The 72,089-nt window shown below is 37.5% G+C and overlaps 4 protein-coding genes across 5 annotated transcripts; all 4 read right to left on the reverse strand.

Annotated features, from left to right (window-relative positions):
• Window positions 1-12,927: 12,927 nt before the first annotated feature.
• LOC100888181 (dehydrogenase/reductase SDR family member on chromosome X-like) lies at window positions 12,928-20,654 on the reverse strand. Its single transcript, XM_030993872.1, has 8 exons — window positions 20,642-20,654; window positions 19,954-20,039; window positions 19,220-19,291; window positions 18,137-18,278; window positions 16,981-17,204; window positions 16,057-16,207; window positions 15,406-15,532; window positions 12,928-13,049 (listed from the first exon to the last, which is right to left on the reverse strand). The coding sequence occupies exons 1-8, from the start codon at window positions 20,652-20,654 to the stop codon at window positions 12,959-12,961; spliced, it is 906 nt and encodes a 301-aa protein (XP_030849732.1). The 3' UTR covers window positions 12,928-12,958.
• Window positions 20,655-27,874: 7,220 nt separating this feature from the next.
• Window positions 27,875-44,569, reverse strand: LOC764683 (retinol dehydrogenase 12). Of its 2 annotated transcripts, none has more exons than XM_030993276.1 (9): window positions 44,479-44,569; window positions 42,362-42,440; window positions 40,462-40,547; window positions 34,782-34,853; window positions 34,389-34,530; window positions 32,909-33,132; window positions 30,195-30,345; window positions 29,611-29,737; window positions 27,875-28,251 (listed from the first exon to the last, which is right to left on the reverse strand). In XM_030993276.1, exons 2-9 carry the CDS (start codon window positions 42,432-42,434, stop codon window positions 28,155-28,157), a joined length of 972 nt encoding a protein of 323 aa, XP_030849136.1. In that variant the 5' UTR covers window positions 42,435-42,440; window positions 44,479-44,569; the 3' UTR covers window positions 27,875-28,154. The 2 variants fall into 2 exon arrangements, with proteins under 2 accessions (XP_030849136.1, XP_030849137.1); XM_030993277.1 differs by lacking the exon at window positions 44,479-44,569 and adding an exon at window positions 44,097-44,428.
• Window positions 44,570-47,220: 2,651 nt separating this feature from the next.
• LOC105446674 (nucleolar transcription factor 1-like) lies at window positions 47,221-51,430 on the reverse strand. The gene is made up of 3 exons (XM_011683751.1): window positions 51,357-51,430; window positions 50,390-50,430; window positions 47,221-47,790 (listed from the first exon to the last, which is right to left on the reverse strand). The coding sequence occupies exon 3, from the start codon at window positions 47,780-47,782 to the stop codon at window positions 47,462-47,464; it is 321 nt and encodes a 106-aa protein (XP_011682053.1). The 5' UTR covers window positions 47,783-47,790; window positions 50,390-50,430; window positions 51,357-51,430; the 3' UTR covers window positions 47,221-47,461.
• A 6,170-nt stretch (window positions 51,431-57,600) lies between these two features.
• LOC579952 (dehydrogenase/reductase SDR family member on chromosome X-like) lies at window positions 57,601-66,191 on the reverse strand. Its single transcript, XM_011683757.2, has 8 exons — window positions 65,875-66,191; window positions 65,412-65,497; window positions 63,854-63,925; window positions 62,879-63,020; window positions 61,298-61,518; window positions 60,278-60,434; window positions 58,517-58,646; window positions 57,601-57,915 (listed from the first exon to the last, which is right to left on the reverse strand). The coding sequence occupies exons 1-8, from the start codon at window positions 65,957-65,959 to the stop codon at window positions 57,819-57,821; spliced, it is 990 nt and encodes a 329-aa protein (XP_011682059.1). The 5' UTR covers window positions 65,960-66,191; the 3' UTR covers window positions 57,601-57,818.
• Window positions 66,192-72,089: the final 5,898 nt, after the last annotated feature.

The raw sequence follows: 72,089 nt of genomic DNA on the forward strand, positions 1-72,089 counted from the left end.
AAGTCATTAAATAGTGCATATATTATCATTCTGTTGTGAAAATGATTGTGTTTATGATACATAATATGGAACCCTGTGCAAGGACAAATATTTAAAAAAAACTATTTACTCTTTTTCTTCGGCTTCTTCTTTTTTTTCTCTCTCTCTCTCTCTCCTTCTCTCTCTCTCTCTCTCTCTCTCTCTCTCTCTCTCTTTTCTCTCTTTCTTCCTTCCTTTATAACAGCCCTGCCACGTCTCTTGACTCAACCTCAAGTAAAGAACGTCACTACATCAACGATTGGGATAGAATGGAAGGGAGCTTACGATGGTGACGGGCCCGTATGCGGTTTCATCGTCGAGCTTAAACCTCCAGATTCAACTTTGTGGATGAGTGTTGCATTCGTCTCTTTCGAAGAGAAGGAGGCCGATTTCGAATACATAATTGACAGACTCAATGCCGGCGCCCTCTACGGGATTAGCATTATCATTCTGCACTGTTCCGGCAGAGAAGGAGAAAGGGGTCCTGAGATCAGTCAGTCAACAAAGGACTATGGTGAGTTTAGGGTTTCATTTTACCAAATGTTTCTTAGTGGCTATGTACACAGGAATTATGTTGCTATTCATTAACCCGAAAAAAGTAGTGCGAAGGTAATTTTTGGGGTCGATTCACCGTGTCATATCTAACCGGGCCTTTATAGTACACAACCACGCGTTAGGGAATGATGCAATCTGTGAACAGAGCGTATCTAATAATATAAACGCGTAAATAAACAAATAAAATGAGGTACAAGGTAAAAATGCCAGTGGCAACAGTGCCAGAGAAAAATACAAAAGTAAGAGGACCGCACTCATTCGCCAAGCGTTGGGGCTTACAATAGGCTGCAATATACACGTAAGTGATTTTTTTTTAAGTGATCAGACAGGTGGTTAAATGGAAAACAATGCTTCGTTTTCTTCAACACTTAAAACTTCCCGATTTATTTTTTATCATGTTTCGTTTTTGATAGGAATCTTTTAAGTCCTGGTATGTGTTTCTAGGCCCAATTAGTTGTCAACTATTTTATCCCGTGTAATCCTTTGATAACTAGCCCAGTGAGATTTTATGAATATGGGCCCTTGGCCTTCTACGTACGAAGGTTTAGGATTAGTTGCAAATTTCAAATAACAATTATGATTGGTTTAAAAACAGTCTTGTAAACAATATGTGTATGCAACGATAATCTTGATTGGCCATTTCAATTTTGTCTTTCTTTTTACCGAAATATATCCACAGAACCACAAACAGAGCCACCATCTGTATCGACATCAACAGCACCACCATGCCCGGCGCAGAACTGCACAGAATGTCCACCGAACCAACCTGAAGACGACCATTGCTGGAGAATTATGTTTCTAATTATTGTATCCGTACTCTCATCCATCGTTTTCATGCTCCTGGTTATTCTTATTTGGTAGGATTATGATCTATTTGTAAAACCGCGACATGCAGTCAGAGAAAGAAAACAAATTACATCTGTCCGTACAGTTATTGTAAGATTGAATTTTGGATAAGAAAGTACTTGACATAATACCGGTAGGATCACTCATCTCGCTTCTTTAGGTACCATTTTAGGGAAAGTGTCACGCTTGACTGCCCAGAGGTCCATTTAGAAGACGTCAACTACAAGTTGATAAAATAGGTTTCACATTCTTAAAGGCCCGGTCACACAGGGAGGACGCATGGGGAACGCACGGCCAGCGCATTGGAAATTTGCAATTTGGGCCAGTGCGTTGTCGTTCGCTAGGCGTGCGTCATCATTCGTTACTCGTTCGTCGAGCGCGCTGGACCAACGCTGGACCAGCGCTATGCATGCGTCGTCATTCGCTGTGTGCGTCGGGATTTTTTTAGCATGCTCAAAAACGTGCGCCGAGCTCGACGCATGAATATACACGCCAAAGGCACGCCAGACATGCGCCGGAGCGCGCTAGACCAGCGCCAGACATGCGTGGAGCGCGCTAGACCAGCGCCAGACAAACGCGGAGCACACGCCCTGTATACGCTCAGCGCGCTAGCTACACGCCGTGCATTTTGTGTCAGCTCGCTAGCTTTTCCAAAATTATGACAAAAGTTAGGCACACGTTCTTTTCCGATTTCCAATGCGCTGGCCGTGCGTCATAGAACGCGGTGCATGCGTGGACCATTCGTCCATCGCGCTAGCAACACGCTGTGCATTCGTGGAAGTTGTTTTCATGTGCGCTCTGTGTGCGCCCTGTGTGCGCCCTGTGTGCGCCCTGTGTGCGCCCTGTATACGCCCTGTATGCGTCCAGCGCGCTATGCATTTGGTGTCAGCTAGCTGTATAGCTTCGACAAAAGTTGGGCGCACGACAACGCACTGGCCAAAATTGCAAATTTTCCATGCGCCAGCCGTGCGTCCCCCATGCGTCCCCTCTGTGTGACCGGGCCTTTAGATAAGTTGGCGTATGAGTAATTAACTCTGCAGTGTGGCGCAATCGGATCACCGTCTGGCTCTCATGAATTTCGTGTAGACTGAGCAGGACAAAGATGCAAAAAATGATTGTCGCCGCGCTGTGTGTAAGCGTGCTCCTCATCCTCTCTTCTCGATGCAGGCTCGTGCTAAGGGGAAACACTTAGATCCTCAAATTATAAAACGATAACTGGAGGCACCTTACGTGGGAAGGTTACAGCCTAGACACCTTGCGCAAAGTACCGGTGTTTAATGTGCATGCATGTATAGGCCTACACAACTGGTAATCGTTCTATAGATCTCCGTGTTAGGATACACATAGTCCTTTGATGATTTACAGAAGAGGAAAAAGAGGAAGCAGGAGAAGAACTATGAACAGTTGCCTGTACTTGAATAACCGAAAAAGAAGCAGGAGTGACCTTTACTCTTATTATTGTTTTAATACTCTTATAATCATGTTATTTGCAGTCATCCTCTACATCACGCTATACTATTTTGAACCTTCATATATACATTTAATAGTAGACTCATTTGTGTGTATTATATAATCACAAATAACTTACACTTACATAAAGAATGTTTACTTGTACTAATATGATTCTATTTAGTGTATTTTTTATCATGTAAATATACTTTTGTAAAAAATGATTTTGAATTAGTCAATCAATTAAATTATCTTGGTTTGTGTTTGTGTATTCCTACTTAATCTGCAGGTGCTGCGTTGAACGTCGTCGCGGTGAACCTGATGAACAAGCTTTGTTGGTATGAACAAATAAACTCGACGTTGAGCGAATATGACGTTAGGCGTCATCTCCAAATTAATCTAGGTGCCTTCTTCAAATTGACTCAAGTTAGTTGAATATGAAGCAGTGAAAACACACTGCACAATGGCACTTCACATTTACGGACATATAACAAAATGTCCAAAAGTTGTAAACTACATGTAAATTTATCAGATTTTGAATATACATGTAAGGGCATATCGTAGGCCTTATGCCAAAAGGGCCTTAACCCGATTTTGGGGGATATTGAGTTATTAACATCACCTTGTAGATTTCATCATTCTCTTTAAAATGATGTGCTTCACTTGTTGAAATTCGATTTATTTATGAAGATAATTATGAATTTCAAAAGGGCCTTAACGCGTTTCTCATCTTTTTCCTTACGCCAAAAGGGCCGTAACCTACACGGCAAATCTTTTATTAATGACAGATTATTTCGTAATTTCCATTTAATTCAACAAATATCAGTATAAACACCATTAAAAACATGATTAGTCTACAATAGACACAATTTACTTAGAATAATCACTGAAAGTATAAGTCATGAATTTAGATCATGAAATCTGAGTGAGTTTTAAATTAGGTGTGGATGCATGAAATGCGACTGACTCGTTGAAATACGCAGATGTCATTGTATGGGACTGTGATGAAAATAAACGACGAAAAAGATGTCCTAAATGTACGATCTCTAAAAAATAACTTTATCGAAAGCTGCATTATATTAAAAAAAATATTCAGATATCAAAAATACTTTTTCAAACATTTTAATTAATCATTTTTATCAGTTTTCGTGATCCAGGAGCCGTAGGAGGGGCTTTCTGGCAAACCAAAGGTGTTACGAAACAAGAAAATGTCATTATGCCAAAAGGGCGCTAACTATGCGCGCGTACGATAACGGCAGGTTAAGACCCTTTTGGCATAACGCCGCGTAGGTCACGCCCCTTTTCGCATAATGCCGAGTATGTTATGGCCCTTCTGGCATAAATACGCTACATTCAAGCTTTATGCCAAAAAGCCCTAACATGTTTTTTTGCACATAGCATGTAAAATTCTGAATATTTCATAACATATTTAGCACATTTCATGTAAAACTTAATAACTTAACACATTTATCGAAATTGGCTTAAAAAAATTTAAAAAAAACGACCACAAACTTTTGATTATTAGAGAGGCCAAAACCTTTAAACGCGATTATCTCGGAATGGCCAAAAGCAGTTAAGGCCCTTTTGGCATAAGGCCGACGATATTCAGAATGTGTTTAAACCTAATCCTGAGCTTTGGTATGAGAGACGTATGTCGAGAGAACATGGCTATAATTCATTCTGGTTCCTTATCGTGCAGTAGATTAATTGTTTGAAACAATGAAATAAATACAAACTCAAACAAACTTGCCGAAAATCATCTTCACCCAAAACCCAAAACTCCCATTTGCACATAGTGGCCTGTGTTAAGCACATGGCGACGGGCCTACTAACCTAGATTTCCTTATCTTCCTATGCTCCTTACTCAGCGCCTTTACATTTTCGACCGAAATCGTTAGGCACATGTAATTTATTTGTAATTTTGAACATTCAGTGTAAGTTTTGTTGGAATCTGTGACGATTTTTATGTGAAATTCTACAGGTTTTGTTGTTGTTGAGGAAATTAAAGAGCTTCTTCTTAAAAGTTCGAACGAGGGTTTTCACAACCAAGAGTTGTCACTGTCACACAACAAGCAATCCTTACTTTATTGTACAAAATAGGCACAAGACTTTTAAAAGTAATTGGCAACCTCTATCGTTATTAGGTGTAGATTACAACATTGCAGCTCATGATTTGTCCGAACGATTAAAAGGAGTAATTAATTGTAATGTTCAATCCGGATTTATAAAGGATAGAATGGCAACTGAAAATGTATGGTTTGTCCAAGATTTTATTGACTATTGTTGGTTTTCACTTGTACCAGGTATTCTTATGTTCGTTGATTTTAAGGAAGCATTTGATAACGTGAATCATGCCTATTTGTTCAAGCACTCTACAAATCTGGATTTTAAAATACTTTTATCCATTATACATGTATTACTTTTAATAATGAGGTATTGCATTTCGAATTATGGGGTAAAGTTTGTGACAAAAATATAGGTTAAACAAAATAAAATGTTTTTTTTTCAACTTCTTAGAGGTGAATACAGCCTTTCCAAAATTGTCGGTTTATCAATTACGTTATGGTTCGTATCAAACACATCACTCTATTTTTTTACAGATATTATATTCATATATTTCAAATATCGGCTAAATAGTTCAAATAATTTTTTTTTGCAGAAAAAACAAAATTAGTCTTTTGCATATAATGTTTGGTGACTGCCCTCCCGAATTTAGTTGGAATCCGGTATTAATGTTTAAGTTAAATGCTGTTACAAATAACATAATCGAACATTTTATTTTAATTTTTTTACACATGTTTTTACCATCAAAATGTAACCAATATTAATGGAAAATTAGAATTGATTATGTATGTGAAGATTGTAATACCATTGTAACATCGCGGCACATGCTGCTAAAGTGTAACAAGATAATTTTCTTTTGGAAAATTGTAACATGTTTGATAAATTTCTTTTTTGGATTAGATATTTACATAAATGAGAATATTTTAGTAACTGGATATTAAATAGCAAAATTGGAGAATTACTTGGTAAACATTTTGATTAATTTTTTTCGAAAGTTGTTATTTATAACAACTACGTTAAACCTTTGAAAACGAAAAGTAAAACGGATGGTAAAACTCTCGTATTGATTTGAATTATGAATCGATCTTGCATTTAAATACTAAAACAACAACCAAGTTGAATACAAAAATGTAAAAGCTTTGATTTATTTGCTAAGATGATGTTTCAATTTAATATGTATATATATGTCATCCTGAACGTTGTATATATGTGAGAAAAAAAATTCTTCAATTCTATTGTTTCTTGTTCAATTTGTGTTAATGTCAAGTTTGCATGAACGCGTTTATGTGCAACTCCACTGTAACTTTGGAAAATGCAATGTGTGACCATATATTTTAAGAATCGTTATGTATATTATACAATTTTGGTCTACGTGAGGGATTTGCAGGGATAAGCACAGTAAAACTTTTAAAAGGGGCAGAAAAATGTTTTAATTATAATAATTGACAATTTTCCTAAAGGCATGGTGCCAAATATTCATTGTTCGCAAACTACAATCAATTTTCTTTTCCAATTTGAATTTTGCAAACTGCCAGTATTCTATTCCCAATCAAACTTGTATGGACCAAAATGAGTGCTTCAATTTTCACTTAGTGCGAGGAAAGTTTGATCTTAAATTGTGCATGTACTTTCATAAACTGATCTTGCTGCGACTACTTTTGAGATAAGTTTGTTTTTGAGGGCTTGCAAATTCACGCTAGGGGATATGATAAATAACATGTAGCAAGGTGAAGTTAAAACTAGTTGAGGACTCTGCCTTAATGTGTAGATTGTTGACTATTTGTCAGTTATCATTTATCACATATTATTGTTTGTAAATCTGTTGTTATAACGTAAAATGTCTTTGAACATATGCTGATACATTCTAAAGTGTCCTTTCTACCCCAACTGCACGTCTCGCTTAAGTTAATAAAGTAATTGAATAAAACTATCCCCTGTACGTCATTGTGCAACGCGTGTATCATTGTATTCTGGGTGGAGTCGAATACTTTCATTTCAGGAAAAATACCAACCCAGGTGAGTATTAGGATATTTTGATAAAGGTATTAAATGTAATGTTCATTCCTCGAAAAACTAAACAAATAGGCGGCGTGTATATATTATTGTGTAATTTTGTAGGAAGTGATTTGAATTATAGCGGCATAAATGGATTTTGGAAAGATGTTCTTTTTTGTTTGGTCACATTACAGGTACTTCAACCATCCACCGTCATCCACCGTCGTTTGGCGACGAATGATTATTTATATAAAATCGGTATACACAACTCTCCAGTCTGTAATTTCTGTAAAAAAGAACCAGAAAGTGTATTGCATTTGTTTTGTACATGTTCTTTAGTTCAATAATTTGTGTCTGATATAAATACTTGTTTATTAGGTAAATATGTATGCACTCAAACATGTTCATACCTAGATATTTGTTGTAGTTTTGGCGAAGAAACCCACTATCTTATAAATACAATTAAATTTTATGCACATTATTTTATTTCTAAAAGTATGAAGATTTTTTTTTAATGTTACGTTTTACCAAAAAACTAGATTTTCTTCAACACGTAGAAAATATAATCGCATTCAAAAAAAGGAAAACAGAATACACACAAATAAAAGTGGAGACCTCTAATTTGATTTGATATTTAATAAATTCTTTTACATGTTCATGTGTTTACTACAAATTGTAATGTATTTGTCATGCAGATCGAATGTTATGATGAACAACGATTGTAAATATTTTTGATTTGAAGTAATAAAAAATAAAAAAAATAATAAAAACTTTCAAAAATGAATAACTTTCTCATTCTTTGTCCGATTTCATTCACACTTTATCAGTCTACTTCTCTGATGTTCTGCTTTATTCTTTAATAATTTGCTATTGAGGTTGGATTTTCCTTTAAATACCCACTGCACAACGTGTAGCTACTTGCTCCTCTATATAGAAAACAATACCTAATCAAGTGTCCGTTGGTCCCCCAGGCCATGATCGTCTTTTCCTTATGTTAATTGAGAGCTGAAATGATGAGATAACCACCTGTCAGTGACCATGCTGGGAGGTCTAATCCCTACTGGCCAAACTAATGCAGACGGGCTTTAAATAAATGCAGACCTGAGTTTAATACATTGGTGTCATTTTATTTAGAGGGACAATCAGACTGGGTAGCGTTTCACGAAACCGTTATTACATCACATTGAAAATCGTATTTTAAAATCAATACATCTAACAATAAGATGAACTTGAAAGATGAAAATACGACGTATTTTCCATCATCATCCGCTAAAGTGCTCAATTCAGGTACTGTAGCGCAAAATTAATGACAGAATTTTGACTACGAGAAAATGATCAAATGTATTTACATTCGCAAATTCAATACTTACTGAGTACGGAACGACGACGAAATAATACAAAAGGGACGTTATTATAACATTGGATGGTGACAGCTTGTACGTCAGAGACGCGCATTTTAATTGCCAGCATACCCCGGCCATACTACCTTGTATTTTCTCTCAATCAAGTGTTTGCCGTACTATTATTGGTAATGAGATGTTCGCCGGCCAATGCTAAGCAATGCCAACATGTTGCAATTGATTTGTTTGTCAAGTTAAGTGGTTAGGACCTTTTTTTAATGAAATGGGTTCATTTGAGAAGCCCCGAAATGGATCACGTGCGCGTGCATTAATTTGTACCAAACAGTATTGCTTAAAATAAAGTAGACACATTACCACCAAGTCACACCAAATTCTATGGAACAATACATGCATTCACGCGTGACACAGTGTGAGAGTGTCTACTTTATTCCAAGCAATACTGGATGCACGAGGAGTGCATTTTGGGGATAACAACCGTCAATTTCTCGACTTTATACTCATATTGTAGACCCATCTTATGAAAATAATAATACATGTTTTAGCTCGTGCATTAGTGATATGCACTGCACTTGTTTAAATCAAAGTTACACCGACAATGAACTCGACAAGTCTCGTCAAGCTCCAAGGGGCGGATCTAGCTCTTTGCTAGGGGGGGGGGGGTCGACCAAATGACAATGCGGAGCATCGTCCCTCGAGCCGCGAAGAGGCTAGGCGATTTTGTTGTTGTCGCTATTTTGAACCCCCGTAAGTGATGTTTTCCTGGCATCTACTAACACAGTGGAGACCATAAAAAACAGTGCATGATATAACGTCTTTTTAAATCAAGTAACAGTTTAGTACACAGTTATATCCAGAGTTATCATGTCCTTGGTTAAGTTACCAGATGAGTTGAATATTTTCTCACCATATTTGCACTTGAAAGGTTTCTATGAAGTGTGCGTTCTTTCTTCTTTTTTTTTTGGCGGCCAAAGGGGGGAGGGGGTTAAACCCTACCACCCCCCCCCCCCCCCCGTAGATCCGCCCCTGAGCTCGTAAAACTCGACAAGCCTACTGTGACTTAAAGATAAACTTTAGTACTGGTAATGCGATTGCATTGTGAAAGAAAAGGTGTGAAAAGGATCAGAAACAGTTGTTGGTTTGCTCTGCAAGGTTCTGGAGTCATCAAAATCGTGATAAATTTGAATGAGTCTTGGTAAAGTAACAAGCACTGTACACAGAAAGCTATATATGGGACAACACACATGGTGTCAGGGCTAGTACTACCTTGATTTCCTTGTCTTTCTATGCTCATTACTCAGCCAGTATACATTTTCTTCCAAAATTGTTTGGCACATGTCATTTATTTGTCATCTTGAACATTCAGTGTAAGTTTTGTTTGATTCTGTGAGAATTAATTTTCTTTTTTTTTACCAGAACTGGAGTTTATCTTTAACCTGCGTGCAGTGCATATATATTGCACTCGCTAACATGTATTATTTGTATATCATCCACTCTCAGGGAGATTCGGAATCTGACACGTAAAACAAACATAGAAGCGGGCGAAAGACATGAATGTTGTGTTAAATGAAGATATCATTATATATGCGCGCTCCTTTTCAATTGCAAATGTTGCAAATGTAAATAAGGAACATCATAGGGAAGACATTCGTGAAGGTATCATGGCTACTAGCTACACGTAGATTATATATAGAACAAACATGGAAACTGGCGGAGACTATTGATTTGTGTCTCCAAATTAGTTTGTGCCTTTTCAATAGCAAATTCTGCGAATGAAAATAAGTCTATGAAGGATCATAAGAAAGATTTGACTCTTGTGGTTTCAGGTTCTTGTCGTAGCAAGAGTATAATAATTCCGCCACCTTTTTAAAAACATTATACACAAACTTTGTTTAATCTACAGTGAACTCTTTAGGGACGGAAGCTTGAACCTAGAGCTAGGCTCAATACGTGTGCATTGGTAAGTTTGGCTCAATCCGGTGCATCGGCTAAAGGCACGGCAGCAGTTGACATTTAAACCACTAAACTCCGGTGTGTATACAAGATCTTACATGCTTGAGAAACCATGACGACTACAGTATCCACCAATGGTTCAGCCTCGCCGACTTGGTCTTGGAACGAAATTGACTGGAGCGATTGGCACACGATTCTTCAGTTAGTACCAGCGTGTATAGGATGCCTAGGAAACCTAGTGGTAATCATTGTCCTGATTCCTCGACGTTCGCAGAATAGATCGACTGACATCTTAATAGGGCATCTAGCTGTAGCCGACTTTCTGACGTCCATGCTTCTTCTACCGATTCCAGTTGTTAGAACGGTTCCTCGCAACTGGTTAGGAGTCTTTTATTGTGGCTTTTTCGGTTTAAATAGTAGTCGTTGGGTTTGCATCTTCTCTTCAATTTACATTCTCCTAGCCATCTGCTGTGATCGCTTCCTTGCGGTAGTCTACCCTCTGCAGTTTAATCGTTGGATCACTAGAGGGCGTGCCACGTTGGTCGTTATTTGCATCTGGCTGGGTTCGTCCGTCGGTCAGTATACTACGAACTTCACCAGGCTGGACCGAGCGAAGTACGATTGTACGTTTATATCTTCAAGGCGTTATAGTCAGATCACCACCGGTTCTCTGAACTTTTTGTTTGTTTTCATCGTACCCTCATTGACCATGCTCCTCACACAAATCCTCATCGCCCGCACGTTGCTTCGGCAGTCGCGGCGTTTCAACTCTGACAGGAATTTGCCACCATTCAGGCCATCCTCCCAACTGGTCGCTAGACGGAAAGTGCTGAAGATGATGGCCATAGCAGTTGCTTCACGCACCGCTTCACGCATCTCCTGGTTAGCTACAGCTCTTGCGCTAACCCTTTCATCTACGCATCACAAAATAAGAAGTTCAGGCAGGCAATTGTGAACATGTGGAGACGGCATCAGTCGCGTAACTCACCTATTTTCTAATATATATTAGGTTGATAAGACCACCGATAATTTATACGAACCTCCTGCCATCTGATTTTCAAAGAAATCACAGCATTGGATATGGACATATAAACAAATATCATATTCCTGTTTTAGTTTTTAAATAATCAAATGAATATTCATAATCGGAATGTTAGTCCATTTGAGCCTTCTTGTCAACGTAAGAGCCACTTCGGCTTCAAATCGTAGACGGTCGTACAAATGAAATTACGTCACTACGACTCTGAGCCGATATGCGATATGAATTTTTCTCATTCAAGCAAACTGTCTGTCCCCCGAAATTGTTATTTGATTTTGCACATATACTGTAACTATTCAGAACATAGATTATTAGATATGTGAATGTTCTTGTCGAATGCTATTAAAAATTCATCCAAAATAGGATCGCAGTCAGGTGGTATAGTGTACGTGCAGTGCAGTGTACCGAGCTGATAAGGTAAGGTAAATCTTGTTTTCAAATTTACAGAAATATTGAAGTTAAAATAACACATGAATCACACCATCCACCCTCACACACGCTCCCGCACTCACAAATACAAACACTTTAAGAGGATATGGTAGGCCATTCATTGATTTCATTTTGATCATTACAGAATTCTTATTTTTTATAAATAGATCTGATTTGCAGATTATTAACATAGGCAAGGTGTCTAGGGACGGGCGAAGTGATGTTCTCAAACATTGTATATATACTTTTTTATATATATATATAATTTTTTTTTTTTTTTTTTTTTTTTTTTGGGGGGGGGATTATCCTGACAGAATGAGCAGGGAAATATTAATTACAAATTATGGGGAAGGTACCTTGAACATAGTGTGCTTGAAGTTAAGGGTACAGGCCCAACATGATTATGAAATGAGTATTTACTCTGCTTTACTTTACTTTGCTTCAGATCCAAAGGCTGGACAAATATTGTTTCGTATTTATTAGGTTCTTTTGGTAAGCATTTCGTTGTTTTGGGGGTAATTATGTAAGCACTCTCCAGCCAGTCTTTAGAAAACACGCTCCTCTGAAAAGCATGTTATAAGCAATCAGATAATTTGGAATAACAAGGAAATTATTGTAATACTAAATCAGTTTTTAAACATACCTTGTTTACAATGTGTAAATTTAGTAACATATTAGATGAAAAAAGAGTTGTTTTAAATGGCTAAATGTCAGACTAATTTTTTTTGTTATAATTAATAATAATATACCTTTTTTTGGGGGGGGGGAATGTTACAAGAGAATGTCTAGCAAGTGGATTTTTTTTTTTAGAAAAACAATTTAAGCAATACTCGATGATGCGTTCTGCGCATCCTGTTGACAACGGTTAGGGGTAAACCGCTATACTATCAAGCAGATAACCATCATACCGTTTATGAATGTATATATCCATTGTCCCAACACGCTTAGCGTATACTCCCTCTGTCGACATTGTTCATACCATATCATAAAACCGCTACTTTAAAGCTTATCTGTACGAGTTTATAGGAGGGATTAGACAACCCGCAAGGTCACTGAACAGTTGGTTATCTATCAGCTCAGCTCTCAGTTAACATAAGAAAAAGAGGATCACGGGGGGACCAATGGTCACCGATTAGGCATTGTTTTCTATACGGAGGGAGCAACTAGCTTCAAGTAGGACAGTGTTGCTTTAAGCAAAGGTAGAACGCCGGTATATCATACAAGCCTAACATTCTAGGCCATTGTTTTATGCTTATGGTAGTTCCGTCGAGATATCTTCTGTAATGTACTCCTTGAGGCATTCAAGAGAATATTTCCATAGAATCTCCTGTTTTTCCTTGTCTCTGTAATTTGATATAAAACAGAAAAGAATGAAAAGGGTCATTTTCTTAATAACAAACTTATCTGAATATTGTGTAAATGGTTAAATATATTGTCTTGACATCAATATTAATCTATAGAGAAAAAAGATGAGGGCAATGGTGTCGATTTGTATCCTTGGTTGGGGGGGGGGGGGGGGTGATAGGTGCCAAAATATTTTCGGCAAAGGATCAAAGCAACCAATGGGTAGAAGCGTGTGGCAGGTAGCATCCCTCCCTGAGCGCGTAGCCAAGGGGTTGGGTGCAGGGAGGGAGGAGTTTCCCCCCTCCCCCGCGAAGCTTTGACGTTTCATTACATTATTAGAGAAAGAAGACGATTCGTTGGACCGTTATCGACTCTTAATCCTTGTTTGAATCAAGTTCCCCTTCCTCCGCGCGTAGCGCAGAAGCTCTGACGTTTCATTAGATTATTAAAGAAAGAAGACGATTCGATGTACCATTCTCGACTCTTAATCCTTAATGTTTGAATCAAGTTTCCCTTCCTCCTTCCTCCGCGCGTAGCGCGGAAGCTCTGATGTTCATTAGATTATTAAAGAAAGAATACGATCGATTCGATGTACCATTCTCGACTCTTAATCCTTGTCTAAATTCAGTTTCCCCTCCCCCCCCCCTCCCGCGCGAAGTGTGAAAGCTTTCACGTTTCATTAAATTATTAGAGAAAGAAGACGATTCATATATCGTGTCCATGTCTGAGTGCAATCCCCCCCCCCCCACCCTCCCGCGCAGAGGGCGGAAGCTTTGCCGTTTCATTTAATTATTACTCTTAATCCTTGTCTGAATTCAATTTCGCCCATTCCTGCGCGAAGCGCGGAAGCTTTCACATTTCATTACATTATTAGAGAATGAAGACGATTCGTTGTATCGTGTGCTTGTCTGAATTAAGTTCTCCCCTGCCGCGCGAAGCGCGGAAGCTGTGACGGTTTCAATAAATTATTACTCTTAATCCTTGTCTGTATTTGTTTTCGCCCTTTTCGCCCTTACCGTTTCATTTAATTATTAGAGAAGGAAGACGATTCGTTGTATCGTGTCCTTGTCTGAATTCAGTTCCCCCCCCCCCCCCCGCGCGAAGCAGGGAAGCTTTGAAGTTTTATTTGATTATTACTCTTAATCCACATCTGAAATCATTTTCGCCCATCCCGTGCGTAGCGCGGAAGCTTTCATGTTTCATTAAATTATTATAAATGGCCACTAATTAGGCCCATTAGTGACCATACAAAATATATGCTCTTCCTGGCTATTTGGGAATGTGTCAGTTTGCAACAGAAATGGAGAAACGCGAATTTGTTGAAAATCATGTGATATATCACAAACATTTATAAATCACTTGTATGAAATTGAAAATAAATCATGTTTGGAATTATTATTTTTGGGGGAGGGGGGGGGGGCTAGCGCCCCCAAGCCCCCTCCCTCCCCCTCCACCAGTACGCCAGTGACATAGGGTTTCATCAGCTTTTAAATGAAAAAAAAAAGTTGTGACATAATAATCTTTCTCTAAAAGTGAAAAATGTTTTAGGAAATATCGGGAAATAAAATGAGTGAACAAAATAAACAAAGATACAATGACGTGGATTTTAAAGAAAGGTGAACGGAAACAACATAGCAACTAGTGAACTATCTTATAAGTCATACTGATGTCCGAAAATCGTTCTCCTTGTCTCCGATCTCATCACGAATTCGTCACAGAGTTCATCTATGTTTACACTGTCCAGGATTGTCTGATGTGCATTGCAGATTGATACTTTTGCGCTTCGCGTTTAACATTTAGCTTGTTGCTTTTAAATGCTGCAGCTTTGCATTTGGCGCACTGCATTTCTATGATGCTGTTGATTGAACAAATTGAATAAATTCATCAATTCCTGATGAAGCCGTATGAGCAAGAATTCAATTTATTCTTGTCTCATATACGGTTGTCTCATTTACTTCGTATATATGTAATTATGAAAATGAGATAGCAAAATGTGTATATTGATGGTCATCTTGCGAGTAATAACCATTAACTACTCTCATCGGACTCTCATCATTAATTTTTCTCTTCATTTTTTTTATTTTTTATGGTGAATTATTGGGGGGATGATTGTACAGGGCACCCCCCCCCCCCAGCTGAAATATTGGGGGGATATATCCCCCCATCCCCCCCCCCCCCGGGATCGACACCCATGGATGAGGGAGGTAGGGGGAGAACGAATGGAAGAGAGAGAGAGAAACAAAGAGAAGAGGAGGGAGAGAGAGAGAGAAAAAGAAGAAAGGAGATAGAGAGAAAAAGGAATAGAACGAGAGAGAGTATGTGTTTGTGTGTGGAGGGGGGGGGGCGGACGTATACCTGACCATAGCTGTGACATCCCGGGGCGTTGAGCTTTCAAAGTAGATCGCAGTCTTCCCATCATATACCGGGCTAGCGGCGGCATGAAGTGATGACAGCGCACCCTCAAATGGAGACCTCAACATTTCTAATTGATAAGATAGATTATGTTTATTTTCCACATCCAACTATCTGTAGTTATACATTGTCTATTATTTGTTTTGTATGTGTTAATTATGTTTTTCATATCTTCAAATCGATATATTGCATTTGTATATAAATTAAATATACAGAAGTCTCCAAAGCACGGACCTTATTTTTAAGTTTCCCATTTTATTTTCTTACAATACGGGCTTATTCACTACACCACTATGCCTAGTTTCACCAGGAGTAAAAGCATAATAGGACCTATGCATTACTATTTCGTAAAGAAATGATTTCACAGGGTCCTGTTTCATAAAATTTGTTAAAAGTAACAAGTTACAATAATTTGTATAAGAAACCGTGGCATTTGATCGACTGAGACCAAATTTTTAAACAGAATGTTTGTGTTATTAATAATTAATTTTATGAAACAGGGTCAAGTCTTGAGAGAAAAAATGATAACAATCTAAATCTGAACTAAAATAATAGAAAGAAAACATTTTTGTTTTGTTTTTGTGTGACACTTACTGGCCCCGAGGGTCCTTCGAATTTTCGTCAGCACCGGTACCTCCGGCCCACCACGCATGCAAATCTCTGTATCGACCACACCCGGGTGCACCGAAAACACACCGACCCCTTTTTCTTCCAAACGTTGAGCCAATGAGAACATGTGCATTATCTGTGAGGGATAGCACTAGTGATTAGATGAAATTATAAGATGATGAAGAGGATCATAATCAAAGGATTGGTTGAGAGCGTACACGTGATCAGGCATTGCTTTTGCCGAACACGTAATTTTACTAATGACCGGTCATTAGTAAATTTTAATGACCGGTCATCAGTAAAATCATGTAAAAAAACACCATTGTATAAAACAAGTAAAACATCATCTTATTAAACAAATAATACACATAATTTTGTTCGGGCATTATATGACCCACATTCGGTTAATTCGAAACAGTCCAAACACCCTCGGCTTTCATTCTTGAGTTACGAAAAACACAATAAAGCATCATATTGACAAGAGTATAAATAATTTAGTTGTTATCTGTATATTACAACTTATGCAAAAGATTTGTTTGACTAATTCATGAAATATACTTTTGTAAATTGGAAGGTATCAATTGAAGATCATTGAAATACGTTGATAGTAGGCTTGCGGATGCACCATGTAACAGAGAGGGATGATTGAGGAGTCCTGATAAGGACTCTTGGTAATCTTTCTTGGGGGTATGTAGTCCTGAAAAGGACTGTTGGTGTAGTCTTAAAAAAGACGGTTAGTTATCTTTCTAAGCTTATAGTACTAAGGAGAACTATAGCGCCGAATGGAGAGGATGGGTGGCGGGAGTGGCTCGCACTTGGAATAGGTTGACTATCCGTCGTCAGGAATGGGAAATAGCTGATTTATCTAAAACAGAGAAGAAAAAAAGAAGAAAAAAGGAGAAAGATTACCTGATAGTATTTCGAGGTAGCGTAACGATTCTTCAAGTCGGGGTTCTCCAAGCACTGCATATCGTCGACATTCCAGCTGGCGAGCCGATACATACCGGACGCAACAGAGACCACTCGAGATCCTGGACCAGATCTCTTCAAGACAGGTAGAAGATGGAGGATGAGTAAGAAGTGGGAGAGATAGTTGATCTGAAAGTGAGGTTCGTACCCGTCAGACGTCAGGGCTGAGGAAAGATATATTAAAGGGAATGGATCGTCAGTTTCCATGTGCAGAAGGCCATAATTCGCTGACACCAGACTTGGTGGAAATACCATTAATGGGAGTACAAATCTACACACAGCAAACCCAGAGGCCAGTCAAGAATTACCCCCTAGTCTCTAGGGGAGCTTGGGAGTAATGTTCATAAAACTGAAGGCTAAAACTGGTGATTGACAACACGTTCGGGTACACACCCGAATGGTGTCGAATTCCCCATGAAAGCTGGTTTATATGTGTCTTTAAAATGATGATGCGTTCAGTGCAAATTGTACTTGTTTAATTGTTGTAATATGCTTTTTAATTTTTGTATCGTGTTGTTAGTTGTTTGTTTTCTATATGCTGTTTCATTATCACGATTGCAAGGGGAATCACTTTTTTGAGGAGCAAGGCATTTTCTTTTTAATGTGATTTCCGGGCACAGCTTTATTCTACATTATAGCTTTGTAATTTAAGAAATCAGTATATTGAATTGAATAGAATAACTGCAGTAAACTTCTAACACTATTATTAAATACTAGTAGTTTTAAATATCGAAATATTGACCTTTGATTCCAAAGCCTATACACTTCATATTGTATAAGTTAAACAAAGGATTTACTTATATATTTCATTAGGTTTGCATGAATTAATCTGCTTGAATAGGTTAAAGACCGTCATTACTACCGGGCCAGAAGGGATGAGACCACACAGCGAGGTCACTGACAGGTGGTTATCTCATTAACTCGGCTCTCAACTAACATAAGAAAAAGAGGATCATGGGGGACCAACAGACACCGATTTGGAAAGTTTTCTATATAGAGGGAGCAAGTAGCTACAATTAGTACAGTGGGGCTTTAAGCAATGCCACCTACAGCAAAGCAGCCCACAGAATTGTGAGAAATTTCAATGTTGTTTTACCCTTGGGACCACAGAAGATACCAGCGTTGCACACAAGAACATGAAGAGGAAGACCTCTGCTCTTATAGGCTTCTATGAAGGTAACTGTACTTTCCAATGAGGCAAGGTCAAGGGTCATGAATTCAACGTGGAGATCATCGACCTGTGAAATGGGAGTAGAGAAAAGTATGTCAGTAAGACGCCCTCTAGGGGCATAGCAATACATGAATGAGCAATTAGAGACTAATTATTAAACAAAATCAAGTTAATATTGAAAATGTAAGTTTCGAAACATGCATTACTGACAAAAATTATCTAGAGAACAAAATTAGAAAAGAATTCAAAAATTTAAGCAATGTTATAAAACACGCTGACTTTTTCAAATCATTTCATGATTATACCTGTCACTTTTCTCTTTTTTTCTTCAAGCATTGTTAAATTATTACTATTGGAAATGGTTAAGTATGTTTAAAACAACGATAATTTAATTTTAGATTTCAGACAAGCAGATAATAGAATAGGCCCAGTAACATTAAGTGTTATTGTTTCTTAAGATTTTGCAGAAAGATTGTTTTTAACTTCTTTAAAAACGGCCGTCAGATTTTAAAGTTTGAGGATTGATTTTCTTTTATTCATACAGCACACACTCTATCCCATCCCCCTCCGCCCCGCCCCCCTTAACGACAAACATGTGAAATCTACTTTTATCCCATATCCATATAAGGAGATGTGAGTTGGTCTAGCGGCACGTTCACTTGGTCAGCTCTCTGTTTTCACCTGCAAACTGGCTCAGACGACCCTGGTTCGAAACCGAGTCACGTCTTTCGGACGGTGACAATAGGGACTTTTTCGATTAGCGTGGACGTATGACATCCTTTTAAGGCACTGGCAGTCACGTGTGATTTCCTTTTAAAGCACTGGCAGTCACATGTGACGTCTTTTTAAGGCACTGGCAGTGCCTTAGAAGGATGTCACACGTTACAGCCCACGTCCTCGTCGTGCAAATCTAAAAGTCTCTATTAAAGGTCGGTCCTCAGACGTAAATAATAAAATCTGATTGACACACGTCTGTTAAAACCCAATCACATATCCACATATACTTGCCTTTATTTGTACTTTCTGCTTTGTAGGATCAGATTTTTCTTCTTCGTGTTCCCTCTTCATTCTATAAATGGCCTGAAATGCATTTTGTTTAAAGAATCATATAAGAGTCATCTGATGGAGAGAAATTTAGAATTGAATAATTGAAACAAATCAGTTAATTGTTTAAATTATCTAACATTCGAAAGTTCTCTTTACATTTTACTCCATTTTACGCCCGATTTTCTAATTTCCGGACACGCCGGGCACCCCAATGCTGGAGAGAAATGCACTTTTTTATGTCAAAATGCTCATTTGTTCTACGCACGCAAGTCAGATTGAGCGGATGATACAACGTTTCGATATGTAGTTTCTGTAATAGTAAGTAGTAGTAGTAAATAATAGTAGTAATAGTAGCAGATGTAGTGGTAATAGTAGTTTATGTATATAGTAGTAAGTAGTATTAGTTTGTAGAAGTAGTAGTAGTAGCAGTAGTTGTGAATATGAGTAGTAGCAGCAGTAGTAATTTCTGTAGTAGTAGTAGTAGTAAATAGCAGTAGCTGTCGTTTAAGTAGCATACTAGCAGTTGAAGAAGAAGTAATAGTAGTAGTAGTGGTAGAAGAGGTAGTACGATCGTTGTTCTTTTTATCTATTATCATCGTTATCATCACCCTTTTAAAGTCTTGCGTACAGTATACACCTCACATTATATCATACTACTCGTGATTATGATAACTGTAATTGTGATCATTTCTCACCTGATTGGCTTTACATTCAGATCGGCACGCTAGAATGACCTTTGCCCCCACCTGAGCCAGTGCTTTTGTTGTCTCATATCCAGTGCCTGGTGAAGCGTTTGAACAAAGGGTTCAAATATTATTGACATTTCATTCGCCATCTGTGCCAGTTGGCACGGTTGTTCGTTTGCCACACGTTCAGATTGGCCCAAAACAATTAGGCATGGTGATGTAAAGATCCCTTTTAGCAACATATTATCTTCAATAAATGATCTGTATTTTCTCCATAACAACCCCTTTATCAATCCCTAGATTAATCTTGCACTGGAAAGAATTATGTATTAAATCCTGAAGGTGGTTCACAAAGCCTTTTTTCAATGACAAATGACCGAAAAAGAAACAAAAATCAGTGACAAATCTACTGATAACCAATCAAAAGCAAGGATTTCAGTAGCTTATAACAAGAACTGTCATTTGTCACTGATGACAAGTTTTCTGAAACGGGTCTCTGTTTTCTAAGGTGCTATGAAGTAATTCATATCGAAGTCAATATCAATTAAAACCCTCCTTCAAGCGAAGATTTCAGTGGTTCCAGATTCTGGAGAATAATCTCAAAATACGTTGAAATTAATAGTTGTTTAAGGCAGGGTATTCTACGGGCACTACTTCAGGGGGGTGTTTCATGAAACAATTAGTCGGTGATTTGCACCGACTAATACCATTTTCACCGACAATTTTATTGTCACCGACTATTTTCCAGGCCTCTGATTTGTCAAATTTAGTTGCCGCTGACAGTTGTCGGTGGACAAATGTTGATGAAATGCCCCCCCCCCCCGAATTACATATAACTGCCATCTGCTGCTCACAATGTCCCGATGTGTCTACAGCCGTGTCCCACCATGCATCACCAATAATGACAGGCTACTCCGTTCGTTTAAGCGAATTTTCGCGACCGTGATTCTGCGGAATCACTATACAAAACTCATCTTTTTCAGCGTTTCATGTTTGTGTTTAAACACGTTTATTTTTACGACCGACGAAAAGTCGCTTGAACGCAACCATGTTTTAAACTAAAAATCTTTGAAAACCGTGATTCCAGGGTGAAAAAAGTGTCGATTGAACGCACCCTTAATGACATTATATTATGTTACCTGTATTAGCTCCTGTAACAATGACCACCTTGCCATTGAGATCGACATCTGGAAGGCTCGGTTGACTAGGCTGTGACCCCATGCTAACCTTTGATACAATGGTCCTGGTATGGAGAAGTAGTTATCCAAACATATGATAATAATACAAAATTCAACGATATATTTGAATTTTGAATTGATATATATGTTCATACATATTGCTATGGTATGTTCGTCTTTCGGATGGTGACGTTCAATAATCGAAATATACAAAAAGGACATAATTACAAAACGGGACACAAAGGACAGGAAACTGACATAATAAGATAAGACAATACGTGACAAAACAATTCATAGCAGGACAAGATAAACAAGATATGACTGGACAAGACAAAAGAAGACATGACAGGACAAAACAAGACCAAACAAAAACGTTGACATCTTGGCCATTGTGACGTCACACTTCGTTACTCTATACCGAAACGTAGAAGAGGTCCAGACAGAAGAGTATTTTGTACATGTACGGTAGTGCGAAGGAAGCGTGGATAAGGTTAAACAAATAGTAAATGAAAATGCTTATAGCTTCGGTTGAATTAATGAATTAGAATCATCTATTTGTGCATGGAGAGAAGCTAAAGATTTTAAATGTGCATTTTACAACTACTATACAAACAAAATGGGATTTATAGTGGTGTATTTGTAGGACAATGTACAAACTTGGATGGGGTTGAGGAAATTTTGGCCCGTGAAAAGAGACAACTAAGATTTAAGAAATACAAATGAACTTATACGTAGGATTATGGCATATTTCATAAATTAATTAGACGCATACTTAACACATTAGGTAGTACAATGATAAATACATTGATTATGATTGGCACAACACTTAACACATGAATTCGTTTTATAATTAACATACTAATTAGTACAATAATTAGCACATTAATTTTGATCAGCGACATAAAGTTAACCTTTACTTTGAAAGTTTTTAGTTTTATGTGATGAACATATAGCAATTATAATGACGAAATAATGTAATGAAAGTAATGAAGGATAAAATGGTAATTGTTCCAATTATTTTTATCCTGATATACAATGTATATTTATTATCTCATAATTGTGAATTCTTATTTTGTTCTTTACTCTTAATTTTCCAGGATTCAGACTGTGGGGGTGACATGCTTTCGAGGAATATCAATTTGAATTGCTTTTGTCACCCCTGACCAGCAGATTGTATCCTTCTCTCTCTCTCTCTCCTCTCCAATTTCCTGCATCTGTTTGCATATAGAATGAAATTTCTATGTATTATCTGATTGTTATACCCATTGTAGGTTTTCCGATCGGTCAAATACATAATAATGATAATAATAATAATAATAATGTATTGTAATAACCGACATGAATATCACAGAACAAAATAAATAACACTCACCTCTGAGTGTGATGTCGATGGCGTTGCTTACCCTTCTTCTCACCCTGTACATAGTGACATATATGTATCCAATCGATGCTATCAACATGATATGTAGAATACGAGTGAACACGTTCCCGTTTCGGAATCCTATCATGCATAACAGGAAGAGGCCTTTTCTCGAAACCGTCATAAGTCTAACTTTTTGGATATCCCATTGAAACGTATGTTATAGAGTTAACACGTGTTTCTATGGGATGTCCACTGATTTATAATTATGACGGTTTCGAGAAACTGGCCCCATTAATTTTTCTAGTAATATGGTGAGATCGCGATATGAATACATGTATATGATTTGTCGCACAAAGGCGAAGCCACAGAAATTCAAAGAGCAAGGCAATAATAACTATTCATCTCTATGCTCTGTTGATTTGACCTATACCGAAATACTTTACTAGATACCATATAAACCTTAATGCATGCCTATTCTTTCATAACAATGATAATACAGTGAAGACTCGTTATAACGAGGTCCTTCGGACCAAGGAAATTACCTTGTTATATTAGGAATATTCTTATATCAGGGTTTAAAGCCCGTCTGTACTAGTTAAGCCAGGGGATTAGATCTCCTTGCAAGGTCACTGACAGGTGGTTGTATCTAAATTAACATAAGAAAAAGAGGATCATGGGGGACCCACAGGCACCGATTAGGCATTGTTTGCTATATAGAGGGCGCAAGTAGCTACAAGTAGTGCAGTGGGGCTTTACAAAAAAACGGCAGAACATAAAGAGCTGAGACCAGCAAAATCTCCTAGTGAGTACAGATACCTTGTTATGTCAGAGCTATTTATACTGAGGTTCCCCTGTAATAATTTTGTTTAGCCTCATCAGCATCAGTGCTATTCGTCTTGAGGGCCCTACAAATATTATAACCCTAGTCATTTCCAGAAACCCATTTACACCCGGGTGGTGAGTGGCTAATGTGGATTGATGTCTTGCCAAAAGACGGTAGTGCCGGGGTGAGATTCGAACCCTCAATCCTTCGAATTAACCGCTATCCACGCCACCCAATCCCAAATTATATACATGTATATGGAAATAAGGTTGTGTGTTTATATATGTATGTATGCATATATATACATATAAACATATTTATATAAAGTCTTAAAGTATCAATTCGAAGTTTAAGACGTTTCACGAGATCATATATATGATATTAATATATAATATAATATAGATTGATGTCTTGCCAAAAGACGGTAGTGCTGGGCTGAGATTCGAAACCCTTATAAAGAGCCAACCAACGTCTATCAGGTTGCCGCGGGTGAAAAGGACTCCATCGAGTTCGCAGAATATTCTATCTCATGTTAATCATTTCGCTTGCAACTAATTAATATTTATAGACCGCCCTATTCCGAATCACGTCCAGTAACGGTTGCTGATTGTATATAAAGCACTTCTTGGTCAAGCTCCCACTTATATCAAATAACTGTTAACTTTCAAGCTTAATCGACACAATCGGAACTTGCGCAGTTCCCGAGATGCTTTGTAGCTGCAGATCCCATCTATCAAAACAAAAATAACGCTAGGTGATCGAGCATTTGCTTGTGCAGCCCCAAAACTCTGGAATAATTTACCATTACAAGTTAGGAGATCACCATCTGTAAATATCTTTAAATCAAAACTTAAAGCAAATCTTTTCAATTAACTGTAAATCTAGGCATATCAGAAGCTCTTGTATATAGCGCAGTAAAATATATACTTAATGTTGGATAGTTTCTGCGCTCTATAAATGTATTATTATTATCATTAATATATGTGCACCCTTTTGGAAAACAGCACCTCGTCCCGATAAAGGTGTTCCATTTCTCTTGTGTTTAAACAAAATGAGGGGGTAGCAATGGGAACTGCGATACAGCTACGTATCATTTTATCATTATTCTACCATTTCTGTTTCTCACAATTGTGTATTCTTTTCTAAGAGAGAAACCAAAGTTGTGAATGCTTTTTTAAACATTTCTTTCATTGCATTAACCGCATGCAGAAACCCGTTAAATTGATCTATATAGAACAATTTTTTTTCAATTCGACATATTATTAATTTGACCCCTAACGCAATAGTTGTCAATGAAAGGTTTATTCTATCGTGGCCGTATTTATCTCTCCCTATCTATGCCTCGATATATATCTCTATCTCTCTCTCTCTCTGTCTCTCTCTCTCTCTATTTAACCCGCTCTGTATCTCTATATCTATTTTTTTTCTCTGTATGGCCCTCTCTCTCTCTCTATATATATATATATATACATTTGTCTTTCTCTCTACGTTTATTTCTCTCCTTCTCTCTCTCTCTCTCTCTGTATATACATATATATATGTATGTCTTTCTCTCTCTCTCTCTCTCTCTCTCTCTATATATATATATATATATATATATATATCTTCTAAATCTTTTATAATGTTTGTGACCCAATGACCTAGTGATTACATATAAATGTCATTTGCCGAACAATTTTGGTAGAAAATGTATACTGAGTAAATGAGCATAGATACATTAGGAAATCAAGGTTAGAAGCCCAGACACCGTTTGTGTAGTCCCATATACATCTTTATGTGTAGAGTGCGTGTTACTTTACCAAGACGGGGCCAAATTTATTTTGATTTTGATGACTCCATAACCTTGCAGTACACACCAATACTTACATGCTACATGAGCAACGTTTTCTGATCCAATCCACACATTTTCTTTCACAATGCAATCGGATGACCAGAACTCACCTTTATCTTTAAGATTGAAATATATTAGAGCAAATTTGTATCTGTCTAAACCAAACTTTTCAATCCCTGATCAATCTATGTGCATGCTTAATGAACATGAAAGGGCAATTCATCCCTTCTAATAGGGACTTTTAGATTTGCACAACGACAACGTGGATTGCTACGATCGACGTCCTTTTAATGCACTGCCTTGAACGGACGTCACACGTTTCAAAATGCAAAAGAAAGCCATCCGGGTAATTTCAAATTCACACTACAGAGCTCATTCGAAACCTATATTTTATAACTTAAAGCTTCTCAATGTATTTGATATCTGTTAATATCATATTGCAGTCTTTATGTACTTGTGTCGAAATGAATCTTTACCATGTGCACTTCTAAAGTATTTTAATTTGAATTCGACCCTTCATGATTATGAAACTAGAAATGCATCTAATTTCCACTTACCTCAAATTAAAACAACTTTAATGAAAAAGTCAATATCTTTCGATGGTCCAAAAATTTGGAATTCCATTCCAATAAATATAAGAAATTGCAAAAGTCTTCAAACTTTTAAACGAAAATATAAAATGTATTTAATTGAATCCTACGTGCTATAACTCACCAGGCTCTTTACCCCCCCCCTTGTTTTCCCTCTTTTTGTCATGCTTCCAATCGTACAACATTTAATTTAATTTACCTTTTATTTATATTATACTGAGGGATGGGCTCTAGCATAAGGACCATACTCCTTTTTAGCTCATCCCTTCACTCCCATTATGTTATGTTATTTTGTTGTTGTTGAATGTATGATCTTTTATGTGTGATTATTCCTCATTTAATTGTATATGTTCTTGTATTTTTAATGATGAGTGTAAATAAACGAACTTGAACTTGAACTTGAACGTTTCAGTCCCCGACAATCTTAAAGTCCCTAATAACTCCATTAGTGTGAACGCATGAGAATAAGATCAACAGAATGGTGAAAGTTTGAAATAAAACGGACCAATAATAAGAAAGTTATGAATGTTTGAAATGGGAGATCAATAAGTATATGCGAATCTCAAGATGGCAGTTTGGTCAGTAGACTATGACGTAGTCGCGGGTGATTCTCCCGCTCGTCGTTTGTCGTATTGAAATATATAATTAATAGCCCTATCTGGTTTTCTCCTAATTTCCTTCTCCTTTGATGTGATACTCAAAATATATCATCGATAGGGATGTTATTATAAGTTCACCAAAGAGAAAAGAGCCACCTGGGTCATATATTTTTGAAAAATTGATATTGTACTCATTTTTGTTGATAGAACGACTGGGGAAAGTAGTCCGTCACTTCATTACAAAGGCATTACCGATTCAGCCACTTTAAAGAGCCCATAACAATAGTGATTGTAATTTTCTGAAATTCATATAATTTCTCTTTTTTTCGATTTCATCCAAACTTTCATCAGTCTACTTCTCTGATTTTTTGCTTTCTTCAAGAGTAGTTTGCTATCAAGGTAAGGTCTCCTTTTCAAAAAGGCAGAAAAGATTCTACGAAAAAAAAAGTGACGTACATTTCATGAATCAATTCCTCATTTCTACTTTTATCGTTGTTTATATATATGTATATATTTACAAAGATATTGCAGATTTACCGAGTTATACTCACACACTAAAGAAGATAGTACTAGTTTGATCCAGACAAGTTATGTTTGTCATTAAAAGATTTATTATAAAATTGTTACAGATCAGTTTTATTTCTATATAGTCTCTCTTTTGCAAACAATCAAAAGATTTTTTTATTAAATTAGAAAAAAAAGAATTCAAATTATCATAAAAAGAATAATATCGTACATCATGGTGTTTTAAATACATTTTTTAATTATGCAAATTCATCTACCCTGAAAGGCATAATTATCTTATCGGCTTTTTTCTAGCAGTTTATTCTCATGTTCAACAAAGTAAGACATTTGCTGTTCAAAAATAATGTATAAACCGAATTTGTTAACGTTTTCTAATTTTTGGTTAACACAAATGCTATGATGCTTATGACAGCATCATTATGTATATCATTACCAATACAATAATAATTGCGATTTTTTTTTTTTTTTTTTTTTTTTTTTTTTTTTTTTTGATAATTCTTGGGAAATATAAATGTATGCATGTAGACATGAATAAACTGTTGTCAATAAAGTTGAAATAACTCTTCTTTCCTCTATTCATGAAAAGTTTGTGAAAATATAGTTTATTCTTGATAGATAAAGTTTATTTCGTCTCGAAATTTGTTAATTAATCTAAAAGAGTCTTAGAAATGGATCAAGAGGATATAACTTTTATCGTTCAGAAATAAAACACATTGCCACAATCATTTACTGGGAATTTGATGAGAACAGCTTATACCACTACTGTATACACGTCCAAATGCTTTCTTAGCAGTCAGATAACATTGAAATAATCAACAAATTATCTCAGGGAATCATGCAACGTAGGGCCGCTTATCGACAATGTTTATCCAGTCATCACAAAGACTTTTAGAGAATTTATTGCACAGGCTTCATTTCATCTTTAAGAAATATAAACAATTTTCCGAAGGGTCAAGCGGGGGCGTTTCACAAAACTTGTCATCGGTGAACAATGACAGTTTTTGTTATGAGCTACTGAAATCCTTGCTTCTGATTGGTTATCAGCAGATTTGTCACTGATTTTTGTCATTTATAATTGAAAAGAGAATTTATTGCAAAGGCATTATTTCACCTTTAAAAAATATAAACAATTGTCCGAAGGGTCCAGGGAGGCGTTTGACAGAACTTTTCATCAGTGACCAACGACATTTTTTGTTATAAGCTACTGAATTCCTTGCTTCTGATTGGATATCAGCAGATTTGTCACTGATTTTTGTCATATGTCATTGAAAAAACGCTGCGTGAAACGGGTACCAGGTTACTTATGCTGATGCGAGTTCCTTCATGACATCCTCTGTGATGTGATCCTTCAGGCATTCCAAGGAATATTTCCACAGAATCTCCTGCTTTTCCTTGTTACTGAAAAAAAAGGAAATTAATTAAGTTATGGCAGGTAGGGCATACTTTCTTTAAATGTCGTGTAAAAGGCCGGGTCGATATTTACTTTGATATTGTTCAAGGGCATTACCTAGTACGTATACTTTTATGTTTATACTTTGTAATACCTCTACTTCGTTATATTGTATCATTTTGTACACTTTTAGTGCACGTTTTGGGGGAATAAATTTCAAATTAAAAACATTATATTAACTTATATGAAGTGAAAATTTTCTCGTCTGTAGATTTCTCGACGCACACGTACGTGCACGTATTCGCTTGCACGCGTAAGGTTCTACTGCAGTTCCTTGAGGTAGGTCTTTATGTGGTTCCCACTAACCAATCATGTCAAGAGTAGAATTCAGGATTATCTTTAATATTTTGTTATGATTTACCATTTCAATTCATTGCTATAATTATTTCTTTCAGTCGACTCGCCCCTTTTAGCAGAAAATTGAGATCTGGAAAATATGAAAACCAATTTTGCGAGCTTTCCCATTCTGTCACAAGTCAGTTTAGAAGAATATGAAAGAGAAAATAGGTCTTTACCCTGATATGGGGATTGATCTTCAAATGCCTTCAGTTTCGAAGTATGACCAACATTATCCGTATAGAGAGCTGGTCCAAAACTGCGTGCCAGACGTGTATGAAGTCCAATATACACATTTATGTGAATGTGACCTCTCTTTAGCAAGAACTAGTCAATTTCAAACAAATTTACTGATTCCAAACCATTACAGACCCACACTGTTTCTCAAGGACTACATGAATCAAAGTTTCCAATTGCTTTCACAATGTAATTACAAGGTGGCAAGCCCATGGTATATTTGGTAAATTTCGTGTCCCATACGTCACCAAGTAGTGTAAAGCTCTGAGCATAATAATGGCATTAAAAGTGTCTTTTCATTCCACCGTTGGACTGATAAAAACCTCTCAATACAATCATGAGATATTTACTAAAATCTTGGATGCAGCTTGTGATGTACGGGACAAAGGCTTACACTTGTCCAACACCAGAACTCAGTATTACCTTTAACATTCGGGTTAAAGCCTACGATCAAGGTAGTGCAGGCGGCTTAGTTCGAATCATTCGGTCGTCGCGTTGGGTCAGATGGTATCGTTATCTGACCTTTGGTGAAAATGTGCCCCTTTGTTCACGGAATGTCGGGAGGTAGTGTTTTTGAAATAAACCCTGGTCTACAAATGGTTTGGTTCAATTTACAGGACAATTTGTGAAAACCCTACAACAAAACTACGAAAGATCCTGTAACGCGACCACCAGACCGAACGTGATGACCCGATGGTTCGAAGTAAGCCATGCAAACGACATGTTTGTTATACCTTGCCATGGCATTAACACTTTTGGGCTTTGAGCTGTCAAAGAAGAGGGCAGTCTTATCGTCGTAGGCCGGGTTAGCGGCGGCGTGGAGAGATGTCAATGCACCGTCGAATGGAGTCCGCAACAGTTCTTCGTTAAACACGAGAAAATATGTTACGTGAGGGATGTATTAAGTTATCAATATGATATTCAACAACGTGGTAGTTAAACAAATGTAATTTGGGAAAATGAAATTGACATTAATTATGTTTGGGGGGTCAATTAAAAACAATGACAGAAGAAAATATAATGTACTCTTTCCTAGTTTCTTCATGAACGCAAAGTTAGTTCCAACTGCGGTATATATTTATCATATTCCATGTTGATTATAATGCAATAGCAATGAGAAAAGCCTAAACTCAATTAAAAAAATAAATTAATTGACCACTTTGAAGGAAAAAAAAGATGGTTTCTTTCCAAAGTATAATCAGAGGAAATGTTCAACTATTCTACTCATGATGTTGCAAGTAAAAAAAAAGTGGAAGGACTTTTCTTTAATATCCATCTCCCCTTAATTAGTTTGAAGAAGAAAACATCTAATACTTACTCCTTCCCGCGCCGCTAAAAAGTTTCACGTACCCCGGTACCTGCTGCCCGTCACGCGATGCAAGCTCTGTGTTGACGACACCGGGGTGCAGCGAAAACACGTTGACCCCTGACCCTTCTAACCGTTGAGCCAATGAGAACATGTGCATGACCTGTGGGCGTGTGTGATAGACGCGTTAAAATGCTATCTTTCACAATGTTCGTGGTAATTGTTGTTACGAATACATTTATGCATATTCAAAGGGATAGTTGAGTTCTTGTTTAAGACCGCAAATGCCTTCAAAATGCATGGTTATTGCTCTTATTCTTATTCATTACATATCTAGGACCTAGAATTGCTATGAAGCTAATTTTAGACCTCAAAATGTGTACAATTTAAATTAAATACGAGTAAGCCTACCAATTCAGCTCCACATTCAAAAAAATATTATGACCGTTAAGTAAGTAATTGATTAATAATACCAATGCACGGGCCGGCTGGAGGTTCGTATTGACCAACATAAAAAGTCAACAAAAAGTCAACATTGGCATTGACTGGAATAGCACGTATAAGGCGGAATTTCGTTTTTCAACGGCTGGTTCAAAATGATCGAATATTATTTGTGGTGCACGAGAAATATTATAAATTGTTATATTTATGGAAATTTCAGCCGTCTCTGAATCGATTTTGATCAAACAAAGATGATTTCGTCATTTAAATGGTATTTTCTTTCAATTTTGCCACTCAGTTTTTCATTATCTCACAACAAAATTGTTTGTGTAGCACCCTCTGCAACAAAACTCAACTATCCCTTTAAGAATACATTTATTATGCATGTATACGAATCAGAAATTCATGCATATTCATGAATATATCAATGCATAATCATGAATACATGTATGCATATATTCAGTAATAGATTTATGCATTTTTATGAATATGTAAATGTTGTGGAGACGGAATCAGAATTGGGATAGGGAACGTTTCAATAACCGGTATAACATGAATATATAAGTACAGCATTTGTCCATAGTTGAGAATAATCTGAGCGTTGTGGCGTGCGCCTGTAATTCAGCTAACAATGGAAGTTACAAATTAATTCAGCTGAGAACGTAAGTATGTAATCCCATAGGATTTTGTGTGCCAAAGTTGATTTTTTTTTTATTTTATGCTGTTTTGGCTTCAAAAGGGTCCCAATTGGCCAAAAATGATGGGGTTCAAATTTTCAGACCCCTCCTTCATTTCCTGGGGGTCCATATTGGGCGCCGAAATGTCATATATAACGCGCAATAGGGAAATTTGGTGTCTTTGGCAAAATTTGAACCCCATCAATTTCTGATAGCTTGGACCCCAATCAATCCAAAAATGCAACAAAAAAAAATCAACTTTGGCACACAAAACCTACGGGAGCTGTTTTAGTGACATACCACACTATGACGTTAAAGGTCGTTCCCCAGATGTAAATAATCATAAATGATTAGTACACGTCTGTAAAAACTCAATTACACACACACACACACACTGTGTTTGTGTGGGGGTGGTCAATGTGTATGATCCGTTAGATCGTTTAAGTCTTATCACGCCACAGGGCTATTCCCCATTGTGCCAAGCCCCAAATCCCCCGTGCCAGGTTGTTCTGGAGATAATCTGATTAACGCGGTGGTTCTATGAAGAGCGAGTGCAAAATACACAGCACAGTCCAATGAGCATGAACAATAACTGCTATTACGAATGCTGCATTGCACGCACATGGCACTCAAGCGAAGGCTCTCTCGCATGTACAAAGAACTATAACGATAGCGTGCATGAAGCTGTGATATATCTTTGTTTGAACCCTACACGCCGTAATTACGAACATGTATACATTCAACAAATAAATTGTAAATTTGTTTGTTGTGCCTTAATGTATAAACCCAAGAATGGAAGGTGGATTTGTTGCAGTAGGACTTTAGTTCAATGCGTTTAGATGTAAGCTTTAATACATCAAATTGTTAAGAAACACGAATCGGGACAAATAAAATGTTCACATGATTACAATATTACAAAACGTGGTAGGGGTATGAATAATTTAGTTGTTAACTGTATATCAGAGCCAAATATTATCGAAAAACCTCCTTTGTGAATTCGGGCCATATAGTTCTCTAATGACGGTAGCCTCATGGGTTGAAATACTGGGCCTCGTTTCATGAAACCGTCATAAGTACAAGTTTGCCGACATTCGTGTGAATTGCAGATGTTACTATTAACATGTTTCAACTTTCGTAAAACAGTGCCCCGTTCTTCTTCGATCACATTTTTATCATTGAAAACGCAGCTGAATTGTACATTATTAACCTATGTCGCATATGTTCAGGGGCCCGTTTCATAAAACTTGTTATCTATAACAACTGCTAAATTTATATGACAAATTTGCTCTCAGCCAATCAGGTGCCATGATTTTAGTATCTAATAACAGTAGCTTGTAACTTTTTATTGATATCAAGTTTTATGAAACCGGGGCCAGGTTTTGCAGGTCTAATGCACTGAAGGTAGCAGATTGGTACATCATGGAGGAAGCATTTTTGTCGTATTTTAAAGTCAACTCCTACTTGTATTATGTATTGGTATATTATGTGAAAGGCACATTCATGACTGAAATGAATACCTGATATAGTTTGGAGTTGTAATATCCTTTTCCTCTGTCATTCTTTGTCAAATAATACAGATCACTGTGTTTCCATGACTAAAATTAATACCTGATAGCATTTTGAATTGGAGTATCGTTTTCCTCTGTCGTTGTTCTTCAAACACTGCAAATCGCTGGCATTCCAGTTGGCAAAGCTATACAACGAGGAAGACACCGAAACGATCCGGGCACCGGGACCAGAGCTCTTCAGGACGGGCAGGAGGTGGAGGATGAGAAGGAAATGAGAGAGATAGTTGATTTGGAAATGAGGCTCGTATCCGTCAGACGTCAGTTCTAAGGGAAAGAGATAGAGGTATTGATAATGCCTCAGTCACGCTTTTGCATATTTAGCTTGCGTTGAGCTGCGTATTTATGGCAAGCCGTTTTAACATTTATTCCTTTTTCTTGATATCAAGAAATCGAATTCTCAAAAGTTCATTTGAAAATTTATTAAGACATATGTTAAAATTATTTGTAGGTTTGTATACAATGTTATAAATTATGTACAATTTGTCTTTATGAGAGAAATGAATAAAAACCTAGGAAAACAAAAAAAGACCGAACTAAATATTACATTAGCTTGACTGGTCAAGAATTGATCGGTTTGGAATCGGTGTGGAGTCGATTTGGCCGTGTGACTAACGTATTAATTATCTGGTGCATAATACGTGTGTACGTATGTACGTGAGAGATTTAAACCTTGGATTGATAGTCAAGTGAAAGAAAAACTATACCACGACTCTTTCTGTCATATGTGGGCATTTTAACTCATAGCCTGCCATAAGGCTGCATGCACGCTATCGTTATAGTGCTTTGTACATGCGAGAGAGCCATCGCTTTAGTGCCATGTGCATAAAAGCACGCATTCGTAATAACAGTTATTGTTCATGCTCATTGGACTGTGCTGTGTGTTTTGCACTCACTATTCATAGAACCATCGTGTTAATCAGATTATCTCCAAAACAACCTGGCACGGGGGGATTTGGGGCTTGGCACAATTGGGATTAGCCCTGTGGCGTGATAAGAGTTAAGAGCAATCAAAGATTAGTGAGGCCGCAATTTGTCCGCATCATTTAGAATAACGAACCTTCGATAATACACAAGCTTTGTGTCTAAATAAGTTCCCCATATTTCACATTATATCCTGCATAAAAAATGTATTGGTTTCGGGGTTGGTTGAGAGCTTTTCACGTGATCAGAAAAATGTTAACCATTTCAAGGTTGCTCTGAAAAAGTACTACTTGGGAGTTAACATTTGTATTTATACAATTTTTTTTTTTTTTTTTTTTGTTAAATGTCAATACATTTTTCTTTTCTGAAAATTTGTTTTTGATGCAGGATATAAAAAATACACTCTGTCTTCTTTTCGAGGTACTGGTTAAAACTATGGGCCTCGTCGACTCCAATAGTTTTAACAAGAACCTATCAAGACAGTGTATATGTGTATACTATTATTACATGTGTATCATTGCTTTTACCATGCATTCTCTCGCTAAATCTTATGTACGAGACTATTTTGTTACGCAAAGTTCTCATCAAAGCTTTCTTACCTTCTGGGCCAAACATGATACCGGCATTGCACACAAGAACATGTAGAGGAAGACCCTTGCTCTTGTAGGCTTCAACGAAGGTCATCGTACTTTCTAGTGACCCTAGGTCAAGGGCCATGAATTCAACGTTGAGGTCATCGGCCTATTGTGCAGGTTAGACATTTTAACAGTTCAAAAAGAGTCATTGCTAAAATATATTTTCAGTCTGATATTACTGTATTCATGTAGTGTTCTTACTTTATTGTTATAATTATGGGTATTCATTATAACGACATGTGCGTTTATAAATTCCTTTCATCACGCCCCCCCCCCCCACACACACACACACACACAAACACCGCCCACACACACGGATAACACATCCGTTGTCCTGCCATGGCTCCGTATACTAACCTTTATTTGTACTTTCTGCTTTTTCGGATCTGTTTTCTCTTCAACATGCTCCTTTTTCATTCGTTCAATGGCCTAGAAAAAAAGAATTTTCAAATATCAAATTAACAATAGCAACCATCTATTTATCTGTGTCCCATAGCTTGGAGGCCGTTGGGTGCGACAATGAAATTGACTTTGAGACACAGGTTTTCCATAATTTTCTTCAGCTGTTCTGGATATAGCTGCTTAAATAATAATAATAATAATAATAATAATAATAATAATAATAATAATAATAATAATAATAGCAAGTTTTCATATAACGCTTGGGGTCTATTCGCTATTCATAAGGACCGCTATTCATAAGGTCCGCTATTCATAAGGACCGCTATTCATAACGTGTAAATTCCCGTACTTCCGGGTCCGCTATTCATAATGGCAAAAGAGGGTCACTATTCATAATGAAATAAGGTTCGTTAATCATAAGAACCGCTATTCATAACGTGAGATGAGGGTCGCTATTCATAATTCATATTAAGGGTCATTAATCATAAGGACCGCTATTCATAATATGAAATCAGGGTCGCTATTCATAATACGACGAGAGGGTCGCTATTCATAATACGAAATAAGGTTCATTACTTATAAGGGTCGCTATTCATAACACGGGAAGAGGGTCGCTATTCATAATAGGAAATGAGGGTCGCTATTCATAATAGGAGAAGAGGGTCGCTATTCATAATAGGAGAAGAGTGTCGTTATTCATAATAGGAGAAGAGGGTCGCTATTCATAATAGGAAATGAGGGTCGCTATTCATAATAGGAGAAGAGGGTCGCTATTCATAATAAGAAATGAGGGTCGCTATTCATAATAGGAGAAGAGGGTCGCTATTCATAATAGGAGAAGAGGGTCGCTATTCATAATAGGAAATGAGGGTCGCTATTCATAAAAGGAGAAGAGGGTCGCTATTCATAATAGGAGAAGAGGGTCGCTATTCATAATAGGAGAAGAGGGTCGCTATTCATAATAGGAAATGAGGGTTGCTATTCATAATAGGAGAAGAGGGTTGCTATTCATAATAGGAGAAGAGGGTCGCTATTCATAAAAGGAGTAGAGGGTCGCTATTCATAATAGGAGAAGAGGGTCGCTATTCATAATACGAAATGAGGTTCGCTATTCATAATAGGAGAAGAGGGTCGCTATTCATAATAGGAGAAGAGGGTCGCTATTCATAATAGGAGAAGAGGGTCGCTATTCATAATAGGAGAAGAGGGTCGCTATTCATAATAGGAAAAAGGGGTCGCTATTCATAAAAGGAAAAGAGGGTCGCTATTCATAATAGGAAATGAGGGTCGCTAATCATAATAGAAGAAGAGGGTCACTATTCATAATAGGAGAAGAGGGTCGCTATTCATAATAGGAGAAGAGGGTCGCTATTCATAATAGGAAATGAGGGTCGCTATTCATAATAGGAGAAGAGGGTCGCTATTCATAATAGAAGAAGAGGGTCGCTATTCATAATAGGAAAAGAGGGTCGCTATTCATAATAGGAGTAGATGGTCGCTATACATAATAGGAGAAGAGGGTCGCTATTCATAATAGGAGAAGAGGGTCGCTATTCATAATATGCAATGAGGGTCGCTATTCATAATAGGATTAAGGGGTCGCTATTCATATCATATATTCATTTCTCTTCAAATCCTCTTCTTTCTCTAATAATTTAATGAAACATCAAAGCTTCCACGTTTTGCGCGGGAGGGGGGAAACTGAATTCAGACAAGGATTAAGAGTCGAGAATGGAACAACGAATCACCTTCTTTCTCTAATAATTGCATTAAACAATGAAAGGTCAAAGCTTACGCGCTTTGCGCAAGAGGGGGAATAGAATTCAGACAATTATTAAGAGTCGAGAACGGTACAACAAATCGTAATTTTTCTCTAATAATTAATGAAAGGTAAAAGCGAGGGGGAAAACTGAATTCAGACAAGGATTAAGAGTCGAGAATGGTACAATAATTTTTCTAATAATTAATGAAAGTTCAAAGCTTTCGCGCGTAATGGGTGGGGGAGGGGAGGGGGGGGGGGGACAGCAAGCTACCCGAATATGAATTTTTGATATCTTTTCTCGTTTATCTTGGTGATAAATAACACTTTCACAAAAAACATATAATGCTCAAATTTTTGCTCGCTCGTTTCGCTCACAAGCAGAATTGTGAACTAGAAAATAATCGGGCAAGAGGCTTTAGCCCCCCCCCCCCCCCCAGATGAAAATGTCAAAAAAATGTATATCTTAAAAACGGGGAATGTTGATATCGGACAAGAGACGTGAAGTGAGCTTGCTCCCCTTTCCAAAATTGTTCCTGCTTCTAGGTACCCGTATCGTGCTTCTAATATGACCTTGTCAGTATTGGTTTGTTGAGTTGAAAAAACGGTCTGCGCATTTTTCAAATTTCCGTCCCCCCCAATTGGAAAATTCTGGATCCGCGCCGGGGCGTACTGATGGGGAGGGGGGGGGAGCTCGGGGGATCGGTAGATACTGGGCTTAGGTCCAATTGTCAGGTCCAATTCCGCTCAGTAATTTGTAGGTCCATAAGTCCTAATAAAAATTACTTTCTACAAAAACATTATTTTCGTATAAACAATTACTAGTTTCTTAAATAGCAAGCTAAAATGGATAATGGGCCTGCTTGGCGTACTTAATATCTCAGTGGCGTAGCCTGGATAAGATCAGTCGGGGGCAGGGTGATGGGGCAAGATTTCCAACAAGGAGGAAAATTTACGATAGGATTACATGTGTGTTATGTTTTACTTTTTTTTCGTCACCACATGAGCGGGGGTTGGCTCTATATAATTATCAAAGATAACAGATAAAATATAGTTACTTTATAAAGAGACAACTATTCAGGGCTATATATCGCCCCCCTACAGGACCAGGAACGTAGCCGAGGGGGGGGGGGCGTATTATGAATAGCGAACCTCATTTCGTATCATGAATAGCGACCGTCTACTCCTATTATGAATAGCGACCCTCTTCTTCTATTATGAATAGCGACCCTCTTCTCCTTTTATGAATAGCGACCCTCTTCTCCTATTATGAATAGCGACCCTCTTCTTCTATTATGAATAGCGACCCTCTTCTCCTATTATGAATAGCGACCCTCATTTCTTATTATGAATAGCGACCCTCTACTCCTATTATGAATAGCGACCCTCTACTCCTATTATGAATAGCGACCCTCTTCTTCTATTATGAATAGCGATCCTCTTCTCCTATTATGAATAGCGACCCTCTTCTCCTATTATGAATAGCGACCCTCATTTCTTATTATGAATAGCGACCCTCTACTCCTATTATGAATAGCGACCCTCTTCTTCTATTATGAATAGCGATCCTCTTCTCCTATTATGAATAGCGACCCTCATTTCTTTTTATGAATAGCGACCCTCTACTCCTCTTATGAATAGCGACCCTCTTCTTCTATTATGAATAGCGACCCTCTTCTCCTTTTATGAATAGCGACCCTCTTCTCGTATTATGAATAGCGACCCTCATTTCTTGTTATGAATAGCAACCCTCTACTCCTATTATGAATAGCGACCCTCTTCTTCTATTATGAATAGCGATCCTCTTCTCCTATTATGAATAGCGACCCTCATTTCTCTTTATGAATAGCGACCCTCCACTCCTATTATGAATAGCGACCCTCTTCTTCTATTATGAATAGCGACCCTCATTTCTTATTATGAATAGCGACCCTCTACTCCTATTATGAATAGCGACCCTCTTCTTCTACTGTGAATAGCGACCCCCTTCTTCTATTATGAATAGCGACCCTCATTTCTTATTATGAATAGCGACCCTCTTCTCCTATTATGAATAGCGATCCTCTTCTCCTATTATGAATAGCGACCCTCATTTCTTTTTATGAATAGCGACCCTCTACTCCTATTATGAATAGCGACCCTCTTCTTCTATTATGAATAGCGACCCTCTTCTCCTATTATGAATAGCAACCCTCTTCTCCTATTATGAATAGCGACCCTCATTTCCTATTATGAATAGCGACCCTCTTCTCCTATTATGAATAGCGACCCTCATTTCTTATTATGAATAGCGACCCTCTTCTCCTATTATGAAGAGCGACCCTCTTCTTCTATTATGAATAGCGACCCTCTTCTCCTTTTATGAATAGCGACCCTCATTTCTTATTATGAATAATGACCCTTATGAATAATAACCCTTACGAATAACGACCCTCATTTTGCATTATGAATAGCGACCCTCATTTTGAATTATGAATAGCGACCCTCATTTCGTATTATGAATAGCGACCCTCTTTCTGTGTTATGAATACCGGCCCTTTTGTAATATTATGAATAGGGACCCTTATGAATAACGACCCCGTTTCCCTATTATGAATAGCGACCCTCTTCTAATATTATGAATACCGACCCTCTTCTTTGATTATGAATAGCGGTCCTTACGAATAATGACCCTTATGAATAATGACCCTTTTCTCCAATTATGAAAAGCGGACCTTATGAATAGCGGTCCTTATGAATAATGGACCTTATGAATAGCGGACCTTATGAATAGCGGTCCTTATGAATAGCGACATTGACCCTAACGCTTTTCAGGACCGAAGGCCCTCTCGAAGCGCTTCACAGTTAATTACCCCGGTCATCGGATTCAGGCTTACCCGCACAAAATATATGCACATTCTCTACTCCCTGGGGAAGCATTCCAGCCAGGCGTCATTTAAATGACATTCACGTTCATTGTTTAATATCATGAAGTGCTCGGAAAATAGCGATTAAAATAGCCGAGTGGTCTTTTCATAATCATTAAACAAATGATTATTAAATGATTTGAGATGTTCATTCTCATCTACATTTTCTCACATACCGGTCATTACCAAGGACTTTTAACAATGAAAGTAAAGACAGTATGAAATAAACATACGTTTTTTGTTTGTCCTTTTTTCATATAAATCGGTAAACCCAGGTGTATTGTACTAAGTGTGCATATTCAGCTTGGCCAAAAATTGAACACATGTTTAAAATCAAAACATGATAACGATCATCGATTTAATATCAGAAGACATCATAATAGGATCAGCGACGATGCTACAGACTTAGTACATGAGGCACATGCCACCCTCCCCATTATAAAGAAAAAGAAAACGGGGAAAGGAGAGAAAGTGGAAGGAAGAAGGAGAAATGTGAGTGGAACGAGGAAAGAAAGAAGATCTGTTGTGAAACTAAAGCGGAAGATCACACGGCCTTTCGTAGATTTGCAGTAGGGTTATCGCATAGTGTCATTTGGACCAAACCATTTGTAGATGAGAGGGGTCTATTTCACGCATATTAACCCCATACCTTTCGTGAATAAAAGGACATGTTTTTACCAAAGGTAGGGTAACTCGACCACCCCACCCGTCGTGATGGCACGATGATTCAAAGTAAGCCCAATCTAAGTGGGCCAAAGTGCAGATTATCGTAAAGCCCCTCCGCACTTGTAAACTAATCGCTCCCTCTATATAGAAAAAAAATCCTAAGCGGAGCCCAAAGGTCCCCCATATCCTAATTTTATTATGTTAATTGAGAGCTGAGTTGATGAGATGACCATCTGTCGGTGACCATGCTTGGAGGTCTAATCCGTCATGGCCAAACTATTGCAGACAGGCTTTAACGTCTCACCTCGGTTGCTTTAGACTCTGATCGGCATGCTACAATGACCTTTGCCCCTGCTTGAGCTAGTGCCTTGGCCGTCTCATATCCAATCCCTGACAGAATACAAACAGAAGGCAATCATTAAAGGTAATACAAAGTTTTTGGACATTTTGAAAATTGGGTGGATAGTGATTCCTTACAATTTGATATATTTAGACGCCCCTGCCGATGTTTTGTAAGCACCAGACGGTCAATCCCCTAAAAAACTTCTGTTTTCGAGAAAAATTGAATATAAAAATTTACCGGTGCTCCCATTTTGATAAATTTCAAATAGCGCCTAATGCCGTTCAATGATAGCTGCGACCATGAAATGTTCAGAATATGTAGTTGTGATATATAATTTCAAACGGGAATAGCTAATCGGTCGATTTTAGTCAAGAAACATTATTTTATAGCTTGATCAATATCTTGAACTTGAGAGGGAGCTATACAACATGAAGAGTTTATTATTTATAGTTTCATAACTTTAGCCTCGATTTCAACCGCGACAACGATCACTGAATATTGTAGGATTGCGAATGCTTCCATTATCTTCATTTTAACCAAATTCGTGAACCCATACCAAAACGTTGTATTACCTTTAATCAATGTGTTGATATTGAAAACAAAATACCTGTGTGTGTAGAACTAGTCAGTGAAATACGAGAGAAAAAATGGTCATTATACACCCTTTTACAGTCAAGGCCGCCATTTTAATTTGCGAGTAAACATTGCGTCATCGATGATGCGCATGTACTGTTGCGTCACTGCCTGCGCTGTGCGCTCACACCATACTGAATATTTAATTACTAAACTATTACTTAATTTAAGATGGCACCTTTTACGGTTACAAGAGTGCGCATGCGCTGACGTTAAATTACGAGTAAACAAAGTTCTTTACTTATAATTTAAAATGGCGCCTATGTCAATATGATGTGAGCGCACAGCGCAGGCAGTGACGCAACAATAGATGCACATCTGAAAATATTGATGACGCAATGTTTACTCAGAAATTAATTTGGCGGCCTTAACAGTGAAAGGGTGTAATGTAGTTCTGGCCTCGCAGCACAAATGCGACGACACGTACAGAACTGTTATTCTGTAAATGTAGACCTATATGTACTTGGCAATGACTCATAGTCTAGAGAATTCAATTTCGTTTGTTTAGCTGTTCACTAAGGCCTGAATTCACAAAGGAGGTTTGTCGACACACCTTAGTTTGCGTACGTCATATGACGCGTTTTTACGCGTTTTTTTACAAACCTGGTTTGTAAAGAACAAAAGGAGGTTTGGCGAAACAAAAGGAGGTTTGTGGACAAACCTCCTTTGTGAATTCGGGCCTTAAAGTATGGTTCACACAGCGAATCCTTGCCATGGCTGTAACCACCCATTTAGTATTACCTCATTTATTTATACCATGAATGTTGACGTATACAGAATTGGTGAATAATGTATTGAGTGGTATAATAATAATATTCAGCTTTTATATAGCGCTGAATACATCTACGATGTATTGACACCCCCCCCCCCCAAATACATTATAAATGAATAACATTAAGAAAATTGTCGGAAACCAATTTTTTTTCTATTCACAACGGTACGGCCCATAGTATCCTGCGTATGGTTGGTCCAAAGCCACATGTCTCTCTTTCTGTCATATTAACCTCATATGATAGATTTTATGTAGATCATTGTATTTCTGAATTTGGCTATTGAAATAGCTTTAAATCGAAAATACTCCCTTTCGAATAGATATAAAGGCATCTAGTTTGGTGTTTTTTCTCAAACTGAAAAGGTAAAATTTATTAAAAAATAAAAGACATGTAGCTAAAGAGAATGAAAATAGAAAAAATGTATCTTTTGAAATCAGTGATGTGCAATATCTTACCTGTATTTGCTCCTGTTACAACGATCGTCTTATCAACAAGATTGACCTCTGGAAGACTAGGTTGTGACCCCATTGTGACCTTTGACATTAAATGTACGATTTGGGAATAAAAGTGATACTGATTTGACAATAACAATCACTACGATGCTGATGAAAATGTTATTCTAAAGTACTCGAATTGTGGATATATTTATCAACCAAAACCACAACCGAGGAATAAATAAACGAGTGGACAATTTGAGGTATTTTCAACAAAGCCGTTGAAGCAAAGATCACATGAGTATGTTACTTTTCTTTCTTTCAGTGAAATATAAAGTTACTTGTAGGGGCGGAGTGTGATATGCCTTATATGCCACCATTATCAGAGTCAACGTTCAGTTGAAAGAAAATTAGATCAGAATTAATTTCCTTCAGGCTTCATCCACCTCCCCTTCTCTCTCTCTCTCTCTTTCTCTCTCTCTATCTATTTTGTATACATACTTGTATGTCACAATCTTTTCAGAACATTATTTTAAAATTGACAGGAAGTTTACTCTTTGTCTTCTTTGTTTGTCTTTCTTTCTTCTTTTCTTCTATTCTTCTTTCGTCTTCATGTCGAAACACATGTATTGCAAATGTAGAACGAACAAATTAGGAGAAGGTAGATTTGGGGTCATATCATGTTAAACAATAGCGCCGATTGTCAAAACAAGAGTAACAGCAACCACATTATCTAAACTTAAACTAGCAGAAGTAGTGTGCTAGCTTTAATAAGCTATTTGCCAATTACTGCAAGCTTTATGCCAAATTTTAAGAAACCAAATATACTCCAATATACAGACAAAATGAAATATCTTCATGAATTAAATCACATGCCATTAATAACTTGAACTACAGTTAGATGAACTAGACGAGTGTTAACTACTATAGGTACCGATATATAAATAGGATATGTGTTTGATATATAGATTTATGTTTGCTACTCATCAAATATGGACACAATGTCACAAACGAGAATAAACCAATCACTCATCCATTATATGATATGAGAGATATTCCCTTGCATTCGATCGGCATATTGCATGGGAAATCGCACGCATACACAAGGACGGCAATGCTCTGCACTTTGAACACAAGAATTGAAAACATACATAGATATGTGTTTGCTAGCCATCACAAATGTCAGACAATGTCGCTCATCCATTATATGCGAGGTATAGAGTGGTGAAGTGTGACCTCATCAAAAATCTATTTTTAGAATTTCTCCAAAAAAAATCTTCATTTTCCGGAAGAGCATCAAAGTAATGTCCAATGTTCACTATTGGCTGAGATATGACCATCTGAATAAATAGATTTCCTATAGGAACTCGGTGTTAAATTGCTCTGGCTCGTAATATTATGAACCAGAGCAATATAACACTGAGTTCCTGTAGGAAAACTGTTTATTCACATGTTCATATCTCAGCCAATACATAACATATCCAATTGGTTTTCGATATATGGATATCATTTTTGATGCTCTTTCGGAAAATAAAGAAAAAATTGGAGAAAAAAGGTATATTTTTATGATTTCACAGCTTTGGTACTCTATACTCTCTCGCATTCGATCGGCATATTGCATGGATATTCGCACAATGTGCACAATGACGGCAACGATCTGCACTTTCTACACACCTGTATATGCTACATAAAATTACCAAGTGCTATACTTCATGCTGGTCTATATGTAAAAAACTCAGAGGATAATTATACTCACAGTCACAAAAATATTATGCACCACTGTTGTTGTTGTTGGTTGTAGTTTTTGCGTTCAGTCAAGTTTGACTATTTACGCCTAGTCTGATTCTTTAGTTTAATCAACTGATTATGCACAATGCACGGCAGAGTACAGACGACTTCTACAAGCTGTTGCGCAATCCCACCTATACGCTTTCGAGGGATGTAGATTCGTGAACTCGAGGATCTGTAGATTAATATATGTGTGAATGATGCATACTATAATCGTGCGAGGTTGCATAGAAATGCAGGATTTTACGGAAATGGCTATGGCTGTAGATATGTAGATAGCTGTAGACAGATATCTATTTAGACCTAAAAAAAAAAAAAAAAACGGAAAACCAAAAAATATATATACTCACTCAATCAGCAATACGTACAGTATATTAGCAGGAGAATGACTCGACATTAATACCCGCGCATGTATAATCGACCGCGTACACTATACATCAAAGCAGTATTGACTGATTTTATTTGTTCAGATCATATTCTCGTATTTCTATAGTTCGTTGACCCGGCAGAAATACAAGTCTACTCATACTCAAATATTGGTGTATTGACGCATCTCTCGCAAAGGTGGTGAGGTGACGAGAGTGGGGTCTCCTCCCCCCCCCCCCCATCCCCCCCCCCCCAATTACCCCCCCCCCCCCCCCACACACACACACACACACACACACAAAAAAAAAAAAGCAGAAGAAGGAAAAAGAAAGAAAAAGTTCCATGCCAATGAGAAAAAGAAAAAAAAAGGAAAAGAAAGAAAGAAGGAAATAGAAATTCATAAAAATAAGAGAAAGAAAGACGAGATATAAAATTTCCAAGCCTTGTCACTTTAATAGTCTGATTTTCAGACCATTGTACTGAATGGTTGTACGTTTTGTGCTGCACAAAGATTCAATCAGTTTAAGTTTGGCCATTACAAGAAGTGGGTTATTGATGTAGACAAATGCATGTACCCTTTACAGCTCATGATATGTATGTTATTACCAAAGAAGAAAAAAGACAGTCAGTCACTCAATAGTGTCTGACAGTCAAGAAAACGGGTTTCCTTGCATGATTTGAATATTAGGATACAACTAACGTTATAATTTCACAGATAGGACATACATTACAAATTCATAATTCCTGCAAAGTTCTATATAAATTGATGTTGACTGCAAAAGGGGACATAGTATCTTTAAAGGGAGTATCTCACTGAGCGGCGAATGCTTATGAACGTTGCGAATTTTTGATGTTACGATCAAAAAGAACTTCAGCGATTGTAAGACGGTGTTGCTGAAGTTCTTTTTGATTCGCCAATGCTAGCGACCATCTTATGGTTCCTATATAAAATCGACCCATTGAGTACCAGGCAGGAGTTAGCCCCGGGAGTTAGCAAAATGTCCCTAACATTCGCAAATAGTTGCTAATCTCCGCAAAAACTGTCGCTAACATTTGCTTACAGTCGCTAATAATCGCCAACTGCCTTTCACAAACACTTTCGCAAACATTCGCTCAAATGTTGCTAATTGCCGCTAAACATCGCTAAAAGTCGCTAAATGTCGCAAAGGCGAACCCTGCTTTTCGCCAACATAGGTCATAAAATTTGGCGAATCCAAAAATAGCAACGTTCGTAAACATTCGCCGCTCAGTGAGATAAGACCCTGATTTTTGTTTTGTTCACATGATTGTCAGAAAATGTTTTTTACCAGATAACATCAACTTGTATCTGAAAATGTGATAAATCCTATTTTTGTCTTCCTGTCACAGTATTCTGAGAAAGGCGCGTAATATTTTCTTCCTCTTCTTCTTTTAATGCCTTTTCTTTTTTTTTTCTATCATGGCTTCATATTTTTCCTTCTTTCATCCATCCTTCTTTCTTTCTTTGTCTTTTTTCAATTGTTTTCCGTTCTTTTCTTTGTGAAGATACAAAATGGGGCGAAATAATGATGATTTCCAATCCACGGAAAACGATTATCTCCTGCATTTTTTAATTTGTATATGATTTGTCAACTTCATGCAGGCCCTATGTGTTTTTAGAGGTATAATTATTCAATTGATTATATATTGTGATATATGATTATATTTTTAATTTTGTTGATAATAATTATGTACCTAGTTAGTTTTTTTAATTTAGAAATAAAATCAGACAAACAATATGCCTTTCAATCACCCTCCCTCTTATTTCTCTCTCTCTCCCTCCATCCCTCTCTCTCTCTCATCATCTCCCCTCCCTCCCTCTTCTTCTCTTCTCCTCCCCCTTTCTTTCTCTTTCTCTCGCTCTCCCCTCCCTTCCCATCTCCTCCTCTCCCTACCTCTCTCTCTCTCTCTGCCTCTCTACAACACATACACACATTCAGTATTCCTGCACCGATTGTTCTTTTTTTCTCAACTCCGTTCTTTCTCTCCATCTGCAATCCAATGGGATTTTGTCCAACATTCATCTTTTCACATAAAGTACTCTCTGATTCCTACTATCGTTTTCAGTTATGCATTGTTTTATTTCTCCTCTATGCCATTGTGCCCTTTTTCTCATCTCGACAGTTAATTCAGTTACTATATATGATTTCCCGGTGAAATTCGCAGTTTGTCATTCGAATTCATATACTTTGCATTTAAGTTAGCGCAGATCGGCTTTGCCATGCCAATTATCATTCAATTTTCCCGTTTTGGTAGTTCATTCATGATTTTGGTCGAAGGGTTTCATAAATATACATGCCATTTAATTTAAAAAGTACTCAACGAGCATTCAAATTAATCATCACTTGTCGCGGCGTTAACACCTGTCATTCGTATTCGAAATATGTTTATTGAGGGGGGGGGGGTGAATTCATGCCGTGAAATGAATCGTCTTCTTTCTCGAATAATTTAATGAGACGTCAAAGCTTCCGCGATTTCCTGCACCCACCCCCTGTAAATAATTTGCACGGTTTGCGTGCTTACTACCGGCCCCTAAAATAAAATCCTAGCTACGCGTTTGCTATAATACTTATATTTTTTCAAAGTTTGTAGACATTGGCATTGATATATTTGTCGGTAATTGGTGGCTAGTTTTGTCGATAATTTGTTGCCTCTTCACCCCCTCCCCCCCCCCCCCCCCCCCGCCAATGAAAAAGGTCTAGCGACGCCTTAGCTTTCAGGCTCCTTGTATTTCAAAATTCCCACTCATTTTCATCCCAACACTTGACAATTGTGAACAACATTACTATTCTGGGTTCTTGTTCATGTTCTTGATTGGCCGTTAAATCAAATTTAAAAGAAGAAAGATGAATCTGGGTTCAAAAGTGTAGGTCTATATATTGCACATTGAATTTTTTTTTCCATGCAGTCGAGAAATAGATTGGTAAGAAAACGGGGCACGTATTGAATTTAGGCTACGATGTCTTCCTCATCAACACTGTCGTTGTCTTCCTCCTCAGAACTTGAGACGGACTCGCTGGAGCTGAAGCTGTCGCAGGGCCCCTCTTCAGAACTGGAGCTGGACCTGGAGCATTCGATGTCCTCCTCATCAACACTGTCGTTGTCGTCCTCTTCGGAACTTGAGACGGACTCGCTGGAGCTGACGCCGTCGCAGTCTCCCTCTTCAGAACTGGAGCTTGACCTGGAGCAGTCGTCGTCTTGAGCTACCACTGTGTTGATTGCCAGGCATGTCAAGCCCAACACCATAAGGACTAGTACGGCTGTCTTCATGATTGTTTCTGTATGAGGAACAAACAAGGGATACTTTTTTCTTCTTCTTCATTATATAATATTATATACAACTTGCGAATTCATCAAGAATGAACCGTGTGCATACTATTGCGGAACTCGTTACTGAAATCTTATAAGTCATGTCAATATTTATAGAAGAAGAGTTGACTAGTGTAAAAAAAAAAAAAAAAAAAAGTTAAATGCGTATTACAAATATATATGTGATGGTGCTAGAGTTAGAACAAGGGTAACTTAGTTTGAAGAAGGGGAAAGTAATTCCAAATATTATGTTTTAGGTTTAGATACAAGAAACGGTGCAAAACGATCCATCTCTTGTCTAAGGATTTGGGGGATAGTTGGAGTACGACAAGGACAAAATCTTAACGTGTATTGAGAAGTTTTACTCAAGACTATATAGGTCAAATGAGTGTAATGGAGAATTAATATATTCATACATGACATAAGTAGAAATACCCCGTCTAATAGTCACGAGGCAGATGCATACGAAGGGCTCGTTACAATGAAAGAGATACTGAAGCGATAACAAGTATGAAACATAATAAAGCACCAGGGGTCGACGGTTTAAGTGTAGAATTTGATAAAGAATTTTGGTCAGAAGTAAATGATCTGGTTCTTCATAGTTTAAACGAGGCATTTGAGAAATGACATTTAAGCTATTCACAAAGGAAAGGCGTTATTACGTTATTTTTTAAATGTGGAGATAAACAGGAACTTGAAAATTGGAGTCCAATAACTCGTTAAAATATAGACTACAAGATGTTAGCAATGGTCTTGGCTAAAAGATTACTAAATGTGTTAGCAGATATTATTATTGAAGATCAAGTAGGAATTTAAAGGGTCGAAGCGGTATTTATAATGCTAGACTAGTTCAAGATGTGGTTGACTACCATAATTTAACGGTATTTCATACAGACTTTAGAAAAGTTTTTGGCTCGTTGGAATGGATATACATTGACAAGTGTTTGCAGTTATTAGGCAATCCTTTCGGCAATGGATTGAATTGTTATTTTCAAATCCAATGAACTGGGTAATAGTATATTTGTAACAAAAATATTTGGCAAGGTTGTCCCCTGTCTGACCTACTTTTTATCCTGAGTGTCGAAGTTTTAAGCAATAGAATAAGACAGAATATATATATTAACGGTATTACTATCGGGAAAAAAACAATACAGAAATTAAATTTGTACAAGACGTTAAATCTGGAAGAAAGGGAATACAAGTTATTGAAAACTTTGAAAGGGTATCGGGAATATATTTAAATACTAATAAACCTAAAACTCTATGGTTGGGTAAATCTCCTCCCTCAGAGACAATAAAGAATATAAGTTGGTGTGATACTTTTGTTAAATCTCTGGGTATATACTTCAGTAAGAATACATCTTCAGTATGAATATGAATTGGTCTCAAGAAAGATTCATTAAAATACAACAGCTTTTACATTCTTGGAAATGGAGGAATATGACATTAAAAGGAAAAGTACTTATTTTTAAAAGTCTTGTGATTACAAAACTGAATTATACAGTCTAAGTTTTATCGTGCACTATGGAATGGATGAAAGCATATGAAAAATAATGTTATAATTGTTATTGGGTAATAGAGCAAACGTGAAAGAGGAAAACATGATAAATACTCTTCAAAATGGAGGTATGAATATGGTTGACATGTGTACACAATTTATGTCGCTACGAATAAAATGGTTGTTTAGCTTCCTAAGCTTTAAAGAACTCCAAGAAAAGAAAGGGAAATGGAGTTTTGTTTTGTTTTGAGTAGTGGATTGAAAAACTAGGAGGGATTGATATCATTATGAATTGTAAATGTTTACCAAAATATGTGACTTCTTATAGACGAAAAATATCTGATTTCTATTGTAATTTACTTTGTACGTGGTTTACAGTAAAGTAAGTAAATTATCTAAAAGATTTACAATCTGCTTTCAAGTAAATACAGATATATAATTTCGTTTGATCTCATTCAAACATGTGATTAAGTGCTTTGTTCTGAATATTTATTTAAGATGTTAGCTGTGATTTTATCTGAATAAAGATTTATTTCAATAAACAAACAAAAAACAAAAAAAAAATAAGTATGGACAACTTGAACTATTTCTGCACGGTCAGAATGCGATGACTTCTACCGATGTTTTCTGAACTTTAAACATGTACACAATTACAAACTGTGTTAATGACTTCATTGGTACAGAAACAATGAGTTTCTTTGTATAAATACATCCTATGAATATTAATAAATCTGAAATATCTGCAAGATACAAATCAAAATAGCTACCAAATTTATCTGTCTTAAACTGTAAATCATTAGGAAACAAGACCCTAAATTGTGTTAACTCGCTTCGCTCACCCTCAAATAGGCCTACCTATAAAGTAATTGAACACCAGCGTTATTATTCGAAATAAGAATCATCCCAAAACTACAAATTACAAAAAGAAAATATTTAAAAAAAGAAACGTCTACCTCCCCTGATGTACAAATACCTCGCTGTCAGAACATGATTTAAAATTAAAATCCGTTTCCAAAATGAATGTTGCAAGAAAAAGCACTAAAGAATTATCAAAATCATATTATACTTACAATTATTAGTAGACTTGGAAGCTCGATTCAAAGTACTGTGGCTGTATTTGAATTATGATGAAATTATGTTAATTATTCGATAGATATACATTTAAGAGCGTCTCACGATTTATATATTTAATAAGATTTATTGAAATAATATTGTGTAAATAGAAAAGCAAATTGCATTAAATACTGTTGTTATACCCCTAAAACCCCTTTGTGAAATAGGACTTTCATAATTTCCACCCTTATTCATAATGAATGGCCGTACAGAGGATTTTTTTTCCTGTTGAGGACCGGAGGAAAATGCAATGAATTATTGATCATTTTTTTTTTCCTTTTCTCTTTGTTTTCCTTTTTTTTTCTTTGGGGGGCTGCCCCTTTTACCCTAGCCCCCGCCGCGTAAGGTTATGATTTAGTGGCAAAGCAATGGCTTGGTAACTGTGAGGCCCCAGGATCAGAACCGTGTCGATGTGATATACAAGTGCCCTTTTGTGAGGCATTACTGTCAGTTTTGACTTAAGGGCGTAAGTCCACTTTTATTAGCTGATAAGCATAGTAACGCACTTGCTTTAGCAGTCACGCAAAACAAACACTCGCAAATTATTGTTCAATAACATCTGAGAATATACACTATTATCTAGATCTATTGGGAATAAATTCTTGTCAAAATCATTCTAAAAATTTGGGATAAACAAAATTACTCCACCTTTATGACCAACAATGTATTTCTATATTGTTCTATCATTATACTCGACAAACTTGTTGATATTTTTTTTTTATTTTTTGTGGTTTGAATTCCATTTAATAACTCTCTGAAACTCTTCTGCACCATAACTGCCTGTGAATGATACATAATTCAGCATTACAACATACAGATCTGAACTGCATGTAGTTTTACTCATTTTCCAAAATCTAATTTTTGTAACCGTGCAAAACGCTTTCTATAATTGAGCGGGCATATAATCCTAATGGAAGAACTCACCTCTAGGTGTTGTCAGGTCTAAGGAAATTATCGATGTCTGTAGGTGATCCTCTCTTAAGCTGCTATCAATTCAATTGGAGACCGTCGACTTATAGTTGTTCCTTAATGATCTAGCTCTATAAATTTTGATCAAATTGTTCTACCCTTTGCCACTTATACTATGAAGAAACATATGGTATATTAATTTTAAATTCATAATTAAATATTTACATATTCTAACCTTCGCATTTTATCTTATTTACATATTTACATATATTTATACATTTACTACACGATATTACTTTATCTCACATGTCCTTGTACAACATATGTTCTTTTAAAGCCTTTACAAAAAACAAAAAAAGTTTGTTACAAGGCGAAATCAACAGAAGTAAATTCATATAATTTTTATCTCCATCTATAATTACCTAGCATATAGATTGCCTATTTGGATATGCGTCAGCATATGGAAGGCACAGCCTTGGTTTCCAACTCTTCTTCGCATATCAGTTGCCCCACCCCTGCTTCTTCCGGTAGGCTGTCTATGCCCAAACAATCACCCGATACCGACCTTGCATCCAGCCGTTCGGATTGTCTGGGGTCTGTTTCATAAAACTTGTTATCTATAATAAATGCTAAATTTCTATGACAAATTTGCTCTTAGCCAATCAGATGCCTTGACTTCAGTAGCTTATAACAGTAGCTTGTAACTTGTTAATGATATCATGTTTTATGAAACGGTGCCCTAGTGATAGGGAACCCCTAAACAATATGAAACCGCATGGAAACAATGGTTTAATTGGTGTTGCAAACAAAAAATTGATTCATGCTTTCCTACTATAGTTGATGTCATTAATTTTCTTGCAGGCGAACACTCCTCTGGTAAACCTTATTCTACTATCAATTCTTCTATCTATCTATCTATCTAAGTATCTTCTCCCGTTTGGGAGGTTGATTGCAACATCTCTCCATTTCACTTTTTCTGCCATTCTGGTGTACTCTTGCCGTTTTAGTCCACTCAAGTTCTTGACATTCTTTTCCCAGTTGATTCTGGGTCTCCCTCTAGGTCTACTTCCTTCAACTCTTCCTTCCAATACATCCTCTCTCTTTCCCCATCCCTCTCTCTCTCTCTCTTTCCCCATCCCTCTCTCTCTCTCTCTCTTTCCCCATCCCTCTCTCTCTCTCTCTTTCCCCATCCCTCTCTCTCTCTCTCTCTTTCCTCCAGCTTCTCCCTCTCTCTCTATTCTCTTCCTAGTCCCCCCCCCCCCTCTCTCTCTCTCTCTATCTCTCTGTCTCTCTACAACACATACACCCACATTCAGTATCCCTGCACCGATTGTTCTTTTTTCTCAACTCCGTTCTTTCTCTCCATCCGCAATCCAATGGGATTTTGTCCAACATTCATCTTTTCACATAAAGTAGTACTCTCTGATTCCTACTATCGTTTTCAGTTATGCATTGTTTTATTTCTCCTCTATGCCATTGTGCCCTTTTCACTCATCTCGACAGTATAATTCAGTTACTATATAGGATTTCCCGGTGAAATTCGCATTTTGTCATTCGAATACATTTACTTTGCATTTAAGTAAGCGCAGATCGGCTTTGCCATGGCAATTATCATTTAATTTCTCCGTTTTTGTATTTCATTCATGAATTTGGTCGAAGGGTTTCAAAGATTAAATGTCATTTAATTTACAAACTGCTCAACGAGCATTCAAATTAATCATCACACGTCGAGGCGTTAATACCAGTCATTCGTATTCGAAATATGTTTATTTAAGAAAGGATCGATGGCTCAAGACTTGGCTACATAATGAATCATGCTCAAATTGTGTGACTTTAGTCCCTACCACAGTCACAATATTGTACCCTTCCTCCATAATGAAATAATATAAATTTATGATGAAACACAAGACAAACTAAATCCTTACATGAAAATTTACATACATATTGAGACCATTAAATCCGTATATGCAAGTCGTATTTTTCTCTTCTTAACAATCAAACCTAAATACTGATGAATATCAGATAACTCTAATAAGTAAATTAGTGTATAATGCAAGAAAATTAAATATGATGAAAAACACATGAACAAAATCTTGAAAGAAAAAGAATGAGCTATGAAAAATGTGTTTAATAAACGAGAAATGTGTATTGACCATCAATTTAAAGCGATTGTTGAGTTCTGTTGCAGAGGGCGCTAAACAAAATATTTATTTGAGATAATGAAAAACTGAGAGTCAAATTTGAAAGAACATAATATTTAAATGACAAAATCATCTTTGTGTGATCAAAATCGGTTCAGACACGGCTAAAATATAACGATTGCTAATACCTGTGTACCACCAGAAATATTAAAGATTTTGAGAAATTTGAAGAAAAAAAAAACGTTTATAAAAACGAAATAACGCCTTTTACGTCGTATTCCAGCCAATGCCGAAGTTGGGTTTTTAGTTGGCATTTTCGTGTTGCTTTTATTACGCACAACCAGCCAGCCCACGTATTGTTGTTCTTAATTAAATAATTAACTAACGGTCACCGTGTTTTTGTAATTACTTAGCATATAAATTGCCTATTTTTATATGGGTCAGCATATGGAAGACGAAGCCTTGGTTTCCAACTCTTCTTCACAATATGCATGTGGCACCTGTTCTACACATTTGTACATAATAGCAGTGAAGGGATGTTCCTTTGTCTACCTGAGGAACTGTATATTTTGTCCGCTTTCTTTGTCTGTCATGTTCATAGTGTCATCGTAATCGCAGTTCCACGGTGAACTGTTTATGCTCGCTTCTCTGGCTCCTCCAGGCATGATTCTGGCTCTGTGGATTCGCAAACCTGCACTGCGCATGCTCATTGACCCCATTTAATAGCGTTAACAAATGATTGTGCGTTTATGCTTCCCTAGAATCGCCGATCCAAAACGCACCTTTTTGTGACTTTACGATCGGCGTTTACGATCGCCGTTTTTCGGTGTTTCTACAAAAATGAGAAAGGACGCAACCGTGTTTTGAACTAAACGCGTAACAAATGCCTAATTCTGGCCAGAAAAAGTTAGGCATACACGTACCCTCTGAAATGCCTGCATTCCATCGTCGACTGAAACAATCCGATCGGCTGGATGCAAGGTCGATATCGGTTGATTGTTGGGGCATAAAAAAACTACCGGAAGAAGCAGGGGTGGGGCGACTGATATGTGAAGAAGTCAATAGTCAATAACTGTAAATGTAAAAATGTGAAGAACAGGCGAATATGCATGTGACACCTGCTCTACACATTTTTACATAATAGCAGTGAAGGGATGTTCCTTTTCTACCTGAGGAACTGTATATTTTGTCCGCTTTTTTTGTCAGTCAGATTCATAGTGTGAGCGTTTTAAATCGCTCATTACGTGCCTTTAAAGTTGAGCATAAACGCACCCCAAGTCAGCTACCAACCTACTCGCCCTGTCCTGGTGACACGGAATCTCTAAATAATATGAAACCGCATGGAAACAAAGGTGTAATTAGTTTGGTAAACAAAAAGTTGATTCATGCTCGCCTACTATAGTTGATGTCATTAATTTCTTTGCAAGCGAACACTCCTCTGGCAAACCTTATTCTACTATACAGATCAGCATTATCTTCAGTTAGTCTTCCAATTGAGGGGCATTCAGTGGGTCAACACAGGAATTTAAAATCAAAATCCGCCTAAGCCTAAATACTGTACCACGTGGGATGTTCCTCTTGATTTGAATTACATAAGATTTTTACCAGCCAATCAACAGTTGACCTTGCCCCAATTAAGTCAGAAGCTTTTGTCCTTAATCAGTCAGACCGCAGCGAGTGCGATAATGAGACTGTAAGCTGATTTATATTCAGCGTCTCGTTGTCAATCGCGTAACATTTGCGTGTGCTGAAATTCACGAGATTTCCAGTAAGAAAAGTACATGGTTATTGCTGTTATTCTTATCTATGATATTTCTAGTGCCCTTTTAAAACCTACAATTGCTATGAAGGTATTTGTATACCCCAAAATGTTTGAAATTTAGCAAATACGATCATACCAATTCAGCTCCACTTTCCTAACAATATGGTGACCGTTATTTCATTATTAAAATAACAATACATGGGACTGTTGATTGTGCGTATTAAATATAACCCACACGAAAATGACAACAAAAAGTCAAAATCATCATTGACTGAAATACAACGTAAAAGGCGCTATTTCTTTTTTCAACGGCTTTTTCAAAGTATCTAATATTTGTGGTGGTACACTAGTATTAGAAATAGTTACTTTTATGGATATTTAAGCCGTCTCCGATCCGATTTTGATCAAACAAAGAAGATTTTGTCATTTACATTGTATGTTCTTTCATATTTGACACTCAGTTTTTCATTATCTCACAACAAAATTATTGTGTGTAGCGCCCTCTGCAACAGAACTCAACTATCCCTTTAAGCATTCAGAAATGCTTCAGAATGTACCATAAATCGTCTTAAGGTTCAAATGTTCATGTCCCCCCCCCCCCACCCCCTTTCAGAAAATCCTAGACCCACCCCTGTTTACAGATATACTATTACCCTGGTCTACGGATTCGGGCTTTAAATTCCCGCATTCAATGTATGCAGGGGAGACAGCATTCAAGCCAGGGGCCAATTAGCAGACGCTCACAACCCTAAGCAAACCGCAGTGACATTCACATCCTATCGGGTACCAGTTTAGCACACGGCCGGCAATGTTGTCGCAATGTGTTTCCTTTTGTAGTCTATTTTTTAGTAGGCCCAGCGAAATTAGTACAGGCTGGAGAGTGGCAGAGAGGATTCGAACCCTTAACCTATTGGACTGTGATCCCGTGAATGTACCAGGATACCTCCATTATTATGGTATCATATCATCGGTATGACATAAATATGTTATTTAAGAATATGAACGCCTAAAATTAGATATATCTCATCCTTTTTGACATTATCAATTCATGATAATGATAATAATTTATGAAGCGCATAATAAATTGAATTTTTGTCTTTGCGCTTTCCAATCATGACAAATTTTAATATATAAACAACCTCAATACAACAATAAATAACAAAGCAGATAAGCAATTGACAAAAAAATATTTATGGGAAGTTAACCAATGCACCTATAATTACATCGAAGTAACAACTATTTGACATTACATATAACAAATTCAACAAACAGATACCCTTTATGTCGAATCAACCTCCCAACCAGCAACGGACAAAGCAGCTCTAGGAGACCCTCGAAAACAAATAGGTTTCCAGGGCTCTCCCAAAGCCGTCAATGCTCTCAACAACTCGAAGCTGGTCAGGAAGTTGGATTCACTAGACAGGCGCTGCCGTTGAAATTAAGCCAGCGTAATGCCTAAAAATAATGTATTTAAAGTAACTTTGAATTGTGATGGTACAACGGTTACATTTTCCTCTTTTTCAAAACCCTGCAATCAGTTCTGAAGTACAAAGTGTACATCAGCAGAAAGTGTTTTAAAAAACGCTGGAAATTTGTAGTTCATTTATGTTGGAGTACATTGTTTCATTCATGAATAAGAGCACGTTATTTGGAAATAATTACTGAAATCTTTTAATTGGCAACGCGGAGTGCAATTTATGATCACTATTTTGGCGTAAAAATTGGCAAAATCTTATACATTATAATTCAATATTGTATCTTTATTTTATATTTGTTGCCTATTTAGAGGAGAAAAAGTTTAACCATTTAGACCTTTAGAAGACTCTGCATTGAACTATGGATTATATATACAACGTGCAAAGCTAATCTTGAGCTCTATAGTATGGGAATCGTATTTTGAGAGAAAGTTGCTATGATTTATTCTGGATTGATTATACTGCATAAGATTAGTTGTTTAAGGCAGCGAAATAACAGCATGCACACGAAAACTTACTGGGCATCATCTTCGCTAAAAACCACAACTCCTATTTGCACATAGTGATCTGTGTTAAGCACATTGTGTCGTGCCTACTTATCCAGATTTCCTTATTTTTCTATGCTCATTACTCAGCCACTTTACATTGTCTTCCAAATTTGGCACATGTCATATATTTATAATTTTGATGATTCAGTGTAAGTTTCGTTGAATTGTGTAAGAATTTGTTTTCTATATTTAACAGGACTCAAGTTTACCTTTAAAGCACATAAAATGATTATGTAATAAAAACGACACCATTCAAATCGATAGTTCTCTGCGCGAAAACTATCGCTGATAAACACATAAATTAACAATGATTAAACCTAGTAAATCAGTAAATAAACGGCATCAGAATAATTTACTTAAAATATTATCTTTATCACTATATGGAAAAGAAATGCGTCATCTATTTTTGGAACATGGGTTGACATATATCAAGTACATGGATGTAAGTTTTTTTTTTTTTAAATTGACAACAAATATCACGTATACTGTGTCAAAGTTGATAATGCATTAAATGCGAACGGGTTGAGTTAATCATTTTGCCCATTGTTGCATCATTGTGACGTCAGTTCTTTAAGCGTGTCTTCAGTGATGTAATCCTTCAAGCACTCAAGCGAATACTTCCACAGGAATTCTTGCTTGTCTTTGTCTCTAAGTAAGATGATCATAAAGAGAAAATTACATGCCATTAATTATATGCAAACGCCATGAATTGTAAATATGTGTAAGAATAATTGTGTACAGAAGGATTGCGGATGCACCATGCGAGAGAGAGAGGGTGGATTGAAGAGTCCTGAAAAGGACTCTCAGTAATCTTTCTTGAGGGTTTGTAGTCCTGAAAAGGACTGTTGGTGTAGTCTTGAAAATGACTGTTAGCTTATAGTTCTAATGAGAACTATAGCGCTTGAAGAGGATGGGTGGCGGGAGTGGCTCGACATTTCGAACAGGTTGACTATCCGTGTATCCGACTATCCGGTTTACTATTTGTAGCAATAAATATATACTTCTACATAAAAACACTAAAAAAACGAAATTCACAAATATTTACAAAAATGGACTCGAAATGATATTTGCGCTTTCTGTTAATCTACAATTTGCAATGAAGGGCATTCTGGATTTTAAAAAAAAATGTTAACAAAAAACTAAACGACGCTACCGCTATACCGCTATTGGTTAATAAACAAAAGTTGACTGTTCTGTAAAAAAAAAAAAAAGGATACAAAAAGGGTGAAAGCTACAAAATAGAACTCACGTGGCCGATGGATTCTTGAGACTGGTTGGTTTTGAATTTTCGAGATAGAGCGCAGTCTTACCATCGTACTGCGGGTTCACAGCCGCATGGATAGTCGTCAAGGCTCCGTGAAATGAGTTTCGTGCCAGCCCTGACCGTGCAGAAAAAAGAGGGATACAAATAGTAAACAAATTACCATGCTCTGAGAAGCTCTAGTTGGAATTATGGTTGACCACTCACTGAACAGGATTTCATTGATCAAAAATATAATAATCAATAAATGATAACAATATAAAACATTTATATAGCACCTAATACTTACGTTACTAATCGCTAGACTATCATTACCCCGGCATGAGGCGAGCCACCCTGATAAGGTGATTTGGCTTTCGAAGATTTAGAAATTTACCATCACCAGGGTTGAGAGTAGAAAATGTAGATAAAATGTCTTGCTACATGGCATTAGTGCCGCGGCGGGACTCGAACCGTGAATCATGTGATTGGCAGTCTAGTGACGTATCCACTAGGCTATGACATTTCTAACACAATGTCATATGGTGTTGTAGTCGGGTGGTTAAATAACATGACTGGAAATTAGTACCCCTGCACAGTCATGACGGCATTATGTAATTACTCAAAGCACTTTATCTGCATTGCTCCTCTCCACCCAGGTGCTTAATTGGTACCCTATAGGATGCAAACGTCAACTTGAATGTGATTTACAGTAGGTTTGCGGGTGCACCATGTGTGTGTGTGAGAGAGAGAGAGAGAGAGAGAGGGTTGAGGAGTCCTGAAAAAAGGACTCTGACTCGGTAATCTGTATTTGGGGTGTGTAGACCTGAAAAGGACTGTTGTTATCTTTCTTAGCATATAGTTCTAAGGAGAACTATAGCGCTTGGAGAGGATGAGTGACTCGACGTTTCGAACAGGTTGACTATCCGTCGTCAGGAGTGGAGAATAGGGACTTTTAGATTCACACGAAGACAATAGGTCTATGCTACGATCGACGTCCTTTTAATGCACTGCCTTGAATGGACGTCACACGTATCAGTCCACGCAAATCTAAAAGTCCCTAATAGGTAGCGTGCGTGAGCTTAAGTAACCGGGGTGCGGACGTCAGGACGTTGAATGTGATTGCTTTAGCATGACTTCTGTGTGCGCCCATACAGTGTATATGGCGCCTGATTGGAATGCTCCCTAGGGAGTGGAGAGTGTGGGCTGTAAAGTTCTGGATCGAAATTGATTTCATTGACCAGGGGAACTTCAACGATAATGCCTTTGGTCGGATATATTGTAACTGGTAAAGAACATTTTTTAAAGAAATATATTGTTATTTGGGCCCCATAACACGAAGCTTAGCAATTGATCGTACGATTGATTGCATTAATCACTCTGTGCAATCAAATGCAAAAATCAATCTTTCCATTCACAGCCAATCTTTGTGTTACGGGGGCCAGGTAAATATTTTCATTGTCGTCATATACAGTATAGAGGAATATGATATCTACGGTCGAAATATATTTTGTATTCCGGTCTATGTATTTTCTGCTAAACACTGATAAAGACAAAGCACTGGTGAACACGTTAATTCGAATTGATAACACCCACGAAAACCTTCATATGATCCGTAAGATTTTACACAAGGCCTAATAATAATTGGTATCGTGCACAAAGAATAGTCAACACCATTCTTTCTCTCTTTTGAAATGCAAATACACAATTAGTCCAATTAAGTACCTGTTTATCAACTATCCATACACACACTCACTGAATTATACTCACTCATCGAGCTAAGCATGCCCGCCAAAAACTTCATGGAACCAGATACCTGTTGGTTTTCCCTCTTCATAATATCTGTATCGACCACACCAGGATGCAGAGAAAAAACGCCGATTCCAGACCCTTCTAGCCTCTCCGCTAATGTAAACATCTCCATAATCTAGGTAGAACAAAAGAAAAATCATGATTTAACTCTTGAGAAGTGTTTTAAGCACTCGACTTGAAATACAAAGGTCGTGGGTTCGATCCCTGACACGGCATTAGTGTCCTTTGGCAAGGCATTAGTCTGCATGTGCCACTCCATACCCAGAAGAAAAATGGGGACGCCTGTAGGATGACGAAAGCCTTTGTGTTAGTAATTGACATATGCCCTTACGGTGACCATATGCATGTAGTAGTACTCCCCAGGGAATGGATATGGTGCACATTGTGTGTGAATGGATCCGATGAGAGGGGTAATAATATCTACAAAGGGGTAAAAACATTCATTAGTGCTGTGGCGGGACTCGAACCACGGACCTTGTGACCCACAGTCCGGTGACATATTCATTCGACCACGACATCTCTATGTTTGGTATAGGCCTTAAATATTCCAATGTCAATGTGGTTTTATTGAATCAGTTAAAGAATCCAGTGGTTATACTGGTCGGTTACATAGTAAGTGGTGAGACGTTATGTAGTAAATACATAATGTTATCATTATTGTTATTATCATCATTATTATTATCATAGTTATTTTAATAATTATTACTACTACCACTATTACTACTACTACTAATAATAATATTATTATGTCTTGTTTACCCAGGGTAGCCTCATCAGTATTCATACAGTTCTCCCTGAGGGCCCTGCAATCATATTAATACCCCGGTCATCGGATTCAGGCTTAGCCGAACACACAAAGTATGAACATTCTCCGCTCCCTGGGGAGCATTTCAGCCAGGCGTCATACTGTAATCATCGTCATAATCATCATCTTTATATTACATCATTTGTGCTGCTTGAAACGTTCTCCAAACAAACCTGATAGAGCTTGGTGCTTCCATATTTGGACATCGGGTGTTCGTTCATGAATTGCATATTTTCTTCGTGCCAGCTAACACCGCGATAAGAGATGGACGAAACCAATATGATCTTGGCATTGCCCCCGGACGCCTTTAACACCGGAAGTAAATGGAGAGTTAGAAGGAAGTGCGACAGGTAATTGACCTGGAAGTGTATCTCGAAACCGTCAGTTGTTTTGACTGTGTGAATTACAAGAACAAGGGAAACCACCTTATACAAAATTGAAGACTTGCACTAAAGATAAAGGTGAGTTTTTGTTTTGTTTTGTTTTAATTTAAAAAATTCTCACAGAATCAAACGAAACTTAAACTGAATGTTCAAGACTACAGATAAATGTCAATTACCAAACAATTTTGGTAGAAAATGTATACTGGCTGAGTAATGAGCATAGAAAGATTAGGAACTCAAGGTTAGTAGCCCCGACACCATCTGTGTAGTCCAATATACATCTTTCTGTTTACAGTGCTTGTTACTTTACTAAGACTGGGCCAAATTTATTATGAATATTGATGACTCCAGAACTTTGCAGTACACACCAATACTTACATGCTACATGGTCAACTTTTTTCTGATCCATTCCACACCTTTTCTTTCACAATGCAATCGGATGACCAGAACTCACCTTTGTCCTTAACAAAAATAGAAGCTTTTTCTGAATATGACCTCCAAAGTTTTTTTTTGACCGTGTACATATATATTATATAATAAAAATAATAAAAATCTGAATAAATTGAATTGAAACCGGTCATAGTGAAGAAGAGAACTCTCAAGGATTGTCATGTCAATTGTTTTAATTACTATTTATATGTATTTATGAATATATTACAATTTTGTATATACACACCTTATGGGAAAAACAGTGTAATTAAGATAAGCAGAAGGATTTACAAACTATATTTGCAACTTCATTTATAAACCAGTTGTAATCAAAATAATAACATATTATATTAATTGCAAGTTTATTCATGTACGATAATCTGTTGTATATTGCAATGACGAGTATTAAAGACCGTCAATACTACTGGGCCAGAAGGGATTAGACGACACAGCGAGGACACTGACAGGTGGCTATCTCATTAGCTCAGCTCTCAACTAAGATAAGAAAAAAAGGATCATGGGGGATCAACAGGCAGCGATTGGGGAAGGTTTCTATATAATAATAATAATATTTAATTTTTATATAGCGCTTAATACAAATGTCTCTAAGCGCTTTACAAATATACTATTACCCCGGTCATTGGATTCAGTGCTTGCCCGCACACGCTGTGTGCACAATCTCCACTCCCTGGGGAGCATTCCAGCCGGGCGTTACTTGACGCTCACAGGCTATTTGACCAACAATGACGGCCGCATCCTACTGGGTACCCATTTGACACCTGGATGGAGAGTAGCAAGTGCAGGTTAATATCTTGCCAAAGGATATTATAGAGGAAGCAACTAACTACAAGTAGGACAGTGGGGCTTTAACGTAACATGAACGATACAATAGGGTATTGAAATTGAAATGATTTCGCGAAAGTCTATGCGATCGTATATTACCTTCCCCTCCGTAGATAATTCCAGCGTTGCACACTAGGATGTGAAGCGGGAGCCCTTTGGCCTTGAACGCCTCTACGAAGCTCATCGTACTGGCGATCGACGAAAGGTCAAGGATCATGAACTCGACATCAAGGTCATCGGTCTGTTGAGAGAAAGGAAAGGCTAACTGTGACGTCATAACTATGACGTCATAACGATTCGAAAGTGACTGTGATCCGTTATGTGCTATGTAAACTATTTGCATGTTCCAATTTGCATTTCTCACGGGATAGTAATAACGGGGGAATTCAAGATTATATAAAGGTTTCAATTGTAAAATTAATCTGTGAAGGTGGTAGAAGGATTGTCATGTAGCTAAATGAAGACCGGAAATGGGTAGTATTGCACAAAGTAAACCTTCTGTCAATCGATACCTATTGTTTTGTGCAAACCGACACTTGGCAAACAAGCACCTGTGCTGATTGGCGCTGATGGCAAAGGAAAGGTTGAGTGCTTACACAAATGGCTATACTATAAAACCATGGGGACGGGTTTATATCAACATCAGGTTCGAGACGATCTGGAATTTTGAAAAAAAAGGCAGAGAAGTTTTTTTTTTCATAGGTGTGTCTTTAAACTAGAAGTACATTTACATCACTAATCAACACTCTTATTTTAAAGAAAAAATGGATCTGACAAAGAAACGAAAGAAAACAAATGAAATTGTAAAAAAGGGAGGTATATATTCGTCCTTGTTTTCACGAAGTGACGGTAGTGAGGAAAATCGTAACGCAAAGTGAATTCAATTTTTTTTCACTACCGTCACTTCGTAAAAACAGCGCCGTATTGTTTACATGATTATATGGTGAAGTAGTAATTGTAAGGGGTGTGTTCCTCCTGAACAAAATACCTCCCTCCTCATCGATCAACAATATAGATTATACTTTGATAGACAGGTGTGTTATATTTATTACGTCCATGGGTGGTTTTAGTTACCTTGATCTTGACCTTTGACTCTTTGTCGTCAGATTTCTCTTCGCTGTGCTCCTTTTTCATTCGCTCTATGGCCTAGGAGAAACAAGGAAATCTGAAAATTAGTTCATTCTTCAAAAACATCTAAAGGAAATTAAACTATGTTCCATGAGGAACTGTAGAGGTGCTGTGGTCTAGTGGATAAGTCACAAGGAAATCTGAAAATTAGTTCATTCTTCAAAAACATCTAAAAGAAATTAAACTATGTTCCAAGAGGAACTGTAGAGGTGCTGTGGTCTAGTGGATAAGTCACAAGGAAATCTGAAAATTAGTTAATTTTTCAAAAACATCTAAAAGAAATTAAACTATGTTCCAAGAGGAACTATAGAGGTGCTGTGGTCTAGTGGATAAGTCACAAGGAAATCTGAAAATTAGTTCATTCTTCAAAAACATCTAAAAGAAAATAAACTATGTTCCATGAGGAACTGTAGAGGTGCTGTTGTCTAGTGGATAAGTCACAAGGAAATCTGAAAATTAGTTCATTCTTCAAAAACATCTAAAAGAAATTATACTATGTTCCATGAGGAACTGTATAGGTGCTGTGGTCTAGTGGATAAGTCACCTAACTGCAATCACAAGGTACGGGATGCGAATCCCAGCCCGGCACTAGCGTCCTCTGGCAAAAAAATTAATCTACATTATTTTGCCACTCTCCACCCAGGTGTTAAATGGGTACCGGTAGGACGCGAAAGTTAATGTAGTCTGCTCAGTATTGTGAGCGTCTGTAAAATGATGCCTGGTTGGAATACTCCCCAGGAAGTGGATAATGGCAGAATAGTAATTTAATCCAGTAACAGGGGTTAATATTAATGGTGTTAACGCTTTGGTAAGTTGATGGATATTAAGCAGCAGATATCACTTGTTAAAGGTACGATGTCCCATTTGCAGGCCAACAAAATGAAAAGGTTAAATTCCAACGGCATTTGAAAGATGATACTAATTTACAACTTCCCTAAAAAAGGTTGGGCTTGAAAATGTCTTCAAGTGGGAAAATAACGACTATTAGTTGTCAAATCGACTTAGGAGCTATAGAGCCAATAAGTAATAGTCTTGATTTTCAGACCATCGTACCAAATGGTCATGCGTTTTATGCGGCGCAAAGATTCAATCAGTTTAATTTTGGCCATCACAAGAGTGGGTAATTGATGTAGACAAATGCTCATGTACCCTTTACAGCTCATTTTATGTATGTTATTACCAAAGAAGAAAAAAAGCCAATCAGTCACTCAATAGTGTCTGACAGTGAAGTCTAGCAAGTAAACGGGTTTCCTTGCATAATTTGAATATTCGGACACTGCTAACGTTCAAATTTCACAGAAAGGACATACATGACATATCTATAATTCCTGCACAGTTCTACAGAATTTGAGGTTGGCTGCAAAAGGGACATAGTACCTTTAAGGCTCCATTTACTCGTACACACGCACGTGCACACCCTCACGCACATCCCCCACCCTCGCACATGTTCTTCTGAAATAGATATCATTATTTGCATGAACTTACGTAATGAGATTAAACTCACTTCATTTGCCTTGGCTTCGGAGCGACAAGCCACAATGACCTTTGCCCCCAGCTGGGCTAATGTTTTTGCCGTCTCATATCCGATTCCTGATAAAAAAATTAAATGACAATAGAGGGGACAAGGGTTGAATGATGTAAGTTTTGCAATGATAATTTCCTGTACGTGACAAAATGATGTAAATCCGAACAAACTATTAAAAAAAGATTTCGAGCGAATACATGTCAATTCATGGAAGAAAAAAAAGCAGTAAGGGGCTTTAAGAAAAATTTAGGAACTACCATCAAAATCATGACTCTCTCATCTTTTTGTCCGATTTTGTTTTGTTTATAAAGTAGTTTGCTATCAAAGTTAGTTTTTCCTTTACATACTTATGAAGCCTTAGTGCATCTATCCCAATGATAATTGACACACGCCAGGGAGATTATTTATGTGGCATATAAATAGTAAAGTGCGAATCACATACCTGTGTTTGCCCCAGTAACAATCACGGTCTTCTGAGTTAGATCGACATCCGGAACAGGTTTTTGTGACGTAAGACTAGTACCCATCGTATAGCCCCACGCGTTTAAAATGGAGAACGGAGATGTTTTACTGTATATACACGATGATTTACTGACTTGAATCTGATTTTATTCCCGTATCGATGTCTATTCAGTCAAGGAATTAATATGGGCAGAATATATCATTTGGGAAAGGCATGCAGGCGCATATCCACTAAGCATATACCATAGAATGTAATGCTGAAATTAAAAAGAGCGAAATACACGGTAGGACCACAGCATAAATGCTATGCTTGTGTCGGCTCCGAAGTATTATGTTACCCTAGCGGAAATGTAAATGATCAGCACAAAGTACATGGACTTTGCACAATAGATTACAGATTAACTCTGAAAAGATATTCCGGAGTTTGTGCATTCCAATTCTTTTCAAACATGAATTTAAGGGTTTGGGATCGCTCTTAATTGTTGAGAAGGCAGCGGCGCGTCGCATACTGTTATAATATTTCCAGAAGCATAATACAGTCGTACTCTATAACGCAGAAGCACTATAGGGTGCGAGTACGTATTAAAGTCCTTTCTACAATGTGGCCATGTGTTGTAGCCAAATGCACTGGTGCCCCCCCCCCCCCCCCCCCCATCTTCTTTCACGCATATTTCGTTCCATGAGTGTTGTAAGTTAACTGTATTTCTTCTGATACGCTTCAACTGATAATTATGCCAAGCAGATTAAAACAGAAGATCGGGACAAATGAGTACATTGATTGTTATTACAAAGTAACTACGCCCTAGGACCTCTACCCCAATTATTAGCACCGATGTCTCCTTAGTTTCTCTTTAACATGAATGTACCGCATTTTGCCAAAAAAATCATAAGGATAATGATGTGTATATAATGTAGGGGCTCCGACACAACGCCCCCGCCTGGGGCTCCTACTGTGATATCGTTCTGTAGGTCCTACATAATCCCTATACCAAAAGAGCCGGTTGTATAACAACAATCCATGTGACTTTACCTTATATATCATTCGGGGGCTCCGGGACAATGCCCCGCTTCCACACACTTATATCATACATTTGCGGGGGCTCCTACCTTTATATCGTTCAGTAGGTCCTAAGAGAGACCTGTACCAAAACAAGCGGTCGTATCACCACAAACCAATTTGATCTTACATTATATATAACATCGCCGCGCCCCCGATCACACATTATGCAGGGGGCTCCTTCTCTAACATCGTTCAGCAGTGCCTAAGGAATACTTGTACCAAAAATGGCGTTTTTACAACAAAAAATCAAACTTATTTTACCGTATTTTTAATTTGGGGGCTCCAGTACGACGCCCCGCGCCCAATTCACAAATATATGTTTTTTTTTTTTTTTTTTTTTTTTTTTTTGGGGGGGGGGGGGGCTCCAATCCTATCGTCGTTCAATAGATCCTAAGGAAGCCCTGTACCAAGCTTTGCATTTTTACAACAACAAATAAATGATATATTACCTTATACATTATATGGGGGCCCCGGGAAGACGCCTCAAACCCCGCACATTTATATAATTTTCTTTTGCCGGGGGCTCCTACAATGTCGTTCAGTAGGTCCTAAGGAAGCCATGTACCAAAAATGGCGCCTTTATCATGCATGTAACGATAATTTCACTAAGCCACCTGACTACAATGGTGTGTGGCTGTCTCGTCAAAACGCACTATGGCTATGCGAAAAGTTTATTCTGAGGTTGTTGCTGTGATCACCATGACATTAGATTTTTAATGATTAAAGATAAACTTGAGTTCTGGTTTTAAAAAAATGAATTCTCACAGAATCAAACGAAACTTATACTGAATGTTCAAGATTACAAGTCATTTGCCAAACAATTTTGGTATAAAATGTATACTGACTGAGTAATGAGCATAGAAAGGTGAAGAAATCAAGGTAGGTAGCCCCGACGCGCATTTTTTTTTTACACAACTGTTTAGCCAGTTCAGTCAAATATACTGTGCAAACGACTAGATACAGAGTCTAACATTACCCTTACCCTTATCAGTATTTTTGGATTGATGGAGCTGTATTCGGTAATGTCTTTGTTTCTCGTTAAATCTATCCTCTTCTCTTTCGTCATGTAGGCCTTTTTCTTTGTTTTTCCTTCAATCTATCATTTTCTCCTTCGTCATATATTTTTTTTCGTTTTTTCCTTCAATATATCCTTTTCTCCTTCGTTATATATTTCTTTGTTTTTCGTTCAATCTATCCTTCAGTGTTCTCCTTCGTTATATATATTTCTTTTGTTCTCCCATATTCTATCCTCTTCTCTTTCCTTATGTATTTCCTTGATTTTCCTTCTCCATATCCTCTCCACTATCCTTGTTTTACTTTTATATAATCTTCCCTTCCCTGGGTGTAGTGCGCTGACGACTTAGACTCTTTCACCAGAGCACTTCTAGAAATGGCGTGTAGGCCCCTACCACTTTGGACAAGAATTGGATGAATATTGCCTAGATTTTGGGGGCTGTATCTTTTGATAGAAACATCGTTGAGCGTTGAAATGTGTTCTTCTGAGTAGTTAATTTTTTTAATTATCTAACCATGATGATGAAAAACAATCCTAAACGGAAAACTGAAAAAATCGTTCAGACACCTTACTATTATAATATTTCCAGAAGCATAATATACGTACTCTATAACGCAGAAGCACTGTAGGTTGCGTAAAAACGCATTTGTCGCATAGTGTATTCGACAAGCATGTGATGTGGTGATTCTCAGAGACATGTAATTACAATGGCATGTGAGCATGCTGTCCGAGCTATTGTGTTGTCTCGTCTTGATTATGCCAATTCATTATTGTATGGGTCTATGGGATCAAGTCATCACGAATACAGCGTCTCCAGAAGATTCAGAATCGCGGAGCAAAGCTGATCTACTTGGCCCGTAAGCACGATCATGTCACCCCGTTGCTTAAAGAACTACATTGGCTTCCAATCAAGCAACGCATTGAGTTCAAGATCTTGACGGTTATCTATAAGTGCATTCAAAACAAAGCTCCAGTAGTGTATCTCAATTCTCTCATCGTACCCTACCAATCTGCTCGTCCTGGCCTTCGCTCGTGACAGCACCGTGCTACACGTTCCTCGAACATACACCAAAGCTGGCGACAATGCTTTCCATGCATGTGCTCCTCGACTCTGGAATGAGCTTCCACGTTTTATTCAATTATCACCTTTGCTGGATGTCTTCCGAAAATGTCTCAAAACTCTCCTCTTTGACCATGATTAACAATAGATTCTTTGATAACTTTTATGTTTAGCGCTGTGAAACAACAGTTAGTTTGTAAGAGCGCTATAGAAATGACTTTATTGTATTGTATTGTAATGGAGCTACATTTTAATAACTAACTACGGATTTTAAATAACTAACCACGAGAAGTTTATTTTGACCATGTCGGCAATCCAATACACAAATTCGGCTTATATTATACATTACTTGTGTATGCATTTACAATATCTAGTCTCCAGACCTACTGTTGTCAATAAAAAGAAGTAGCATATAAGCACACACTATCCGGTGGATTGATTTCGCATAGTCTTGTCAAGATCGGATGTATGGGGTGAATAATAACATACATTTCAGAAAAATAAGATTAAAGATGTTATTTTGGTTACCAAGGCCTCGTCTTATAGGCTTTTAAACATTTGGAATTAATCGCAACTTATTTAGAATTAATATGGATCGCAATGATGGAGATCAGAAAGAGGGGACTACCAACTTGCAATTGATCAGAGGACTTACACTTCATTATTGATTCGGATCAATCGCTATAAGACAAAGCCCTGGATTAAATGCTTTGTTACTATATTCCTGTCCTTCTACCGAGTTAGGGTATGTACTTGGCTTATGACTGAGCTATGAATCCAAGCAATTGTGTGTTTTATGAAGAAGGAGAAACTTGATTACTTGATGATCAATGATCATTGGAGCAGAGCCTGTTAATCTCTTTTTTTTTCTAATATCACACCCAGGCGCGTACACAGGGGGTTTGGGGGGTTTGGGAGCTTAAACCACCCCCCCCCCCCTTTGGTAATTTTTTGTGTGTAAACCCCCCCCCCCCTAAATTTCTCTAACCCCCCCCCCCCTTTTTGGATTTTTTTTCTTTTCTTTTTTATTAAAAAAAAAAAAAATATTCCCATGGTTGACCTAAAAAAAGCTGACCTTGCCCCCCCCCCCCCCCCCCGCTTATTCAGCGGCTGGCTGAGTCGTTGCGAACTTTTCGGCCCGATTTATAAATGTTAAACCCCCCCCCCCCCCCCCCCCTTGAAAAAATCCTGCGTACGCGCCTGATCACACCCTTTAGATATAGCCTGGAATCCTTCTTAAAACGATGAAAAACGTCATATCACCATTACCCTTAAAACGATGATGTTTAGCGTTTTCTAGTCGCATGCTATGTCGCCTTCGTGTACTTGTAAACAAAGAGACCAGGTTGAATCCCGAGCCCGCCCCCTCCACGTGTCACGTTTACAAATCTTAGGGTTAGGGTTAGGGTTAGGGTGAACTGCAGATATCAGAGTAGACTCGATCGTTCCTTGCGTCTAAAGACGATGAATATCATCGTCTTCAGGGCAATGTTGATATGATGTATTTCATCGTTTTAGGAAGGAGACCAGGTTTTTAAGATAACATGAACAAATAATGATAAAGGAAACTGATCAGAAAACGAAGCCCAAAAGACTCCTCATGTTCCATCTATGTTCCTCTCTTCATCTTATCTTTTAGTGATCTACCAAAGATTATGATTTGTTTGTATAATGTTTGCGTTTTATTTTTTGTGGTTGCTTTGTTAGTTGTTGTTTTTTTGGTAGGGAGTGTATTTGTTGTATGTCATCATAAAATAAGTATGCCGAGGTTAACCGCGTGTACCCGTATAAATATGTCTGAATAAATAAATAAATAAATAATAGCTGGACGAGGCTTACTATACGATCCTAATTAATTGCCTGTGAACAATCATACGTATGCTATCAGTGAGTAATTCAGTGTACGTTCTCAAAGTCTAATGATATATTCAATACAAAATATGTTATACTTTATGTAACTGTCTAGGTTTGTAGGTGGCCTCGAAGAAATAATGAAAAGCTCGGTTCGATAGAATGGATCCGTAACATAGGACCAAGAGGGCAGGGCGCTTCACGAAACTTGTCATGAGGACCCTGAAGAACCAATGATATCTTATAAACATCCAACGAGGTGGCATAATTATGATTCATCAGTTCTTTTAAAGGCCCACTGCACTACTTGTAGCTACTTGTGCCCTCTATTATAACAATCAATGCCTAATCGGTGACCATTGGTCCCCCATGATCCTCTTTTTCTTATGTTAACTGAGAGCTGAGTTGATGAGATAACCACCTGTCCAGTGACCTTGCATGGCGCTCTAATCCCTCCTGTAAACTACGGTAGATAAGCTTTAAATATGATAGGAAAAGCTCCAGTATACGTTGATTGAGTATTGAATTTGAAGGGTCTGTTAAGTTCTTTAATATAGTCCTAACAATGACCTCATTTGCTTCTTAATCACCGTTTGCAAATGTTCACACATTTTCTATTGCAATATTGATTGACACGTAAAGTAAGTAAAATCCATTTGTCTAAATTATCTGTAACTCATGACAAGAAGTCCTTGACGGAATAATTCACAATTTACAGTCATGAAAGTAAATGCATCCAATACGTGACAAAAGAAATGATAATGCATATAACTTGAGTCTTCAAGTAGTCACCCCCCCCCCCTCCCTCTCCCTGGATCCGCCAATGCTAGGGTTTACAAAAAGACTTTGATTTATTTCAAAACAAACGAAACGAAACAGGTTAATATATATCATAAGTTGTATAAAAATAGTTAAAATAGAGCAGGGACGTATCCTTGATTTAACAAAAGGTGAGGGGGCACTAATTCAAAAATTTACTGACCAGCAAACAAAAAGATTCATCAGCATTGTCGTTTTGGCCAAAAGGGGGCAGCGTGCACTAAAACTAGCCCCAATAAAGCTTTAAACACATTGCTAGAGTTTACAAATAAACTTTGGTTGCCCCCCCCCCCCCCCCCCCACTTTGGACCAAAACTGACAACAGAAGCATGTAAACTCTAGCATTGGCGGATCAAGGGGGAGGGGGCGTAAATATGATGTACAATTGTT

Source organism: Strongylocentrotus purpuratus, unplaced genomic scaffold (assembly GCF_000002235.5).
Source record: "Strongylocentrotus purpuratus isolate Spur 01 unplaced genomic scaffold, Spur_5.0 spur5_scaffold_20, whole genome shotgun sequence".
Classification (NCBI taxonomy): domain Eukaryota; kingdom Metazoa; phylum Echinodermata; class Echinoidea; order Camarodonta; family Strongylocentrotidae; genus Strongylocentrotus; species Strongylocentrotus purpuratus.

Bases quoted from the DNA above. Each gene is read 5' to 3' on its own strand.
- LOC100888181 (XM_030993872.1), bottom strand. The intron at 17,205-18,136 runs GTAAAACAACAT...ATCTTTCCTCAG, and splicing joins TATCTTCTGTGGTCCCAAGG to CCCTGACGTCTGACGGGTAC. The intron at 15,533-16,056 runs GTAAGTGTCACA...CTTATCAATTAG, and splicing joins TCGAAGGACCCTCGGGGCCA to AAATGTTGAGGTCTCCATTT.
- LOC579952 (XM_011683757.2), bottom strand. From the start codon at position 65,959: ATGGGTACTAGTCTTACGTCACAAAAACCTGTTCCGGATGTCGATCTA. The intron at 65,498-65,874 runs GTATGTGATTCG...TTTTTTTATCAG, and splicing joins TGTTACTGGGGCAAACACAG to GAATCGGATATGAGACGGCA. The intron at 63,021-63,853 runs GTAACTAAAACC...TTCTCTCAACAG, and splicing joins AGTCAAAGGTCAAGATCAAG to ACCGATGACCTTGATGTCGA.
- LOC764683 (XM_030993276.1), bottom strand. From the start codon at position 42,434: ATGGGGTCACAACCTAGTCTTCCAGAGGTCAATCTTGTTGATAAGACG. The intron at 40,548-42,361 runs GTAAGATATTGC...GTATTCTGTCAG, and splicing joins TGTAACAGGAGCAAATACAG to GGATTGGATATGAGACGGCC. The intron at 30,346-32,908 runs GTATTAATTTTA...ACACGCCCACAG, and splicing joins CCAATTCAAAATGCTATCAG to GTCATGCACATGTTCTCATT.
- LOC105446674 (XM_011683751.1), bottom strand. From the start codon at position 47,782: ATGAAGACAGCCGTACTAGTCCTTATGGTGTTGGGCTTGACATGCCTG.